At 39.9% G+C, this 65,864-nt stretch overlaps 1 protein-coding gene across 2 annotated transcripts; it reads left to right on the top strand.

Annotated features, from left to right (window-relative positions):
* Window positions 1–6,207: 6,207 nt before the first annotated feature.
* On the top strand, window positions 6,208–54,040 carry nectin3a (nectin cell adhesion molecule 3a). 2 transcript variants are annotated; one of them, XM_055045430.1, is made up of 6 exons: window positions 6,208–6,395; window positions 30,317–30,664; window positions 36,026–36,325; window positions 39,265–39,382; window positions 42,277–42,428; window positions 47,029–54,040. In XM_055045430.1, exons 1-6 carry the CDS (start codon window positions 6,308–6,310, stop codon window positions 47,682–47,684), a joined length of 1,662 nt encoding a protein of 553 aa, XP_054901405.1. In that variant the 5' UTR covers window positions 6,208–6,307; the 3' UTR covers window positions 47,685–54,040. The 2 variants fall into 2 exon arrangements, with proteins under 2 accessions (XP_054901405.1, XP_054901404.1); XM_055045429.1 differs by having other exon boundaries at window positions 30,314–30,664.
* The last annotated feature ends 11,824 nt before the right edge of the window (window positions 54,041–65,864 follow it).

Genomic DNA, 65,864 nt, shown 5'->3' with positions numbered 1-65,864 from the left:
CGGAAGGTTTTTGTAAATTGTTCTGCCAAAAAGTCGCCGGGTTCTGAGACAAGCTGCTGTGTCCTTTTGACTCCAACGATGCTCAGGTCGATGAGAGCTCCGCCGCAGTCAACCGCTGCAGTTTACGGCTGCATGTTGAGTCATTTGTGGGAGAACTCCTTCAGATTTTAGGTCTCAGGATTTCTCTAGGCTTCACATTATTTGTTAGTTGAATGAGGTTGACGGTTAAAATCTCCTTTAGTCGAATGTTTTTTCCTGTCTCATCAGCCTGACCCGTGTTCTTTCTGCACTTTGTTTTGGTTCTTTCAAAAAAAAGAAAAGTAAATGTGAAAATACTTTTCTAAACTCTCTCTTTATTGGTGCTAACTACTAAAAGCAATGAAATGACAATTATGAATAAACCAACATCTGCATCATCTAATAGTTCCAAATAATGTCACAGAACTGGGATCTGCTCTAGAAAGATTCTTGAAGTCTTAAACTTGTTTCTATTCATTTGTGTAAATAGGTTTACTTGCTCCTCAGCATTCACATAATGAAATATTTTTTGACTGATCCTGCAGAAATGCCTACATGTCACTGTGTTCCCCTCAAGACATTTTTTTAAAAACACGGCTCACCTGCGTGTCACTCCTGCCTTTCTGTTTCACTCAGCAATGTGGCCTTCACCGTAAATTACCCGTGTCCTGACCGTCTGCGTAGCTTTTAGGTCCTTTCTCCCTGTCGTCACTTCATCTGCAGCGGCCCGTCTTTCCACACGACACAAGACGCGCAGCAGGAAACGCGCAGGCCTTCGTCTGGGCAGCGGGAGCAACTGAGCGTGTTTTTGTTGGCCTTTGTTTTAACTGATGTTGCTTGACAACTGGATGAGAAGGTTTCCTCTGCAGAAACTGGCATTTTCTGCAAATGATGGCAGAAAACCACTTAAATACAACATGCATGATGTTTCCTCAATGTGGAGGTCAAAGAGTGGGAACAATGTGTTTGAAATGGGAGTTTTATTTGATATGATTTTAAATTATGCCAGTTCCAGGAGAACAGAAATAATAGATGGTAGTGGCGGTATCATGCTGTGGGGATGATTCTCTTCACAATACGCTGTGAATGGTTAACCGCTAATTTCAAAACAAACATACTGACCCATTCTGTAGATTAGAATATTTTGGCATACGTTTGGCATAACCCACACTACTTCTGTTTTTTTTTCTTTTTTTATGTTTTTATTTTTTAGAAAGTTGTATAAAGACGATTGTGTTTGGAAACCAGGATCAGGTGGTTCTCGTAATAAAAGCCACAAAAACCAGCGGTTCAGATCAAAGCTGTTAGAAAGGCCCGATCCAAATCCAAATGAGGATCTTAAAGAAAATCTCCTCAGACATTTTGAAAAACATGAATTAGGAATAATCCATTACTTTTGATCTACAAAATCTTTACAATACATTCATCAATATGAAAAAAGTTAAAGGACCACGAATGCTTTAGTGAGACACCACTGTTCCTGATGCTCCTTCTCTTTAACTTAGCATTTGCTCCAGCAGATGGCGCTCTGACTTCATTCTTACATTTTCATCTGTGCATTCTTCAACAGAGTAAACTGCAGCTTCAAATTCTGTAACTTTTATGTCTTTATTTAATCTTTTTTCCTACCAGCCCTGATGCATCTGAGTCCTTGGTGTTTGTTGGTGCATTGTGAGCTCTGAACCAGTGAAAATCAAACGCTTGAACTGAGAGGAGTGTTTGTTGTGTCGTCTGGTGCAAATGCAAACACTTTGGTGTGACATGTTTGACTCTAATAGTACAGCTTCATGCTGCAAACTTCCTGTCCCAAAACACTTGCATCACCTTCAGCCCATCCTGAAAAAGACAAAAAAAAAAGAGCCGATGACGTTTTAAAAATGTTATTTTAAAACATCTGCCCCACTTATCATAAGCAACAGTTTGTTGGGGTTTTTTGTCGTCAACACTGTGGATGTGCTCTGTAACAGGTACGCCATTTAAATTTACTTCACACACACCCTCTAAAGGTCAGTGTGTGCTGCGGTGGGTCATCTCAGTGCAAGCTCATTATGGGGAAAAGGCTTCTGAGCTGTCAAACAGGAGTGTGTAGCGTCAGCAGTTAGGTGACCTCTCTGTGCCATGGACGGCCGTGCTTTGGCAGAGGATGGGACCGTGAGTGTGGCTACATGAGGGTTGTGTGTGTGTGTATGTGTGGGGTGGAGGAGGTGGAGGGTTGAGGTGTGCGATGACTGGCTCACCAGTGTGAGTCGTGAGGAATGCTGTTGTTTAACAAAGGTTGTTTTCACAGGCCGTGAAAACCGAACGCCCCAGACGGGCCCGCGTTGTGTGGATGTGCAAACCGCTGGTCACAGGGGACTCGGTGCCTCGCCATGAAGCAGCGAGCTCTTCTTTTTTTCTTTTTTTTTTGTTCTTATTTGCAGCACAAAACCCTCCGGTGAGGCAACCACAATTACAAAGGTTATGAATTATAAATACTCCGAGTCCGTTTCCTGCCACAGAGGAGGTTGAAGCATTTAGAAATCATTATGCAGTTATGCAAGCGGCGCAGAATAGGAGTTTTAGGTCATTAAGTATTTGGTGACAGCAAAAAAAAAAAAGGGGGAGGGGGAGGTAGACGTACAGGCTCGGCTCATGGCAATGGCGCCACCAGAAAATAATTTTGGTAGCGGTGACCACGCCAGGCCAGTTAAACATTTCAGGCAGTATAATGTAAGATCAGCTTATTTCAGCTTTATGTCATGTTATGACGTTATTCACTCTTCAAAAACACAACTGCAGTGTTGGCTTGATTCTTTTATGTTTGTTTGAGAAATCCTTTGATCTCCTTGGCAACCATTCACCTGGGCAAAACATCTGGGTGAACCTAGCACCGCCTTGGAGACAAAGCTCCTTCTCAGGGGTGTAGCTTCCGAGCTTTCAAGCTTCCACCTCAAAGAGGACCTCTCCCCTGCAAACCCGCACTCTGCTCCTTCAGACTAGCCAGCAGAAATTAGCAGTTCCTGGTGAAAGTGCGCATCTGCTGAGCTCATTACACGAGCTACTTCTCAGTGCAAAGCTGTAAAAGCTTTGATGAAGGGTTAATAGAGGAACCATGTTGTGACGACTTCCTGAAGGCGGAGTTTCAGAAAGAGCAGGAGTTTTTAAAGCGACAGACGGAGGCATCAAATTACAAAGTCAAATTTAAGTCAAATTTAGAGCACTTTTTTGACAACTGAAAGTAACATGTTTATTCAATGTGCAATAAAATGGCAATATATGCCTATAAAACACATAATACTGCCCCTGTAATGGTATTAATTAATTAATTTATTGTGTGTTTTTTCTGTTTTCCAGAAAGCGCTTTAGAAATGCAATTCAATTCAATACAATCCAGGAAACTTAACTTATCCCCAGAGGTGTCATTAAAGGAGGCAGGTATTTATGTCTTGATTAAAGAGGAAGACTGTATGCCTCTCTATGATCTGAACGTGGTTCTCTGGCAGGGTTGTCTTTTTTGAGAAGGGGGCCGCGTCCCCCCTGTGTCCTCCCGTTGGGAGCGCCACTGGCTCATGCAGACACCAACTGTCCCTGCTGCACAGTCCAACATGAAGAGGCTCAGGGGGCAAAGATTGACTATCAGAAGGGAAACACTGTGACCTGGAGAGACTAAATGTGTCACCGGAGGGAATAAAAGCAACACGTCACAGGTCAGGCTGTTATTACACTGAAAAAAGGCTCCAGTATCTCCTGACGGGGAGTCACGGTGTAAGACGAAGTTACACACGAAAAACCCCGAGCATTTCAGCTTATCTTCACTGAATAAACATGATGTTCCGCCTCCAGCTGCTGATGTCAGCACGTTTGAACTCTTCAGCGCGCGATAATAACACTGCTGCACACAGCGCGCGGGATTCCTGACAGAGGAGAAGCTGTAATTATCTGAGGGGGGGAGGAACAATGAGAGGAAGCTGCTCTGCTGCTTCACTGCCGCGTTGCTTCAGGACGGCGGCGCGAACCGGACGAAGCCCGTCAGGACAAAGACGACGGCGACGGGCTTCGTCCTTCTCCAGATTCTCTCCTGGGCTCCGCAGGAACGTCTCCCTCCTCACGCTTCCTTGTTTTCCCGCAGTTTCGTAATAAAACAGCAGGTCGGTGTTACCTGCCGGCCGCGACACGCACGGCACACCTGCCGAGAACTGCGTGAGCTGTCGCGGGATTGCGCGTCGCTCTAAACTTATATTGATGAGAAAACAACAAAAACGTGCTGAAACTTTTAGAGAGATGCCCATTATGTAGAATATTTTATATCATCCTTACCTCTCTAGTCTATTAATGTAGTGGGGGATGCATTTTAATTTCTGAGCCTGCCAGTATTTGCATCCTGTCTATTGTCCTGTTGATATGAAACTTATAGTGGTAACTCAGAGAACAAGTGTCATTATGTAGAAAAGGTGAAATCCTTCTTAACTCTTTATTTCTTCAAGTCAGCAGGGGGTGCAATTTTTTTTTGGCATAGCAAGCTTGCCAATATATGCAGGCCCTATATATTTTCCACAAATATTATCCTATTCATATAAAACAAGTGTGATTGTGTAGAAAAAGTTATTTCACTGTTAACCCATTATTTCTCCATATTAGCAGGGGGATGTATTTTTCAGCAAAGCCTATTATTAGCCTGCCGATATCTGCATGCCCTCTCTGTTTTCCTCAAATATTATCCTATTGATATGCAACTCATGCCAGCAGTTAAAGGAATAAATGTGATTATGTAGAAAAAGTTATTTCACTCGTAACAGTTTGTTTCTTTAAGTTTGGAGAAAAGTGTTTTGACATTTTGAAGTGTGGCATGTATTTGTATTTGCCCTCCTTTGGTCCGACCTCCTAAAGAGGCCTTGCTGTAACGAACCATCATTTGACTCAGATGTGTTGGGACACTGATGGAGAGAACTAAAATATGCACGCCGGCATATTTTAGATGCTTCTGCACACCAAATTGGTGAGCCTGAATACAAGTGCACCACACTTTCTAGATTTGTGTTTGTAAAACTCTTAAGAACAAGCATCATTTACGCCCATATTTCAAATTTATGCACTTTTTGGGTGTTGATTTGCAGTAAAACACATCAAAGTTTATGAGTTTAAGTTGTCAAAGGGGTGTGTCTGCTTTTGGAAGGCACTGCATGTCTTGATATGTAATCCGCAAACATGCCTGACACTGTGGACAGAGACACTGCAGACGAATCAGTAGCATAGGGTTGATACAACTCCCCTGGGAGGTGCCAAAACCAGAAGAAGATTCTGTGTCGACTTGAGCAACTCGATTCAGCACTTCCTTCATTCCCCCTTTCCCCCTTTTTTTTCAGTTGTTGCTGCAAGAGCAATAATCATCAGTAAAAAGTAAATGGTAGTTTGAACAATGAGAGGTTTTACAACACTTTTTACTTAATTTTAACTTGTGGCTTGCATCTGAGAGTGCATCTGAAAAACTGGATTTCCTGCCTTTGGTACTAGAAATCTTACCGCCTCCTATTTATGTCACTGAATATTGCTTTATAGATGGAGACCATACATATAGTCAGTAAATTAAAACTTTGGGTGGAGTTTTGAGTAAATAGGCAGGGTTAAGGCACCCCAGAATGGCTGCCACTGGAGATGCAAGAATTTTTCAAAAATGCATGAATGAGTCAAAGCAACACTCCAGGATGTGTTTTTGATGTGGGAATGACTTCATAGCATGATATGAAGAAAAAGAAAGTGGCATACCACCCTTAAACTCGTTGAGTGCAATTACTTGTTGATGTACTCTAAAATAAATAAAGCTTGTTAGTATTTTTAAGTCAGTGTCATTATTTGTAAAGAATACAGAAGTTAGTTAAAACAGAGTTTTGTCCAACTTCCACTTCAACTTTTTTTTTAAATTAAAAATATGCCAATAAATCAAGATCAAGAATTTAATGTAAATAATGCTAAATTTCAATTATTTTACATTTTGAATGTTGTAAAGGATGTTAAAATATAATAATAATAATAATAATAATAATAATAATAATAATAATAATAATAATAATAATAATAATAATAATAATAACTCGTCGTATTTGTAGTTTTTAGTAGTTCCTATAATGTTTTGTATCTGTTTGTTGTCCTGTTAAAAGTGGTACAGCCCATGCGGCTCCGTTGCTATGGAGAACAGTTCTAGAGGAGCGCGAGCCGAACCATCCTGAAAGAGAGAGAAGGCACGAGCGAGGAGAAAGGAGGAGAAAGGAGGACATACTGAAAGTGCCGAAACGCACAGACACACGGAGAAACCATGGAGACAAGACCCACGAACCGGAGGACAGTACCTAATAACGGAATGCGACTTTTAACGTCCTTTTTCGTCCTGTGCGGAGCCGTCGGTGAGTTAACGGTTTCCTCTGCTTGTTTTCGCTCGAGCTACTTTTCTTGGTAGCGGAGAGAAGTTGCGGTGGCGCAGCTCTCGGTCCATTCTTTACTTTGAATCGGCACAGCTGAACTGACCAGCAGTGCACTGACTAACATTTCATACCGTGTTATGCTCGCTCAGGTTCCTGGTAGTTATATGTGTAAGTTAACTGTAAAATGGGACCAGTCCTCGCCTCCTGACGGCCACTGTTTGAGAGCGACAGAAAGTCACCGCAGGCATCCATTGACCGTTAGCTAAACCTTGATTCTTGATCCATTTGAATGCCGCTCCGGTACCATTTCTGTGAAACGGCGTTAAACTCGGAGCGGCTGCATACCAAATGCGAGCCACCTCAAAACAGGATCTAAACGAGTTCGAGTGACAACTTTTGTGCGCTAACTCTGATTTACCAGGGCTGATTATGCACACAGTTTGCAGCAACGTGTACTTGTAGCTAACATCATGCGGGGAATGTGAGGGAAATACCGGCTGGGATTTCTTCCATTCAGATGGCTTCGGAGCCCATTGAGCAGCAGCACAGTTTTTTTCCCCATTTCTTTTTGCGGTTGGACAAAAATAGAAACGACACGAAATAATCTGGGCGTCACTTATGGTAGGCAAAGAGGCTTTTGCTCCTGATGTGAAAAGTTTGCCAAGATGTTGGTAGCAGATGGGGTGGGGAGTGGATAAAGAGACGTTATGTGATACAGAAAAGGAGGGGATGCAGCGCCGGCTCCTCTGTGTAGCGGGGTGGTGGTGGTGGTGGTGGGGGGAGACTTATTTTAAGGCAGAGCCACTGCTGCAGCCGCAAAGTCTCTGGAAGTATTGACCTGAAGTTGGGCTGCCTGCCAGCCAGAGCACCTTCCCGTCCCGTCCCGAGCAGCTGGAGAATTTTGCTGCGTCCCACCCTTGAGCTGGGATTACAGGACACGGCGGAACAGGGGACAAACACAGGCGGCTGCTGAGTAAATACCACCTTACAGTGCACCACCGGATTCATCAATGAATCCAAGGGCAGTGAAAAAAAAAAGATAGAATAGAAATAAATGCCAGCAAACCCGTGAAATAGGGAGTAGAGTTTTTCTGTGTGCCATGCTTGACTGTTTACTCACTAACTGAATTATTGCAGAGTATGTAGCACGAAACACAACAGATATTTCATGTCACTTTTACAAACAAACATAATTTGTTTGACAGAAACCCCCAAAAGTTGGTATTATTTACAGTCCCAGAATTTTTAGCGTAAATTTCTACATCAGCATAAATAATCTGTTTTGGCACAAATAAAACAAGACAAATTGTAAGTTTATACATGATCTTAATAAGTTGTACTACTGCACCTATTTTTTATATAATTGCTGATCTTCGACGTATACTTGTGTGTTTACATTTGGTTTGGACATATATTGTGATTCTGTTCTATTTAAAAGGACTTTATTACTCATGGACATGATAGATACGTTTTAAATGTTCCAATTTTAAAATTACTAAAAATAAATTGTCACTCCTATGATTAAAAATCATTTGTTGAGATGCCAGAGAAAGTCCTTGAGCGTCGTGCGTTTTCTCCGGCTGTCTGAGCCATACAACAGGGCTCATCCCTCAGCTGATGCTGTGCACGGCTAATCAGCTGGCTTAAAGTACCGTCCTATTAAGCCTCTTCTCGCTTTCCAGAATCAGCTTCTCTATAGAGAAACTATAGCTGCTTCTTTTTCAGAAAAGAAACACTGTTAAACATATACTCACCACACTAAAGACAACAAAATTAAAAAGCATTTAGAGAACGCAAACGGTGGAAAAGAAACTATCAGTTCATTAATAACTCCCCTTAGTGAATCGCCGCTTTCGTTTTCTCATGTTATCTTGCCAGAAAATCTGCAAAATTTAGCTTGTAATTAGAGCTGGGTTAAAATCGTGAAGCCCCCCTGAGGAAATCTGACATTAGTCAAAACTGTTCATATAATGACTACTTTTTTCTAACCAACTCCATTTCTGCAGCGCTTTCTCTCTCTCTCTCTCTCTGCCCCTCTCTCTCTCACACACACACATACACTCCAGGCACATGTTTTTTTTTGCAGGATCCTCTTCATACCGTTCTTTTTCTGTCTGTACCCACAAAACTCGGCGTCGTAAATCAACGTGGAGAGCTGATAAACAACACCCTGTTGCAATCTCAGCCGATTAGCATCCGAATACGCTGCTTCCTCGGTGCCTCGTGGATGCACGCTCCCTCGGTGCCTGCATCCCGAGGATCAACAGTCAAGTTTGTTATAAACCGAGCTGAAAAAAACCAGCTTTTCTTTTCTTCTCTAACATTTTTCGCTTGCTGGAAATGGAAATTTGAAAGAGAATTTTGGTGACAGAGGCGCTGTTTGACTTTCTGGTTTGGAGGAGACGGAGCTGTGAGGAGGGGATTCGTCTGAGGCGTGGCTACAGACTGTGAGGTCTGTAATTGAAGAGCAACGTTGTGTGGTTTCTTCTTCAGGGGCCGCGTGATTCACAATATAAATAAATAATGGAGTAATGGAGCCACCGAAATTACAGAGTTCAAAATAGATTTGGAAAAAAAAGAGGAATTACTGACAGAGCAGATATGATCTTTGGAGATGTTAATAGCACCATCACCACATGGCGCAGGGCACCTGAGGTCAGGACCTTTTGCTTGACACGATAGTCCTATAACTTAATACAGCCAAGCAAACCTTCTGGCTTGCTTTGCTATTGTAGTGTCAATGCAGACATGCCATTTGTACCTTAAATCTACTTTGAGTGATAGTCTGTTTTAAGCATTAGTATAGGGGAAGGTCTGCTTCTACGCGCTGGTTGTTTTGTTGTTAAAATTATTCACAGAAAGGAATTTTAAAGTACGCTGTTAAATATTTGAATTTAGTTTAACTTGAAAGTGGAAGTTCACTTGTTGCCTTGAAAAGGCAAGTAAAGTCAACTGCTCAAACATTTAGTTTGAACAGAACTTAAGCATTTTGAGAAGACATAATCAACCACTGCAAATTGATAGTTGCTTTAAAATGAATGGGGCAGAATTATGTAAAATAAACTCTTTTTAGTTTTACATCATAATTATAATGTTATTCTCTCATCAAAAACATAGCTGCAGTGTTGCCTTGATTCTTTCAAACATGTTTGAGGAATTTTCTAAGCTCCAGTGGCAGCCTTTTAGCTATGCAAAACGCCTGGGTTTTGTTTTGTGGGCCTTGAAAACAAATAATTCTGGCTCTTTAAAAACTCCTAAGATGCAGGTCAAAGTTGCATGCTTCCATCTCATTCACGGTGCAACACAACAAACAAAAACTTACCGGTAAGCACCCAGGGAAATAGTCTACACTCCCACCTTATTCTTATTTGAATTTTTTAAGTTCTAGCTTAAAACCCCACACATTTAAGGTCAAAATCTAAAAATTGCTAGATTTCTTTTGGTCAAAAAAATCTTGCAATTTTAAATGAATGTTTTAGAGTGTAATTTTGAGCGCACAGCTGTCTCGTTCAGTTTGATCCTTCTAATTTGATCCTAAAACTCAGTTTGCGCGGCGGCTGATTGAATGATCTTAATCACTTTAAACGCAGGCAGGGTTTTATCTGCCAGGAGCAGATGAGTGCGGGGCTTTGTTGTGGGGACATTTAGTTTTTTTGTGTGGGGTTCAGGGAGCAGGCTGTGGTCACCAGCTTCTGTTGACTCCACCCTTTGCTTCCTTTTTCCACGACAGATGTGACTGACTGTCAGACGCTGGGAACTCCCTGGTGGTTCATTAATGAAATTGGAGCTAAAAACTCCAGAGTTTAGCTCACTCTATCAGTTCTTGATCAAGATTGTGTCCTTTAACATATTTGCAGCTGTGGTTTCCTTAGATATTTTGACTCTTTAATGTATACATTACTGTAGGATGGGTTCTGATGATGTTACACATTCAGATTTATTCTTGTATGAACATTTAAGTACAGTTAGGGGTCAGTTTTGGGATGCTAAATGTGGTGGGTATCCATCAGTCATGGAGTCAATGTAAATTGCATAAACATTTCAACATGAGCACATGCCGCATTGATAGACGTACTATTATAACTAACATCAACTACAAAGTCCTAATTTTGTTTAATATATCTACAAGAAAGTAAAAAAAATTTTTTTTAAAAACATTCATCATGTCTCACTAATCAGCTGAAACAGATTTTACAAGCCTGGCTTAATATTAAGGTCAGGACTTTAACATCTTAGTTTTGATTATCATAATGTTTTGTTGTTGTTTTTTTTTTACATTCAAAAGTCCTAACTTGGAACCATTGCATTGTGTTTCTGGTAAGCCCGTAAATCTCATGCACAAGAGACATCAGCAGACAGCAGTTAGGGACAACAAAGCCACTTTCCTTGGCCCACTGGGGGTTCATTTTTGCTTCGAAAAACAATTTGATGAGGCTGGAAAAGACTGTTGTTGTGTTGAAATCGTGCTAAAAGGACCTAGCCTATCAACAAAGCTATTCAAGCCTAAAATATCATCTCAATTTTAAAGATGTTGCAGGACTACCAACGTCCCTATAGCTGGATTTTCTTTATGGGTATCAGACGCAAGGGGACTGAAAACAAACTCATAGCACACCTTTCAGATTTTCACTTATAAAAATTGTTGAGCAACATGTGGGTTCCTTTGACTTTGCAATTAAGTCATTCTTTGCTTTGTCTATTGAATAAAATCCCATTAACAAAATGGTTGCAAAATTGGAAATGTAACCCCCCCGCCTCCCCCAAAAAAACAAAAACAAAACATAAGGGGTTTGAATAACCCTTAAGACGTCTAAAGTATATTCAAAGAACCAAAGCAAATGTCAGGGGGAGTGGCTCCTTATTTTTATTTGATTTTTGTCTACTTTTATCTACAAAAGAGGTCACACCCTGCCACAAAGCTCGTGCAGACACACCCAGTCGAACACATGAAGTCTAAAACTGTATCAGCAGTCACCCAAACAGTCATTCACACTTCTCCTTTCCTAACTAACTGGTGCTGTGTGTTTGTCTATGCCAGCAGATGAAGTTTAGATATTGTGATTATGGGAACTTCCTTTTCCTTACTTTTGTTTTTATTTTGTTTTTTTTTTTTGCGCTTAACTGGGTTGTCGAGGAAAAGTCAGGTTGCCTAGGAGAAACAACATTAACATGCTTCTTGACAAATCAATACTGAATTATGTTTACTTGCAAAACAATCTGGTCCTCCTAGAGTCCTACTGTACCTCCAGTCTTTTGATTTGGTTGGATGCATTTTGTTGCTCCCAATGTTTCATTTTATTTTGCACATTTTCACTGCATGGTGTTCTGCTTGAACACGGTATTTTTTTGTTGGTGTGCTTTGCTGTAACAGTGTTTATGGTATTCATAAATACTGCCTGACGCCGGGCTAGCTTTTGCAGAATTTTAGATATTTTAGTCCAATAACTATTTTTCTTCATCAAATTTTTGGAAACTAATGCAAAGATTTGCTCCTGTGACAGCCCTGGCTCTTCTGGTGACACAGATAATTTTAGAGTCAGACATTTTCACCCAAACCTTTAATTTTTTATGCAAGCCTTTCATTTATTCTATTCCTCTATTAAAAATACAACCACTACAAATGGGCATTTAAATGTGATTAAGATAAAACACCATATCTAAACGTAGTAATGTTTATTTTTGAATATGTTAAGAGAAATATCAGTTTTGTCCATGTACCAGAAATTAGTCTTTGTTTAGAAATTAGTCCTTCTGCAATGTTTATACATTACAGAAGTACTGCAACGTGCAAAACAATCACTCTGTCATAGTGAAGTTACTCCATCAACTCAACATTTATCTGCAAATAGTCAGATTATAATAACTAATAATAGTAATAATAATAATAATAAGTATAAAAATAAGATAACCTCTGTAAGTAGTCCTTTGAGGAAATGGGTCAAACCTCAATATGGCCCTGCTTTTTATATGGAAATTTCCCATAAAAGTGGCATCATGGGAGACTGAAGAAAAGACGGAAACGTTGCAAGCTAAAGCTAAAAAAACCCATTAACAGTCTCTTAATAGTAAAAGACTAACATAGTGAAGGGAAAACTTGACACAAGACAGAAATAGAAATACTTTCTGGATATTAATTAGAACATTTAATCCAATGCTTCATTTTGTATGCACTTCATTCTTCAGCTGGCAATTATGCAGCCTGCTGAAAATGAGAAGAACAATTTGCAAGTTCTACTTGAACTGGAAAAAAGGTTACAGTTTGGCAGTTTTTATAAATAGAGAGAAAACAGGAACAGCTATAACAAAGGTTGACACAGTGGAAGAAAAAGCAGAGCAGACGAGAAATAATTGAGATACTGTGGTTCACAAAGATGGGCAAGTCAATATGCTGATAGAACAATTCCTGCAACAGAAAAAAAACATGACTTGGGACCTTTTGAATCTATTAGAGATACACTGATCAAAATGTTTTTTGTTGTTCAGCTTTGACCTGCCAACACCAGTTTTAGCTATTTCTGATTTCTTTTAGTTGCTAATAATAGAAAAATATTGTAGCTTCACTCAAAATGTTTCAAGCTTTGCTTTTGCAGGTACTTTAGGGTGGCTAACATTAAAAGAACAGTCTGTAAAGAATTTAGTAGATGCTTAGTCATGAGGTTTCCAACATTTTCAAATCCAGCACATTCCATAGATTTACAACTCAAAACGATACAACACAAACTTTGGTATCGTTCCATTTACCTGCAGAAACCTTTGCTCTCTTTCTCTAACAACCTAAAATGCAGATATGTCTTGCCATATTGTAAAAAATACTGCTTCCTCTTAGGTCATTTCTTACATCTCTGTAATACTTAACAATGGGTAATATGACTGAAAAACGTATCATGATATAAGTGTTTCATATCTATGGTAATTATTGATTAGTTTTTTGTTTTAAATATCCAAAATGTTAAATTTGGATATCCAAAGTATTGCCAAACTGGTGACAGAACCTTTCGTCTTTTTGAACTCACAAGCTAAGCAAAGAGTGAGTGAGTTAGTTGATCCCACCTGCCTTTGCTTAGCTGGAACTTAGAGTTTGATTTGTTAAAACCTTTCATTTGCCTTCATTCCCCAAAATGCTGTGTGGTCAAGTCTGTTGCAATAACCAATTATCAACTGAACACATCATAAATTAAAACAAGTTCAATAATTTTCATTTGCATGATTTATTGTTTTTCTCTTTCTTTCCACCAAAGTTGAATGATAAAGTCTCAACTCGACTTTTTTTAAAGGACAGTTTTGTTTACAGACTTTCTAATTCATTTTATTTGTTTTTTTCTGGTTGCTTTGTTTATTTATTTGGAATATTTAAAGTGTTCCATTGTTAAATGTTCATTAGAATTAAAATTTTATTACGCTTTGAGATTGGGTTTCTTGCATTATCTTGATATTACTTGAAAATGATCTGCAAACAACAATATTATCACTTATCACAATTGTTTCTGAGACAATTTATCGACAAGCAAAATTTGTTGAGGCGACAGACCCACATGCCGTTCTGGATTGAAATCCAGGCGTATTTTACGTTGATATTGATAACGGGTCTACCGCAATACATACTGTTATTGTTTTATCGCCCAGCACTATAAGTGACAAAAATGACACTGAATAAAGCTTATGTGTCCTCTTCACTTTAGTAACAGCATCCACACAGATGACTGTTTCAGCCCTTAGCAACTTTGATCCATGCCGTAAGTAAAGTAAAACTGGACCATGGCCTTCACCTAAATATAACATATTCTAAACAAAGACTAAAAATCAATGACAATGCAGTGTCATAAGCTTGCTGAGGCTGACAGTAATGCTCAATATATATGTATATATATTTTGTGGGCTCTAGTGTCCCTTATATGAAGGTAGCCTGGCAGGAAGTGGGTTAAGACATGCAGCAAATATTGTTGGGTCTGGAAATTGAACCTGCGACGTTGAGGACTCAAGGCCTGCAAGTGTGGGTCGTGCTATCCCCTAAGCCACCACAGCATGCCCTGCTCTTGTATTTATAAGGGAAGCTTTGACTCTATATGGCCCAGGTCTTTTGGCGCTATGATCTTGTGTGAGATGGTTGCTATGTACTGGAAACTTAAACCTTTTTTTAAAAAGAAAAAGCTTTCCTAACTCTAGGTTTCAATGTCTTTGAGTTTGCCCTTAGAGATATACATCTTCTGTTTGAATAAATGAGGTCAGGGCAACAGAAAGATTAGGAAAATAAATACTAATAATTTAAACATAGAATCACGCCAGCAATTGCTTTTAACCTCAACTTTGGTTCCGATTCCATGCATTAATATGTAATTAACTAGGCATTTTAAATGGGAAGGAACATGATAGAATGCTATGAAAACACATTGAAATGCTAATATTAGTAACAATATTTTCTCACTGTGATTTATGCTATGTCCTGTCAAAAAAAAATCTTGGACAGACAGGAACTTACTGTTTTAGTCACTGAGTCATAGGAAACTTGGCTATACAAATGGCTTCCAGATATTTCCTTGGTTAATTACCTGCTGTGAATGAACAGAGGGAGACATTTTTTAACTCCTTTTTTCCTGCTGTTTTCAAGAATCAGGGTTTTTCTCTAAAAGAAAAGATCACGCTTTGTGACTTACATGAGGGTCACTGGGACACGCCGTGGTTTATAGTCCGTATTAAAGAGTTATACTTGCAGGATGTGCATAGTCAGCAGTCAACCCCCCCAGGAGAGGAGCACAAAGGTTATGGGAAACAGGTGTGGCTGAGTTTCACCTCTCAATCTTATTTGTTTCAGTCCTTTGAGCTGTGGGATGGGCACACAGTGAGTTGTGTGCGCTGATCCACCCCCTACCACCCAAGTGGGAGATTATTAACACCCACCAGTCAAAAACCGGGCTGTTCTATCTGCTGGGCTATCTCTCTTGGAAGTACATAAAGAATGTTGACATGCATTCTACTGTAGTGGGTAAAACAATAGCTACTCCTGCCCACTTTTCTCACCTGTTCTGTGTAGCTTGGATTAAACAATCATCTTCAGTAATCAAACCTCTTGAGTTGCACAGAAAACAACACAGTTTCATTTAGTTGAAATGAGAACAGCCTTCGCAGCAAAAACTCAAAATCTTACTAAGTATTTTTGGTCTATTTTGTAACACTTGACATTTTTACTGAAGGAAGACAAAAAGTTGGCTAGTTTCAGTATTAGTACGTTGGATAAAAATAAAACCAAAAGACGCACAGAGATGTAAGAAGTTTATAAAGAGACAGTATTTTAAAATTGAGCAATATTTTTTTGAGAAACTGCAGTACCGTATTTTCCGGACTATAAGCCGCAGTATTTTTTATAGTTTGGCCGGGGTGCGACTTATACTCTGGAGCGACTTATGTGTAAATTTATTAACACATTATTATATCATATCACATGTTATTTTCACACTAAAAGCAAGTGGGCGCTCTAGACCTGTGTTAATAATATGTGTGGTAGAAGCGCCGCAACTACTACCTTCGGAGTTAGCGGAGTTGTTTATAAGCAACACCAGGGATGAAGATTCATTCGATTTAGTGATTTGGAGAGACACGGATGGTTTGGTAAACTTGTTAGCATGTTATTTATGCTATAGTTATCTGAATAACTTTTACTATGTTATGTTAACATACCAGGCACATTCTCAGTTCGTTGTTCATGTGTCATGTAACGTTAGCATACCGAACGAACATTCAGCCTGTTGTTGCCTCTATTCTATTTTTATTGCCTTTCAAGCCACCAAGAACTGCTGACTGTTCTTGGTGTTGGATTTTATCAAATAAATTTCCCTCAAAAATGCAACTGATACTCCGGTGCGACTTATATATGTCTTTTCCTTCTTTGTTATGCCTTTTATCGTTAGTGCGACTTATACTCTGGAGCAACCTATAGTCTAGAAAATATAGTATATTTCTATTTCACGTTAATGTAATCGGAGTCAGAAGGTCAGAACTTTCCAAAATTGTAAAAACTCAAAATCTTGCTAAGTATCTTTGGTTTATTTTCTAATGCAAATATCTTGGTACAATTTAAATAAGACAAAACAATTTTATAGGCAACTTTTGAGCAAGATGTAGGAGGTTGTTTTAAGTCAATAATTCCTTAATATTCATGAAAAAGTACTAGTTCTGGCAGATTATTTAACTTAAAACAAGACATTTCCCCATGTTATAAGTGAAGTAATCTTCCAGTAGAAGTAGTACTTTTTTTTTTTTATCAATTATTGAGTTAAAACAACCTGGATTGTTGCTCAAAGGTTACTTATAAATTAGTGTTATCTTTTTTAAGCATACTGTGACACCAAAAATACCTGGTAAGATGTTGTGTTTTTACAATGCTGGAAAGTTCTGACCTTCTGACTCCGATTACATTAAAGTAAAATAGAGTAATAATTTTCTGGAGAAACAGCAGTATATTCCTATTTTAAAATACTGTCTCTTAAATCTCTGTGTGTCTTTTGGTTTTATTTTTATCTGACGTGCCAATTCTAAAACTAGTCAACTTTGTGTGTTCCTTCAGTAAGAATTTAAAGTCTTAGGATTGTTGTGGTAATGCAGCTGTTATTCTTCAGATGCTTCGTTTCTGACCGCCACTTTTACAAAAAAAACTTCTTAGTTTATTGTCATGTTGGATCAAATCTATTATGTGCATAACAAATAAGTGTTATTGTTTGACACACAACTGAATCTAGTAGCAAAAAACACTGCTGATATTATGGCAGAACTGAAACTATAAATCAGAAAACTATAAATAAGACTGCAAGTGCAGTAATGAGAAGTTTTTAAAACTTATGAATGTGACTTGGAATTATTCATATCTCACATATTGTCCAAAAAGACCTTCGCTAATGTGAGTTGTTTGACAGATCTAAGTGCAGATGCATATGTTGCATTAAAAATTGCAGCTCAACCTTGCACACCTGGATGCTAGAACAATTTTTTTTTTAACCAAATAACTGTACTTTGAGTTCATTTTGCAAGTTTCCCAGGAAACTTGTTTTCAGACAGACTGAACCTGAATACATTTTCCCCTCCTGATCAAAGTGTTTTACAGAGAGAACAAATAAACTGCAGTTTTCATTTCTGTTAAATATTTATAAAGGAAAGTGGAAGACATTTCTCTGCTGTCCTCTTTTTCAACTTGCCTGGCAGCTATGACAGAGTCCTGCTCACTTCTGGCAAAATTTGGAGTTCTATTTTTTGCCTCTTCTTGGATTGCAGCAAAACAACGTTCAAGTTCCTTTCGTGGCTCTAAGAGTGTTGGGATATCAGTACATGTCAACAACAAGGTAGTTTACTGAAGGGTAATCATCCACTATGTCCCAGACCTGGTAGACGATCAACAGTTATGTTGTATTTATGCATTTTGATGTATTCCTTTTTAAATTAAAATGATTCACAGGGTTTCCCCAAAAATCTAGCTGAGCCTTTTGGTAGGGCACCAGGGGGCATGTAAAGCCAGCCGTATAGTACACTGAGGGAAACCCTGAATTAAGTTGAGTTTCAAGGCAGAAATCAAACTACAAACTACTGGTCAAGTTTTATATTAGCATTAAACATCTGTGGTCAAATATAGGAGGGGACATGGCAAAAAAGCAAGACATCCACTCTGAAGTCCAGACATAATGAATGGAAAATTAGCAAAAATAATATTAGACTACAGTGAATTAACATTAAAGAATAGCTGAAGAAATGTTACTGTGAAATCACAATGGTTGTGTTTCAGTTTAAACACATCTGGATGACCTCGGTGTTGTACTCTGTTTAAAGTAGGTGGTAGACGTGAATCGAGGTTAGCTCTTTGATATCCGACTTAAAAAGATTGAGAATTCTGCATGCGTCTGGAAAGGTGGGTGGCTGAGAAAATTAACTTCCTTTGACTATGATAATGTTGGCAATGCCACACTGACCAACCTGCATCCTGTTTCTATTGACTGCTGAAAACAGCAAGGTTTCTCATCGTTTGCTTCATTTCCGTCCTCTGTTGAGAAGTGGTTACTGCTAATGTACTGATGACTCAACACTAAAAAACAAAAAAAAATTCCTGATGCTGTTTGCATAAAAAATTGATTGTTTCTTGGCTGATTGAGGTTTAATTTAATTTCTATCTCATATATTTTTTGTTGTTATGCCAAAATGACTGCTTTTCTGTGTCAAGCTCTGTGTCTTATTTATAAATGCATCTTATAAATCAGATTCCAGTTAAGTCTCCAATGAAGTTGTTTGCTCTGTGGTTATTATTGTAAAAAAGCTTTACTACTTCACAACATTATTACTATAAATCTTTCGCATCACAGTATCAAATAGTTTATTGACACATTAACCCCTTGGCAAGACTGTCCAAAAATTTGGGCAATCTTGAAAATCTTGCAAATCATTTTAAAAGAAAACACTTCAATTTTCCCTTTGGGTCGCTGCATAATGCGGGAAGCTGTGTTTTCACCATTTTACAGTGGCCTAATAAAATTACAGTAGTCTATTTAGTTCCGGAGGAGGACAGTGGGCTCTGTGTTTAGTCCACTATTCACTGTATCACTGAATGATGACTATGTTTGGCCTCACTTATCTTTTTAGTAAGAATATTTAGGAGGAAAAAGCATGGATAGGATGAAAATAATGTGATTTTGGTTGGTTTATGGCTTCATTTTCTTTTGAGAGTTAAGAAGCCTATGTTTTCTTCTTGCTACTTATATGCAGTAAAGACAGGAAGTTGCGTGATCGACTTGAGATAACATGATTAAAAGCTTAGATAAAATGAAAAGGCAACATTTACCTAATCTTTTAATCTACACAATACTAATTAAAAAGACTATACTCATAATATTGAGTATTTTGTGTTTGTCGTCATGGATGAAATGTGTAGCCATACATTAGAAGCTATCTTAAAGTTGTAATTTTAAGGTGAACCTTTAAAACAGTTCTGACTGAAACTCTAAACTCAAACAGGTAACTCATAGTAAATACCATCATTTCACCCATCCATACTTATATTTTGTCAATGCATCCATCCATCTTCCTACAGTCAATGGATTTTTGAGAATTTCAGCCACTATTAAATGTTGTATTTACTGTTTGAAATGTTAAAACTTGATTCAGAACTGAGTCTGGAAGTTATGGAATTCCAAATTAGATATTTATAAGTCTTTTCCTATATTTATAGGTCAATTGTAGTCCGTTCCTGATTAGCTTTAGGGATTCACCGATCCACTTTTTTCACTTCTCTTTTCAGGTTTAATATTATCCCAAACTGATCCAATACAGAAAAACAGAGCTTAACTTAAGATATTTCTGAAGTCAGTTAATTGACTGACATAAATGTACTGAATTACTAATTTGTTTGATAACTCTGCACTAGCACAGCACACTTAAGATACACCAACAGCTTCACAACCTTGGTCTAACATGTAAAAACAACACATTGGCTTATCTCAGGTAACTCTAGCATAATTCAAAATATGAATACTACACTTGGACTATTTTAGCCAACTAACTATCTTCTAAATTCTCCTTTGTGCTTATACTTATTCCATAATACATTTAGACATTTGATATGTTGTTCAGCGCTAATATAAACCTATCAAAGACATGTTTAGTATATGTTTGAAAAAAGATATTCTTTATGGCCAAACTTATGGTTTTGTCCCCAGACAAGAAGAAAATAATTATGGTCAAGCTTTGCAATGTTTCCAGTTCCTGTTTGTCCAATGTGGTTTTGTGATAACAGCCTAGACAAAGTTTGTTTCGTATGCTGTGTTTGTGTCTTATGGGGAAGTGTTTGTAAACGTTGCCTCATCCACTTCTGTGCTATATATGGCCGTAATGTTTGGTTACATGGCCCAGATGTTAGTGCTGTCCTGTGAGTCTATTAATAAGAGACTATAAAAGACTGTCAAAGAAAAACACCTGCATTCAGTTTTTAGAGGTGAAAAATGACAAAGAATAAGTACCGTTACTCTTCTTACATTTACACAACACTGTTTCAAGGTACATTGTTTAACTATGATAGACCATTCATAATAATTTCTACTCTAGATTTGCTACAATTTAGATAAAAAATAAATAAATCATGGTTCTAAGTGCTCTGATTTAAGTTAAAAAGGTCACACATTTGTGTAGCTTTGTGGCAAAAGGTCTTAAGATCAACAAAATTGAGCAAAAACGCCTAAACAGCTGTCATATCTATGTGATTTCATATAAAGTGCAATTATATTTTAGAAAAAAGGTCAAGACTTTTCACAGCACATAGACATTCTGGAATATTTGTTGCCATCTCTGACGTTTCCAAATTGTTCCTTTGTTTCACACATGCATGGAAAAATAGCATCGTCACCCACCTCCAGAGCCGCAGTGCTGTGTGGACATACTAAAAACCCCAGGCCCCCACACACAACAAACAATAACAAATCCCACTCTCTAAGACAGGATGCTAAAGGCCTGTTTGTGTTCCTTTGGTACACAGTGGCAGACATTGTCCTTCCTATGTTCTACAGCAGAGTTATAGTTTGACTTAGAGGTTTCTGTCTACAGCAACATTATTTATCTTTTTTTTTTTGCTTTTAAGCTCTGATCTTTTAATCAAATGTGACTTAGATGAGAAGGGCACCTAAGTCCAAATCGCGACAGGGGGGGCAAAGAGAGAAAGGTTTTTGAAGAGGACAGTGACATGTGAAAGAGGTCCGCCTGCCCCTTATTTAAAGCCCTGTCAGCCTGTGTTTGTCTCCACCATCAATTAGCTCTCTAAAGAACCTCACACCCTCGCAAAATACAATGCAAGGAAGGAAGGGGGTAGATGAGAGCTGGTGTGGAGACTAATGTTTTCTTCACCCTGCACAAATATTTCTTACAATAAAGGCATGCTATAAAACATCCAATTCACCACTTGGCCTATCCTGTTTCTGACCGATTGTTGGAGTTAACGGCCTTACAAAAGTGGAGGTCTGTGAGGCTTGTGTTAGTCGTTGTGTCATGTTGGCCAACCTCAGGCTGATGCATTCAAAGAAGCCAGTCATAGTGATGGAAAAAGAAAGTATTTTCGCCGACTAAAGTTTTAACATTTAAATGATCTACCCTTTACCAAATTTTGAAGTTATTCAGATCTACTGATAAAGCAAAACTGGATATATGTGTGTGAAAATTATGTTCTTATAAATACTATGACATGTACAATTTGTAAAAGCTTTTTCTTTGCTTTCTTTTTTGCAACGATTATATGCTGAACTATTGACTGTAGTCTACCTTACAGAGAACTTGGTGCCTTTGCCAACTTTGGAGCAATAATGTAGGTACAATCCATGCTTAGTAAGTAAAGTCTGGTGGCCCACCAGGCTTAATACACTGAGGGGAACCCTGGACTTTTTTGGTTGCCATAGAAGTTATTCCTTTTTCGCTTTCTGTTACATTGTCACAAGTCACATTGAACAAGCTGTGTTCTCATTTGTCCTCAAGGAACACCACACACACTGCAATCTATCTATCCATTTTCCTACACCCTTGTCCCTTGTGGGGTCAGTAGGGGTGCTGGTGCCTATCTCCAGCTAACGTTCTGGGTGAGAAGCAGGATTTTTTTCTCTCTTTGGTGCTTCTCTGCTTTAGGCTAACAGTGGATGTAGTCCTCTACTGGTTCAAGAAGTTCAAGCTGAGTAAACATAGATCTTTACGGGAGACTGGGTGGAAGAAGAAACACAATGTCATAATTTAGACTTAATTGAGGCCCTGTATGCATGGAGATGAGCACAGTAAACTTTTGTAAACAAAAAATATATATGCATCTACTTATTTTGGACGCACGTATATGTGCGTCCAAAATACCAATTTTCCCGGTTTGTCGATTTCCCCGGTCTGCTGGGAAAATCGATGATGCTGTAACACTGTCAGAGAATGACACAAAAACAAGCAGCGCCATGTTTGGTATTCATCAGAGTGAGACACATGCAGGACAGAGAGACATGGAGCTACAACATCAAAAGAAAATAAGTACAGAAAATATTTCTGTTTCTTACAGTTTTTAATCCCTACGCCTTGTTGAAATGTTTTCCTTTCCTCATCCATGTCTCCTTTGTGTTCATCCTTCTTTCTTTCCTTTGTCATGTCCTTTCTCCCTTTGGCCTTTACTTCCTCCCCTTATCTTTCTGTCTTTAACTTTACCCTTCACCGTGTCCTTTTTTTTGTTCTTTTTGTGTCTTTCCTTCCTTGTGTTCTTCCAAGTTTGTTTCTTTTTTTCTTTCCTTTCTTTCATTATAAAAATTCAACATGAAAACGGCGTTCTGAAATTAATACGCTCTGGGACCCACTCTCAAAAACTGGGTTCGCTTCTAGTTTCCCAAAAAGTCAAATCTGTGTGGGTAAACAACAAAAAACTTAAGCTGAAACTCCAGAAATCGTTTCTGTACGGACAGGGCCTGAATTCTTCTCCCAAGCATCAGTGTCTGAAACAGAAATTTGAAATCTGCCATTAAAGCAAATAGGTTGCTTTAATGGCAACCTATTTGAGGCACAGATTTTAGTTTGTAAAAATTGCTGAGAAACAGCTTCACTCCCTGGAAAGACACCATAATAGTCTTCATGTGCACCCAAGTCTGGGGCTTCTTCCCCAGACTTGGGTGAATTAAAAAAACATTTGTTTCAAAGCAACTTTTGGAAAAGCTGCTTCATCATTCAAAGCCTTCAGACTACAACTTACGGTAACGTCCCATAAATTCTTTCCAGATAAACTGATTTAAATCATCGCGTAAACAACTTGTGTCACTTAACATCACAATAAGTTACAGAAACAGAAGATTGTGAACTCAGTTCTCCTCAAATCGGCGAGGCCCTCTAACATATTGCATTTATTTCTGCACATATGTAGAAATGATTGGCCAGGCACATTTTTTGGCCCTTGCGTAGCTCTGCGTGTTGCGGCGTTATCTTCCTGTCAATTTGTTTCCGTACTTTGTCCATACCTGACCTAGTTTTCGTTTTTTTTTTTTTTTGTCCTTATCCATTCTTTACTCAACTCAGTTTCCTTTTGTTTTTGGTCCTAAAACCACATTCTCTTTTGCACCGATCTCATGTCTGCATTTTTCTCCTGTGAGGTCTTTTGGTTAGTCCCTTGTGAGTGCTGTTTGACATGATAATCTATGCATGGAGTTTGTCTATATGAACATGACATATTGTGTGTTTTGTTAACTGCTTGTGAGTGAATCCCTGTGAATCCCCACTCTCGTTCCCCGGCATCCCTCGCAGTCCTCACATGCACCGCGAGTCTTTGCGTCGGCCAGAAGGCGGCCCCTCTCCAGGGGAGGTCATGGCCCGGGCCGGGTCAGGTCTTGGTAGGTGGAGATTTTTTTTGGCTCATCAAGCGGACCAAAGGGGGGAATGTTTGAGTCGGTTGCCAGGCAAAAAGGAAGGTTTTGATTTTACCTCTTGTGTCTGTCGAGCAGCTTGTCGCAATTAGTGATGTCAGAAGGGAAAGAAACAAATATGAAGCATTTTCTTCAAAGAGCAAGCATTTCCTGCCCATGAGTTCATTCTTTCCTCGGGTTTCTTGCCGAAGAGAGGGTAAAAGTCCAGCCAATTTCTTATTAGTCATGATAGATTTTTCAGGTTGGGGCTCTTCTTTTTCATCATAACCCAACATCAAATGTGTCAACTGTCAAAATCCTTTTTTTTTTTTTTCTTGTTTATTCTTTACAAAGATCTGAACTTTTGTGTTTACTTGACAAGATGGATCACTAGTAATAAATCCTGTGACACTTGTGGACTGTACCTCAGTGGTATGCCTATTCCTCTGATGAAACTAAATGACAGCTTTGTTTAGCATGCTGCTTAGATTTCATTTGCCTGCAGTATTTTAGATAATATGTCACAGTGCTCTAGTTAATGAGGCCCGACTGTGTTCTTGCAGCAAAGCAATGCCAAGTTTCCCCCCCTCCAACTCTCCTCCTGGCTGAAGGTATCCCATGCAGCAGCCATCTGTCTACCGCCTCAACTAATGGTAAAGGGTGGAGTCCCTTTTCCTTGGTCTCGTTACTTCTCAATGCTTTACTGTAAAACAAACAGCACACGCACAGAGTCTAGTTTCTCCTCACACTTCGACAGGCCTCGAAAGCCGACACACCGAAACCAATGCCGCTCGTCGCACGGTGAGCAGTTGGAGTGGCGTGTCAGGTAGCTTCACTATGTAGGGCACGCTATGGAGAAGCCTGGTCTCAGGACACGTGTCCATAGGCATCAGTGCGATGTCGCGCATGCCAAACATGACGCTTTACTACTCGAGCCAATATTTTCACCCATCTGTCCTGTTATAGACACATTGTAAATCTTTATGGCTGTACAGCTGTTGGCATTGTTTCAAAGCTTTGCCTTTTTTTTCCAACTAAAATAACAAAGTTGAACAAATAGTGTGACAGCAAACAGTTGTTGTGTCAGCTCAGATGACCATGAGGTAGAAAATGCTCTGACCTCGACGGCCCCTGACTCCCCCCACTGCAATGCACCCTGGTGACTATGTCAGAAGCAATGAAAACAGAGGGCAACACATGTACTGGAAAACAGATTATAGCACCAACAGGTCTTTTTTTTTAGACCGGGTCATGAATCAAATGCAGGGAATAGACGTTTATTCGTGTCTAAACTATTGTGGTGAAATGTTATAATCCAAAGTGACTTTTCCAAATGTCTGTTCAAGTGGATGACAAATAAGGCAAGACTGGTTTATTTTTCTGAGGGAAATGTGTTAACAGCCTTAGTGGAGTTCGTAGCAGAACTATTCGTCTTGCACATTTTGCCACATTATAACCTTAATGTATGAGTTTCAGAACTTTTTGCTATTACAAAACTTTAATGTGTACTTTTTAGAATCAACTTTTGTTGCAATTTCAGCTACAATTTTCATATTCAGAAGACTTTTGCTCATTCTTTTTTGCAAAGCAGTTCAAGCTAAGCAATTTTCAAGTCTTTCCACTGATTTTCATCCACAATTAGATTTAGGCCTAGACTTTGACTGAGCCATTCTAATACACCTAAACAAATGTTTATATATGGGACAGAGCTGATTCTCTGTCCCACTCTGAAGTCTTGTGAAGTTTTCTTTCAGTATTACCCTCTATTTAGCTCCATCCATCTTCCCATCAGCTCTGAGCAAAAGCATTTGCCCAACACGAGTGCATGAATGACCAAGGAGATAGTGCATTGTGGCTGATGTCCAGTGAAAAGTTTCTGTCGGGTCTTCCACACATTTGCCTTGGCCCCTAATAGGCGTACAGCATTTTACGAGTAATGTTTAGTCGTGAAATGCACGACTAAACATTGATTTGTCAGTAGATTCTCACACCTAATCTGTGGCTCTTTGTATCCAATGCTTCGGTGGTCTTGTGGTCTTGGCCGTTTCTTTGATTTGCGCTGTCCTTGGAGATCCTTTTCCCTTAAGGTGGATGGTCATGTCTTGGCAGAATAGCGCTTGAGACATACTCTTTCATGAGATTTCAATTTGGACTGGCGCAGACTTATCAAAAAATATAATTCAGTACATTTATGTCTGTTTTTTATAAAAAAAAAAAAAGTTTACTGTCGATTCAGCACTTTTTTCTGTGTCGAATCAGATCTGTATCGGCCAGATACAGCCAGACTGAACCTCAGATATCTTTTCACTTCTACCGAAGAAGTGAAAAGACTGTATCAGTGCATCTATGTTGTTAGCATGTGGATAATACTCAGGACAGGAAAATAAAACTCCCCTTCAAAATCTTCCACATGCTGAAGCTTGAGCAGCTATTCAAACAGAGGGTCCTACTTTTGCACAGATGGTCACACACTTATTTCTTATTTTGGGAGAGAGAGAAATACTCCATTTATATGTGTGTGTGAGTGTGAGCGTAATCACTAAAATTACAGGGGACGTAATGGAGCTCAGGGAGCGTCAGCCTCCTTGGCTATATTGCTCACAAACCATGATAGCATTGCTGTGGTTTACCACTCATATTCATGCCAAAGACTTGAAATACCCGCTAGTGGACCACTTTTATAAGTTTTACCCCATACACATCTTTGACGGCGTACAAAGTGGAAATTTATGGCTCCCAAATTTAGTTTATTCTGACTGCAGCCGTGTCGGGGAAGCTGAGATTTAACATTGGAATATTTCAAATAAAATCAGCTCAGAGAAATATTTTACTGTTTTGGGAGTTTTTTTTCTAATAAAAGAAAACATTTATTATGAAGGTTTAAGGCTAGTCTACTCTGCTGCTCAGTAGGGTACAGTGCTGTAAATTATTGCGTCTTAAAAAATAAGCATATGTGATTCTATCAATGAGTCATTCTCAGGAAAAGTGGAAAGAAAACAGTCTGAGATGGCTTTTTTTGTCCCAGCAGCTGCCTCGACCTGTAATTTAGGATTTATTTCAGGTTAGTTTTCCAAGATATGACCCATACCACCACCGAGCTGGAAGTGTTTGTTTGTTCTGCTACAACCACGTAGCACATCTGTCAACATGTGGATTATCAAATCAGAAACAGTTTTGATTTAATTCATAAAGCAGAAGAGAGTTCAAGTAGTTCTTACTCCAAAACAGATTTTCAAAAGTTGTGATCTCTTTCATTGACCAATGAGACACAACTGACTTCCAAGTGGTCTTTATAAGAACCATTAAAGACGTTTTCAGACCCTGTATGGTTTTATTTTTGTGACTTTATTTAAGTTTATTCCTTTGTGTTTTTTTTTTTTTTACTACAAACTTCAGTCTGATTTCACCCTTACACATTCGGCTGCTATTCAAGCTGACACTGGCCAAAAGGCAGCCTGCACTCCGGTTTACAGTCCATCACACGGTTGACGTAAAACTGATAGACAACACCTTAGAATCACAGTAATTGACCTGACTGTGTGTGATTTTGTGTGTGTGTGTGTCTTCTGACCGTGGGAGGAAAACCTACACGTCCACAAGGAGAAAATGCTGCTTACAGAAAAGAACCAGCAATCAGGCCAAAAACGCATTTTCAGTGCAATCCTTGGACATAAGCCAGTTGCAATGATTCAATTAATCGCATGATGAATTAAAATGAGCTCGTCAATGTCCATCCTGATGATTAGTATTTTCAGGGCAATTTTGTACAGTGATTTCAATATCCATTTTATTTATGGCTTCTCTTATTTCAGTTTTATTTATTATTTTTGCTTTTGTTTTTTTTGGGGATGTTTAAAGTATCTTCCATTTCCATTGTTTAATATTCTTTAAAAAAATTTAAGTTTATTTCTCTTGGAGATGGCAAGCTTGTATTATGCTATCGTCAATATATCAGTTCTCAAAACAACAATATTATCATTTGTCACATTAATAACTGGGACAGTTTATTGTCCAGCAGAATTTGTTGTTATGACAGGCCGGGTTGGGCATGAAAGTCATGAATATGTTTTCAATTTTACTCTGAATGTATTCCTCATATGCAGATAAATGTTAAAAACTGGAACTCAGGTCAGTCTGTGAGACCCACAGAGTGAGAAACCCTCACTTCACTCAAAGTAACACATCACAGTCCAAAAATATAAACCAAAAACTAATTACTGTCACTTAAAACAGAAAACAATTATTCTTACTGCTGCTAAAATAATACAGCATGTTGATTGCAACAGCAATTGTTCTTAAACTTTTTATAAAACCACATTTTCAGGTTGCTGTTTTATATCATAGAAAATAAACAAACAAAAAAAGCATTCTGATACATTTGATGGATACACTTTGGTCATTCGGGGATGCACGGTGGTTCAGTTAATACCATTGTTCCTACAGTAAAGAAAAAAGTTGGAGATTTAACATTGGTGACTGGCCAAAAAACCGCAATCGGTACACTGCTACTTGGTACACTTTGGGGTAGTAACAGTCCGTTACCTCTTAGGAACCACATTCTTTGACACATTTTCCAATTGTTTCTGCCTATAGCACTGACATGCTCTTTAATGTTCAAAGCCTGTTTTATATGTCTCAAAACAAGACAACAAAAGCTACGGGGTGGGCCCAGAGTCAAATTAGTGGGCTCATAAAAAAGCAAGAATAAAGTTAATCTATTGCTTCCCTTGTTTCATCTAGGTCCAGAAAATCGTACCTGCTAGTTAATAAGATTCTCTGACAATTAGCAAGAGGAGCAGTCTGAGTGCCCCGTGGTGAAAGTGTGCAGCTTCAGAGGCAGAGCAAAACCCACAGTCATGCACAAGAAATCTGCTTTGTCTTACACTAGGAAACAAAGACATGCATTAAACACAGAAGTTACTTCTACCAAGGGAAGGAAAATCAAACTAAAAATCCTTGGCATGCACTATTTATATGAGGGTAAACTAGTGTGTCTTTCTTTGTAGTTTTAGCATAAATGATCTCTCCAGAAATGCTGAAAGTTAACTTGTTTTTGTAGAATGCAGCTGCTGTGAATTTCAACCTGATGTGAAGGTCATACAGTATTAGGACCCCAGGATTTCAGTGATGAGGTAAACACAATAAAACACTGAATTTTACAGATATACAGTCGTATTTTGGCCACTGCAGCTCCCGCACCAGCCGTTACCTGGTTACACAGACTTGGCTTGTGCGTCTGTTCAGCTCTCCCTTCAACACAGACAGAATGAATCAGTCACCCATGGCGGAAAAACTTTCTCAAACTCTGACATCTTCCCCAAAAAGTAAATTCATACCTTCTAGCTTAATGCAAGCTTCAGGGCCACCAAGGTTTATAAACGAGAGAATATATTTTTGAACGTTTTGTCAGCATGATTGGAGGAACAAAGATACAATGATTACTCAAAGACACACAGGGGAAGCTAGCTAGCTGCAACACCTCAGTCCAGTTGATGGCCATGATATACAAAGATTGTAAGCTGTCAAAAACTATAGAAGAAGTACCTAGGTACAGGCAGTTATATTTGGTAACTCTTGAACATTCAAATAAATCCGAGTTGATGGTACTTATTGCTCTGTCTCAAATCAGATATTCCTTTGAGGAAAAAGACAAACTTTGATCAGTTTTGGTAAAGCAGTGCAAACGGGGAATAAGTGGGAGCTACATAAGTATTTTGGTGTTGAGTTCAACTCTAAGGCATATTTTCGTCCCTATTAAAAAACGAGATTCACGCCAGCCATGTTTAGTCCGCTTTAATCGAACTCTTTTTCGTCTCCCTAGAAAGTTGGGTCGGTTTAGGAAGGTGTGAATCAAACCAATCAGTTCACCAAAGATTCAACCAAACCGAGGTCTTGGTTCAGTTTAAGTGAACTCTGGTGCAGTTTGAATGCATATGTGAATGTAAGAAGACCAAAGACCCACCGAAAGCAGGAAGCGAGGTACAGCGCAGGGCATTCTGGGTCAACAGAGCCAAAATAAAAGCCCGAGTCTAGCAATACAGGCAGAAACGGTGCATAGTCCTTTGCCATGTAAAAAGGCGAAATAATACAAATGCTAAAAAAAATGACGGGGAAACAGTTTGACGTCTTTTAAACCTAATGTTCTGTTGAACCACAGCAGTCTGGCTATTGATTTGTTCTGTTTTTTTTTTTCATTCACAACATAACTACATACTTTTTGGGATAATAAATAAGAGTAAAATGGGAAAAAATGGAATCAGAAAAATTTAAATGGAAAAAGTTGAATTTGTGAACAAAATAAAACTAAAGTAGGAAAATAATAAAACAGAATTCTCAGCATTGCATTTCATTATGCGATGCTGAGTTCATCAGTAAATAGGGAATCATGCTTCTTGGCAAAGTAACTTTTGTTGGATGTTGTTCCTCTCCTTGACATTTGTTTTCCCACTTCATTAATAGACAGTCACAGATAATTTTCCTGTTTACTTTCTGCTGTGGCAATAACACTGGAACCTTCTTTATTGTGTCTTTTTAATTCAGCAGTTGTGAGGAGCAATCAGGTGGTCGTCTCTGACAAAGTGAACGCGGTGCTGGGGAAGAACATTACGCTTGGCTGCAGGATCCTGGTGGAGCCCAACCTGAGTCTGACACAGATCTCCTGGGAACGCCGTCTTCCCTCAGGTCCTATCACCTTGGCAGTGTTCAACCCCGAGTACGGAACCTCGTACGCCCCGGAATACGGCAAGCGCATCTCGTTTGTGTCCCCGTCCATACGGGACGCAACTATCATCATCGAAGGAGTTGGTTTTGCTGATATCGGGTCATACACCTGCAAAGTGGCGACTTTTCCTCTGGGCAACACGCAAGCATCGACCTTTGTTAATGTTTCAGGTAACGTACAGTATTATTGTTGGCTAATACATCTGGATTATTTTGTTTTTAAGATTAATAATTTACAGAGCAGTTCACAGCACAGCAGTTTATTGTGGTAGAACAAAGCTTGAGCTAACTGTTTTCTCTGGAGAAATGAACTGCTCCTTAAACAATGCCTAACATTCAAACTTCTTCTTAGAAAGATGCCAGTTGTTCTTAAGAATCTGCAGCTGAGAGAAGCACCTTTTGTTTGACCTCAAATGTCTCAAATTTCAATCATTCAAAAACTTATGTCACTACTGCCTGAACACACTATTTTGAATGTTTTGGTGTGTCTGACCTGTTGCCCTTCGAACAGAATGCAGGAACTTCAGACTGAATCTGAATCAGACGCAGCAACAAGTTAATTGCAGGGTGTGATTCAAAATGAGTCTCATAACGTTCAGTTACATTTTACCAACTTGGATGAAAATTGAGATTTGGGACGGGGTAAAAAAAAAAGATGTTTGCTCTTTTCTGACTTTTATTTTTCTTCTTTAAACATTTTTGACATCAAACTCAAATTACCATATGTGGTTCATAACGAGATAATCTTGCTAAACAGACAGAAAATAATCCACTTGTGATCTGAATTGTTGATTTTCAACTGAAACAATGATGAGAAGTTATTTTAAAAAGAGACTGTGGACCTCCTAAAGATAGTTTTCATCTTGAAATCATTTTGTCACTTTTAAAATGAGCAAAACCATGTTTTGCAGTGGCTAAAAAAAGTAGTTTCAGGCTGTTTATTTTTGTGCTTGAAAAAAAATTGGCTTTAATATGTATTACAAGGTAAGAAACCCCTGATCAGTGCACTTTGCACTTTTAACTTTACTAAATACTTACTCCCCTTTGTTGGAAATAAACATTTTTTAACCATATAAACATACACTCATTTGAAATATGAACGTATTTGAACTGAATGACCACATTTCCCAAGAATCTTATTGTTGAACTCCTGCTAATTAAAGGTTAAACTGCAGTGTCCTCATATTTCTGTGTGGAATACAAATTTTTTTTAATCTTCTTTTCTTTCTCTACACTCAGCATATGCTTTAAGCTCTAAATGTGACTCGGTGTTGAGAGTAGGAGATTGCGTATTGGCTGCAGCTTCTTGTCCTCCTCCAGAGACAGGAGGAGACTCTGATGTTTAATGAGTGGCACATTAAGTATTGCTGCAACAGCCGCAGTGTCTGGAACCTCGTGGAGCTCAATTACACCTTCCTGTCTTCTCTGAGTAGATTCTCAGGCTGTTTTATTTTTTTGTGCTCATAGGGAAAGCATGTACGCACATACCCGAACACACACCTTCTTTACAATTCAGATGTAATTAGGGTGTGATTACAGAGGAAGTATGTGTCCTTTTCAGTCTAATATGCAGCGTGTGGGAATTAGGTTACCCCACTGGGTAATTTTCTCAGACGTGGAACATCACAGTTTGAAGAGTTAAACGCAGTAAGTTTATATTCCCAAGCACCCTTTTTATGTTCTTCGTGTTTGTTTTGACGTGTATATGTTTAAAATTCCTCTTTTCATTATAATGAAGCTCATAATTCCTCTGCGGCTGTGTGATATAGCAGCAGCAGCAGCGCATTGCAAGATTATTTGTACCTCACTTTTCTGGCAAATGAAAATCTGAATTATATGATGTGCATATGTACAGTATTCACTCTTTGATAGCTTGCATAAGACCCAGTCCAGTCAGTTCAGAAGTCACTTAAAGTAAAACTGTTTAGGGCTGTGTGATGTAAACCCGTACCATTCAGTTCACCTCAGGAGGCCTGCACTGAGACGGGGTCAGGCAAAAAATATTGCAGAACTTAACCAATTTAGACAAAAATGTCAAAATTCACACTGAAACATAAAGCTAGAGCCCCAAATAACCTATGTAGACAGTTTATCAACAAAAGATAGGTTGATTCTGGGTTAATTACACTTTAAAGAGTAAGCATAGAGCAGTTCCTCTGTGTTTTTAGCCATTGTGTAAATCAAGCTGGAAGATGGATGGAGCTAAACACTGGGAAGAAAACCTGGTAGATGCTGGAAAAGACTCACAACTGGGATATAGTTTCACATTCCAGTGTGACAACAACTCAAAACATATGCCCGGAGCTACAGTGGAATGTTTTAGATCAAGGCATATTCATATGTTAGAATGGCCTAGAAAGTCCAGACCTAAATCCAATGCTGGATCTCTGACAAGAGACAAAGGTTGCTATAAAAATATCAATTCATCAATGTTGTGCAATCCATTTCTTTCCAATTCAGTGTGGATTCAGGTAAATTGATTGCATCCCACCAGTCAGAGGGTTCACAACACGGTGAGCAACGAGATCCACATCCTGTTTTATAGTAAATCATTGCCCTTCCTACATTTTCCACGCTTTCTGTTTGTTGGACAAAGATGGGAAGTGGACGGTACGGTAGTAATGTTGATTAGCTAGCTGAGCAGCTCGCGCCTTTCCTTAGACACCAGGAACCCATCAGATACCTGTCAGTGTGGCCACCAAGCTCTCAAATGTGAAGTTGTCTTCTTTTTGAGTTTACTGGCGGTTGGCAGACAGCTACCTGGTGTGCAGTCCCATTGACTTTAAAATGGAATAAAGAACGAAGGAAACCTCCTAAATACGACCATGATCATAGAAAAGGATTGTTGTTAAAGCCCTTTACCTCTAACGTACTTTTCAATACTTGATTTATGCCATGTGTGCTGTATTTACTTCCTTTTCTACCCATTGCTTTTATATTTTTTCCTACTGAGATTCCGTGTTTGATTCCTGTTTATATTTTAAGGATCATGAAAAGCACACGGCTGCATTTTCATTCCTTTCAAATTAACTACAGTAACAACATGGAACAGCCAAGACCCTGAGTAATGGACAAAAGTCACGGCACGCTTTGTAATGTTTAACAGGTGCACTGGATATTGGCTTCATTTCAGAAGTCACACTCTCCATGCAAAACATCTCCAATATGGGCAATGTCATGAGAGAGAAACACAAATATTTATCCATACAATAGCTCTTCTGGCTTGGGTTTTCTTTTCTCCTATGGTCGACAACAGGAAAGGACAAAAATATTTAGGCAGCGGTTCAGCCGGTAAAACCCCTCTCGTGTAAGCAGAAGGAAGGAAAATATTACCCTAAGTGAATAAGCTACAATGACCCCTTTGTTTTTAACTACTGGCAGGTCAATGAAAATCTACTGAGCAGTTCAGTTACTTGAAAACAAAACAAGGATGCAATTAGGTTTAGAAAGTGAATTTTACAGATAAGGAAACTACCGCTGCGTTTTCGCAAGGAGTATAAGCACCGAGAACCTATTTTCGTCCCAAAGCGCTCTCCTTCGCCCTCTTCATGATTGGACTCTTTGCTCAGTCTTTAAATGGCAGTTTTAAGTCGGCTCAAAATGAACTAAGTGTCGTATAATTTACTTGCAATAAAGTACTTTCAGGTCTGCCTTAACAGAATTCTGGATTTCCCCCGGGGCAAAATGTCGCATGCAAAACGCTGTTGTTTTGTTATAGCATCGCAAGTTGTTTTTTGTTTGTTTGTTTTTTCTTACATGCAATAAAAACTGTTCTGTTGTTTTGCTTCTTTTTCACGCATCCATTTTTTTAAAAAGCGCAGTTTCCCAACAAGATCAGATGTTGTGTGTGAATCGAAAAGTCATTGTAGGCATATTGCTGAGGGGAAATTATTGGCCTTTTCCCACCCAACACTTTTCCACTCATCCAGAGGGTTCCCGTCACCACCCCCCAAAATGAACATGTCTGTCTGACTTGGTTATTCTGATGTTTCAGCTGGCCGGCCTGCCAACATAGAGCAGCTACTGTTTTAAAGGTCAGAGGGCTGCAAGGAGGGGCAGAGAGAAGTGAGTGAAGAATGTGAGGGCGGAGCCAGGAGGTCAGCGTCTCCGCCCCTTCTAAAGGCGTGCATGAGGTGTATGGTTATTTTTGGAAAAGAAGAAAAGCGTGGTAATGGTAGTTGTTTTTTTCCCCTTTGTTCCGATTTTGCTGCTGCACCTCCTTCTTGGCTGATGATAAGGAGCAAGATGGGAGATTTTTAATCTAACAGCTTGTAGGATTTAGCAGGCAGCAAAAGAGGAGGTGGTGTACTGCAACACGATGCAGACGAAATAAACCAGAGCACACTGTAACCTGCTTTTAACTGGGCCTGTTGTTTACTTCTGTTCCCCTCCAGTAAACGTTTTCTGCTCGTCTCCTTTTTGTCCTTAACTCTCTTGACTGTCAGTGCTGACAGTGTGTGGTATGTTGTTTTATTTTTCTTTTCATTTTTTCTGTCCAGAGCATTGTTGAGACGAGTTCGCTCTTTGCATAATTCTGGTCACGTTCCTCCTACATAGACCTGCTTGTCGAGTCATTCTCAGAGAAGTGGTGTAACATCGTCCCAGCGCAGAAACAATCAGATGGGGGGCGATTGTTGTGTTAAACGTAGTCAAAAATAAACAGCACAGAGCAGAGTCTCTGTGCGGTCTGGAAAAATATGAAGTCGTAATTTAATAATTATTTATACTGTCCCATTCAATAATTTAGAATATTATTGGAAAGCCTATTGATTTCAGGGGCTTTATCACTGAGTGAAACACATTATGTAGGTTCTTCCTGTAACCAAATGTATCATTTTTAATATGAATATTTCACTAACAAAGTGCTTTCCTTAAAAAAAAAAAAATATGCCGCAATCAAGTGAACATTTTGTGTTTATAGTTACGGCGACTAAATCAACACAAGCCTGATGAATTAATTATGGTACAAACAAATTTAGAAAACAGGAGTCCAAAATGGTTTCTTTTCTATCATGAAACACTTTCAATGTTTTATTTTAAAAAGAATCAGAATTTTTATTAACTAATTGTTTAAGTTACCAGGTTTAAGAGGGTTAATTACACACAGATGAAGTAGGAATGGACAATAAATCAATAGCAATATAATTCACAAAAGACACAAGATCAATACCAATAGATAATACTCCTGATAGAATATTTAATATGTAGAGTATTAATGTAGGTAGTGGAAAGGCTTTGGCTGCTCTACCTTGAACTGACTCGATCTTTGGTTACCTAGCAACAACTTGTTGAGTAATTTGCGCAGCAGCTGTTTCAGGTTTCTCCTCCAAGACTCATAACTGCTAAAAAAAAAAACAACAACAGGAAAGGTCATGCCACCAGTTTTTAAATATCTTGAGTATTTCTGATATTTAAAACACTAAGGCGACTGGACATTACTAATTCATGCATGAACACAAAAAAATCACTAATAATTGTTTCATCATCTATTCAGTTTTTGTTGTTGTTGGTTTTTTCTCCTCCTGTAAACAGTGGAGCCCAAGGTGTACGTGTCTGCAGGCCCCGCAGCTCTTCTCGACGGCGGGGACGAGGCGCTGGTGGCCACCTGCATCGCGGAGCGCGGGCGGCCTGCCGCTGAGGTGTTCTGGGAGGCTGAGCTGTACGGGCGATCCGAGAAGCAAACTCAGGAGGAAGTCAATGGCACCACCACGGTGCGCGTCAACTACATGTGGAAGCCCCAGAGCTACGCCCAGGGAAAGATGCTCACCTGCGTGGTTCGCCACCCGACTCTGCAGACAGAGTTCCGCATACGCTACAAGCTAAATGTGCAGTGTAAGTCCTGAATCAAGACAACTCACATAGCAGTGAGAAAAATCATGATAACTTTTTTTTGATACAGTTGAAATCAGAAATATAGATACACTGAATAAAAATACATTTTTTTCTCACGGTCATTTGTTGTATTATCTTAGTGAGAGTCACCAAAAATAATTTCTATTTGTTACACAGAAACAAAACTTGAAAAGATTTTTTTTGTATATCTTTTTGTAACTTTTTTAAATTCAAAAGTAGAGTTAAATACAATTAACACACACAATAGATGCTCCATTTGATATATGAAACTTTACTAGAAATAGCCTTCGGTTTATTTAAAATGTAAAGGACACAGAGACAAAAAAGAAAGGAAAAAGGAAAGTTAGACAGGTGAGGAAAAGGTTGAAAGGAGATGGGAGAACAGGAGAGGAAGAAGCATAGAGAGAACACAAGTCAACACCCAAGAAGTCTGTCTCCAACCCTGCAGAAAGAGAAAACCAGAACCATAAACAACATATATGTAACAATAGTTATAACTTTACCGAACATCACACACTACAAGTTAGTACAAGGTGTATTTTGGCAACTGCGTTCCAACATTTGGTGTATCTGAAAAACATCCAAATCTAAATGTTTAGAAACATTTGTCAGTCGAGCGCCCGGACTCTCTGTGTTTTACAAAATCGGAAATACTTCCAGTACAGTTGAATTTCTCTATTTGTTTTGACTTGAGCGAAAAAAAATATCAGGAACTTTTTTCATTCAGCTGACTGCTAGATGATAAGCAACATGTAGGGGTGGGGCAGCACTGTGTTTCCCTAAGCTGCTTTCACCCCAAGAAAGCTTCAGTTGCTCAGGGACGTTCTCTGCCGTCTCAACGGAAGAATTTCAAACTATAAGATCATAATTGAAAATGTACGAGTTAACTTTTGAAATTGTTTAAAATCTTAATATCAAAACGGTTTCATGCCTCCCTGCAACAATAGTTACAACAGTCCCCTTTATTTTTATAAGAAAGTAACAGTGTTGATTAAAAGTAAACTGAAAGTTTGGATTTGAAGTAATTTCTATTAAATTAAAGTCAAAATTGCGAAGGTACCCCATGCTTCCTTAACAAGCAGACTGTTAGTCTGTTTGTTCTGTATGAGTGGAGACTAATGAAGGTGTTTTATGAAATATTGATCAAGCCTTTTGAGCAACACAAGTAGCAAGAGGCTGCCGGGCGCAGCGGATGGAGACACACGGAAACCAAGGTTAATGCAGGAAGAAAGAGGCTCTCTAGTTCAATAAATCATGTCAAGTGCAGAGGCAAGGGGTTTTAAGTGCAAAAGAAGCACATTTTTGAAATGTGTGGAATAGGTTCAGTAGACGCTGCAAGTAGTGACATCTTCGCCTGGAATGCAAACACTTCCTTCGTTGGCCCTCTAGAGAAATCAACAGGAAAAATTAGATATCTGTGTCACTGTTTGCCATGTTTTATTACATTGCCGTGCGTTGCGCTTCAGTTATTTCTTCCCGGTGACGGTGCAGGTATGGGTTATTATGTGGCAGGCAGGATCTGCTGACTGACTCTGCTGTTTTCTAACTTTTCCATCAGCAAACGCTCATTTGTTTGCTCTCCTAGCTTGATTTGACCAACAGATGCTGTGGCCTGTTACCATCCTGTGATTACAATACATGCTTTGTTCCTTCTGGAAAAGTTTCTCACCTGGCTGCTTGAATTACAGAGACTAACTGTGAAGCTTTAGTCTTCTACCGCTGGAAAAATAATTTAAGTACAAGACATGATTCAATTCTGTTAAAATTAAATGTACTTCATTTATACCAAACGGAAATTTAAATGTTAACTCACATCTTCCAAGTAGTTCTTGCAGACAGGAAGAATCTCCAGTAGCAGTCTTGATCATAGTCTGATGATACCTCTGACTTTTACGACATGTTAGGAGCTCAATTTCCGAACGGCAGAGATGATATACTGCAACATGTGCTTAATGACACCATTAGTTCACACCTCCTTTGCTTATGACACTTTGAATTACATCTGTAGGTGTTCTCACATAGGCCCTTTTTGGTCTGCTTTAATCAAACTCCAGTTCAATTGCCAAGAAAGTCTGGTTCATTTCAGAAGGTGTGAATGTGTCATCAAAGTCTGATGTGGACAAAATACAAACCTTGGTCTCTGTTCGGTTAAAGAAAACTGTGGTGCGTTTTGAATGTTTATGTGAACACCAAGCGCACCAGAGACTGCTCCAAAGGCAGCAAGTGTCGTATAGCGCAGGACATTCCGTTAAATGCAACTGAAACAAATGGGTGACTCTAGCGATAGTAGGAGAAATGATTTGAGGTCTCTTGCCAAAACAAAAAGAGAAATCCTACGACTGCTAAAATCTGACGCCAATCTATTTGTTCACATTTCACAAAGAAGCAAGTTCTGCTCAGCGTCTTTAGAGGTTTTTGGGTCGTTTCCCTCAGTGGTTCTTGGTGGAGCGCCATCACAGACGAAGGGATGACAGATTTCTCAAAGGTTTTGGTTCATTCGCAGTTTGAAAGCTAACTGCAGCAGATGAAAAAGTTGTGATTTTCATCCCCAATCGAACCACGTCGACCGGGCTGTCAGGAGTGAAAACACTCGCTGTCTGTCCGTCTGATTAGAAAGCTGGGCAGAGAGACATTGGAATCCATATGATCGTCACCCATTGTGATTGAGGGAAGAAATGGTTTGATTTTCCTCCTTCTCTTTCTGTTCTTTGGTCTGCATCCTTGAAGCCTCCTGTTGAATTAGGGGTCATAGTTCAGATGTTAATTAAGCTTTTGAAATTCTAGCAAGCTGCCTTCAGTTGTAAAAGCAATGCCTTGTTGCCACGCTCAAGAAGAAATATCAATTAAGGAGACATTGTTTTTATATGTATGTGTAATGAAGCACATCTGACTTTTAAAACATTTTTGTTTGTTTACAGTTGCACCAAATATATCCATACAAGGAATTGATAAAATTTGGTATGTGGGTCAAACAAACGTGAGAATCACCTGCACAGCCAAAGCCAACCCTCCTGCCCATGACTACAAGTGGATCAGGTCAGTGTCTCCAACACATTCCTGCTTTTACAAACAAAAACTACCACTTCTGTCTCTATAAACTCTAATGTTGCAAAGTTTTCTGCATGAGAACATTCAGCCCATTTGCACATACTTCTCCATTTTAGATTTAGCACCGTAAGCAGTTATTCTAATAAAGATTTGTAAAAGACTTTTGACAGATGATTCACTGGCAATCCACCAAAAGAAAAGCAGAAACCTTAAAATATGTTACTCTTTTATTCCAGGTGCGCAATCTTCTGACAGTGAAAAGCTCAATCTTTTCTGTGGTGTGGGGCTGATCTGTTGCCCAATTTTCAACTAACCAATTAATAACTTGAAAGCAACCAGTGCCTAATAGGAGGTTTTTTTATTTACAGAATTTAAGTTCTGGGTAGAACACATTTACACACAAATAAGTTTTTTTTTTAACTTAAATGCAAAATATGTAGATTTCTTGTGCAGTTTTTGGTCAATTACTGCTCTCAGTACATTGTTCCTTCAACAAAATGACTTTTTTTTAGTTCATGTAGTCTAGTTAAGAATTTCTCATTTACTAAATTAGTCTATGATTATTTCAATAATCGATTTATCATAATTAATCAAATTAATCATTTTAGCCTTACCTGTGAGCCTGTTTCCCTTGTAGATGCCTTTTGTACCGGGACATTTTATGTTAAAACTGGGTGGATTTATGTCTTTTAATTGGGAAATGATTCACTAAAGAGAAGACCAGACACAGGAGAAAGAGGAATGGGCAAAGATTCTTCTATTTGGATGCTGAAATCTCATGAAATATTGTAGAAAGTAAACCAAGTGCCTCCTTGTTGATAGAACCTGGGTTTGTACTGGGTATTCACAGCAACTGCACATTAACTGTGGCAAACATGATTTATTGTAAATGTTTTTTTATAGAATTGATAAAATGCAAAGTCGAAATCCTTTATTATTATTTCATGATACATTTCTAAAAGGTTATTCAAAAGATTTTACAGAGGAGTGCATAGACAATGAAAGATTGCTGAAAAGATTCTTGACATATTACTATATTGTGAAAATAAAGCGCTGCACACAGCCAGAGTTAGCTTGAGTTATCCAGGATCTCACTAATGCTTCCTGTTGGAGCTACATTCTCAAAAAGGCCCCAGATACTCATCATATGAAACTGTCTCACCAGGTATGGAGTCTGGAAAAATGTCCGAATATATAAATTCACCATGCCCTAAAAACTCTTGAGATGTTAAATATTTCCCTGTTGTATAACATGACAGTAAACACTTTAAGAATCATATTCAGGTTAAATCTTCCACTGGAGTGCAGTAAAAACTTCATTGAATATATTAGTAGTTTGAGCTTGTTGGCGGCTGGCAAATAAAAAGATGCCAAAATCTGCAAGTATTTCTGATATATGCAGACCAAAAAATATGTTCCACAACGTCAAAACAAACATGACGTGGAAGACAGGCTGCAGTCATTCCAGATTGGCTTATTAAACCTGCCTGGCTGTAAAAGAAGAAGTTTGTATCTATAAATTACTGATAGTCTAACCTTGGAGCCTGGACACTGGAGCTGTTGCATGTAGTCCTGAACCCTTTGGGAAGACTCCCTGCTATAAATAAAAGACTCTAAACGGTAGTTCCCACTTAAAGCAAGCGGCCTGTTGGCAGCTTTCCGTCATCATTAAAAGCTTCATGCTTACTGTTTGCTCTGGTAGGTCTGATCTTTTCTGCTTGGTGTTCTGTCACAGATTTTAGCTAAAGCTGCTTTATATCCACAATATTACATCTAAGAAAATCTCTTTTTTTTTCTTTGTTAATTTGTGCACAGATTGACAATAATGTAAATCGGAATGATTGTATCATTGTTGTTTTGTTTAAATTAATTGCGGTTGTTGATTAGGTTTTTGTAAAACATTTGTTGATACTGTAGAATAGGTGAACACTGAATTTGCGTGAGGTGATTAGTATATTCATTGTCCAGACAAATCTTTTTCACCAATGCTTTCCTGATGTCTTCTGAGTTGTAAAGCTCTCATTGTGAAAGTTTGACACATACATTGTGTTAAGAAATGTGATGAGGTATTTAGAGTTGTTTTTGATTATTACTTACTCCGTTTGGTAAGAATTGTTTTTTTCTTTTTCTGCAAATTAGAGAAAGAAAAACACAAAACTGTGCGTCAGCCAGAGAAGCACTACTTTAACATATTTTTGCTGAGGTGAAAGTAAAGTACTTTAAAAAAAAAGCTAGTCTGAATAACTAATCATTACATCTGATTTAATATTTCAAAATTAAATCAGACAGGCACAAGTTTTGTGCACCAAATTCTGGTATTTTATAAACTAAAATAAAAAAAAAAAATCCTCATCAGTTTTTCTTTCTTTTTAAAAAAAATAAAACTCAAGAAGTTAAGACTTACTGTAATGTATAATTATTATGGTACATTCAGTGACAATAAATTATGTTGACTTTTATCTTTTTGATCTACACATGGCACAACCAGCAATTTTACTCAAGTAAAAGAATATTAAGAAAAAGTGAACTGTAAATATGGATTTGAAGTAATTTCTATGAAATTAAAGTCAGAATTGTGAAGGTGCCCCATGCTTCCTTAACAACAGACTGTTAGTCTGTTGTTCTGTGTGAGTGGAGACTAATGAAAGTGTTTTATGAAGTGTTGTAAAACTAGTGCTGACCATTTTTATTTATCCCAAAAGTGTTTATCCCAAAAAGACAATTTCCTTACATCTGAAGGAAGAATTTATGGAATTTATCTGACATAATAATAGTTACCAAAATGCAACTCAATGTAAGATCGATCCAGTTGGATTTTTCTCTTCAGTTTTTGTCTGTTAAATGGCACAGACTAAAATATGTGGCCTCTGGTTTCTGTGCAGGTTGGATGGAGCCATGCCGGAGGGTGTTAAGATTTCAAATAACAGCCTGTCTTTCACACGGCCACTAGAGCGAAATGATTCTGCAACCTATCGCTGCGAGGTGACTAATGACATTGATCGCAGCACTCACAATGTCAACTTCTGGGTTCAAGGTACTTTTAACTTTTTTCTCACAGTTTGGTTACATATTACCAGATCTTCTCAACTTTTATTTTTGTTTGTTTTGCTCCAAGTTTTTCTCATGTAGGATAAAATCCAGTAATTAATGTCCCTAGAACAATTATGCTTTAGTGTAAATGTAAATGCCCTTGCCAGGATCCACTTGCACACATCCCCGGCAACAGAGGAGGAGCACGAGCCGCGGATAAAGAGTATCAGAACTGAACGTTTCCAGTGTTGTGGTTTTGGCAACATTAGATGAACATTAGATGACTCAGATAAGAAAGAAGCTGTTTATCCCTGCTGGTTCAGCAAAGTATTCACCCGTGCAGCCTTTTTACTGTGCTTTGTTAAGGTCAGGTTACACAGCAGGACATAATGAATTGGGTTGAGAGATTTGCAGCACACAGAAGTCTGTGTTTATACTCCATAAAACATCTTTGTTCAGCAGTAGATTGTGCCCCTACAGCACTGGAGCACCAGCAGTGCCCGATTATTTAGCTCAGCTCAACACCTATAGATTAAACTGTGAAGTAATGGGAGAGTGGAGTTCACTGACTCTCCAAACAGGATTTACTTTCATTTGAATTTGATCCTGTTGATGCAATTAGAAGGCTTTGTTCACGCATCTTGTTTTTTTTATATATTTGGCAATGTTGCAACCGCAAACCTCTCTTAAATTTGTAAGAGTTTTTTGTTTAGAATTTCTGTGTTCCTTAGTTTCTATTGGTGGATTAGATTAGCTCTGTTTTATCTTAATTCAGTCCCATAGTTGCTTTAGTTTTATTATCTTCCTAATGCCTAGTTATTGGTTAATGTTAGATTTGTTTTCCTAGTTACTCAGTTTAAGTGCTCTCTCTTGCCCCTGTGCCATTTTCCCTCTCTCTCCTCAGTCTCCCTTCCACTCTCTCCCCTCACACTGCAACCCGTTTCTGATCATCAACCTGTTCCTTGTTCAGATATTCAAGCTCACCAGTAAATATACAACTCATTCTCAGTCACTCCTTTGCTGGTTCCTCTAATTAAATCCCATTACTTCCCCTTAGATTCCAGACTGATTTTCTGGATTCCTATTTTTGTTTTTCTCTCTCCCCATGTTATTTTTGTAAGTTTTATTCGTCATTTATGTATTAAAACATTTTTCATCTACTTGCTGCCTCTGCCTTTCTGCATTTGAGTCCAGTGCTCCTGCAGCTCCACTCCTCCCACACAACTCACCCACTCAGCTCCTTCAGACTAGCCAGCAGCAATTCTCACCTGGAGGAACTGAGCATCTGCTGAGCTCATTATAGGAGCTGCTTCTCAGTGAAAAGCTGGTCAAAATATTGTTAATAGTGGAGGGTTAATGGAGGAGCCATGTTGTTATGACTTCATGAAAGCAGAGTTTCAGAAAGAGCAGGAGTTTTTAAAGAGACAGGCTCAAATTCAAGGTGTTAATTTGCGAAGATAAATTTATTTTGTCATATTAGATATTTGTCAAATATGACATTTTTATAACAAATGAAGGCAACATAGTAACTTCATAGGGTTATATACGATGTGCCTGGAAAATACATAATCTTTGAATAAAGATCATATGTGGAAATTTTGTGCGTCTTTTGACTGCATTACCTAAAGCCAAAAAGTTTAATTATTTCAATAAAGTGCCAGATTTAGATAGATAAATTTGTCTGTATGTGTCCATATAACTAACAGGCTAATCTGAACTGTTTTCTAATCTGAACTGAATTTCTACTAGACAAAATGAAATATCTTGGTTTATTTGAGGCTTTAAAAAAAAACAACCTCCATGTTCTCCATTGCTCAATACCACTGCTAACGATATCAGAGCATCGACCACAGCTTCTGCACCCTCAAGCCCCACCCATGTTTTCTGTCTGTATTCACACCCACTGTAGCGAGGAACATACTCTAATGGAGACACTCCTAACTTGACCAGAACCGAACCAACATTTACCGGTTAGAGTGAGACTCGATGACGGAGAAGCAGCAAAACGGTTTGTGAAGTGGAACATAAACTATACATCAGCCGGCATGTGGCAAAATGTTCAGGGGGGTGCAAATAGTTTTTCTGATTTACGTCACGATGAAACAAAACCTCTAGAAAACATCTGCTTCCTGTGTTTTTCTTAGGTTGGGTTCATCATTATAAAGTTAGGGCGTGGATCCTAAGAACTCTCCATTGCTTGTGTTGCTTTACTTTTCCTCACTCCTTTATAGTCTGCTTCTCTTCAACAGTAAACCCCAGTTTTGAACTTTGCTTTCCTCTTAACTATCACAGTCCTTCTGGCTTCTCCGCCATTGAGAGACCTTCAGGAGTCCCGTAAGGCGCCGCCAGGCTCTGTCTGCGAATGGTCTGCTTTGGGAAGTTCCTGCTCCGAATGAAAGCACATCTGACATCCTGTCCAGAACGGACTTGCACTGAGCAATTATCTTGTTTTTCTTGTCAAATCTGGAGTGTTGGGCATGCATTCTCTTGCCTCCATCCCCTGTGGAGATGACCCGTTTGAGCTCAATAATACTCCCTGCCCCCTTCAAGCATTTCACATTCCCATTACAGCTTTGCAGCTTTGTGGTTTCTACCCACTTCGCACACGGTCAGCTACATGGATTCCTAGTCCCTACATAGATTCCTAGTCCCTACATGAAATTATGCTAATTGAAAAAGCAAAATGAACTGAAAGCGTTTCAGTTCACCAACCTTATTCTGGGTCTACCTTTGCTTTCCCTTTTATCCCCGTGTGCAATTTCAGATAATTAGAATCTTTCTCCACCAATTGTGGCTATAATCATGGCTCTATAAGGGCCCAGACTATATTTTAAATACACTGAGGTTTATGACCTGCCTGTCAACCCATCAAGTGGAGTTAGACCTGCAGGCTCCAGGTCAGCATTGAGACACTAGTGTGACCTTGAGCTCCAGGCAGCACTGATTGTGTTCAGAAGAGCTAAAGGACAAAACCAGATTCAGGAACCTTGCATCGATCTCCCCAGGTTTTGTCTTCTCACATATCTTTCCTACGGCAGGTTTTAGAAAAGGAAGCAGGTAGACCATCTGTCTGTCTCTCATCCTGACACAGTCTGACATTGAACACTTACGGCATCTCCCAAAACTATTCATTCTGCTCCTTCACATTTTTATTGCATTATTATGACAACATTCAGTGTGTTGTGTTGATTCTGTATTCAGTCAAATTATTAACATTCTTTTGCACCTATTTTCTATTGATATTGATCATGTGCCTATCACAATAGATATTGACATTGTTTTATTGCCCAGCCCTTGCCTGAATATACAGATTAATTAATATTTTCCACTCGACCTCTTTCAGCCAGCAAAGCTAGCTACTTGGTTGCATCAACTCACTCACTCAATCTTTGGTTACCTAACAGCAATGTCCTGAATAACATAAGCAGTAGCATTTTGATGTTGTCCCCAAAATACCCTGGTATACTTCATTCCTCTTACTGACTGCAGACGTCCACCCGAAATGTCCACACAAAGTAAATGTTTACGCCCCAGAACCCGGTGACGCACTGATTCACACAGGAAGCCCCTCAGCAGGAATCAGCACTCATACTGAGCTATTTCGTAGGCGACACCAAGTTGACACTGCAGTGCTAGAAAAGAAACATCCATAGGTGCCCGACCAGCTCATCAAACTTGCTAGTATCGATTTGGATTGTGGGAAATGAAGAAATTTGTCACAAGAAATGTATGCAGTGGGTACACTCCACAATGAAACCTCACCCATCTGTGATTCACAGACTACACACAGTGTGCCTGAATATGTTGGAGAGGTTTTAGGTTTTGCCACCGTGCCTCATTGATGCTTAAAAAAAAAAAAGATTGGGCTGGAGCTAAAGGAGAGAATGAGTTCAACCGCTTAAGAGGAAATTGTGAATAAAAGAGAAAAGGTCACATCACCAGTTTGGCAGTATTTTGGATATTTAGAACAAAACCCAAAGCTGTAATCATTGATATTGAGAATGCTTACATTGACACTTTTCTCAGCTATATCGCCCTGTTCTAATTCAGGCTGAGGTTCAGTGTTAGTTTTTCTGCACAAGTAACATTTTGCAAGTGGGTCAAAATGTTTGCTCAAGTCTGACCAGAATATCTTCTTTCACATTGAATGTGTCCCCTACATGGCTTCTAAAAAACTATAAACAGGACTTCTAATAGCTTTTATTTCACCTTCCCATCATAGCCAGATTTAGAGGGTGAAATGAGTATCGGTTGTCCAGTCATCATTTCTACACCTGTCAGTCTGTCAGTGTGGATGGACATAATACTGTTCAGTTGATCATTTTATGCCACTTCACAACTTCACTTTACCATGAGTTGACTCACCACGACCCTGTAGCGTGTCAATGTAATATGACAAAATCTGATAAACATAAAGGTTGTGTGTGTACCTTTTCTGTACAGCTCTGCCGTAAGTTTCAGATCTTCAGTGTTATAAATTCATATAGCAACCACATTTGCTTTGTCAGTTGCTACAGGAGACAAAGTGCAGCCTTCCTCTGCTCCAGTTTTTATGACTCTCCTCTCACTTCATTCGCTGTCTTTTCTCTCTGTTTCACCTGCAGATCCCCCTCCCACCACCGCGGCCCCCAGCACCACTGCCTCCCCCATCCGTTATGCGTCCGGAACAGGAACAGACGTGGACCGCCGACAAGCCCTGTTCACCTCCCCCACCCTGGCCTCGGTTCACGACAGCAGTCTGGGCACCATAATCGGCGGGGCAGTGGGTGGCGTTCTCTTTCTGGTCCTCCTGCTGATCCTCGGGGGCGCTTGTTTTATGCGCCAGCGCAGGACCTTCAGAGGGGACTACTACACCAAGCAGTACCTGGGACCCTCCGACATGCAGAAGGAGTCTCAGATAGACGTCCTGCAGCCGCACGAGCTGCAGGAGGTTTACGGGGACAAGACCAGCAAGGGCAGCCAGGAGCTGAAACCCAAACTGGGCGGGGACATTATTTACCCCGACTATACTCCAGAGCGGAAGGACAGGGACGACTGGAACGACAGGGGTGACGGCCCTAGGGTCACAAAGGAGGGGAACTATTACCCAGACCACTACAGCAACCAAAACATGCACCCCTGCGGACCTCCAGTGCACAGCCCCATTGTTAACAATGGCTCCTCCTACCTTCCGGAGGACTGCTACGAAAACGGTACAGACAGCGACTACGTGTCGCACATGGACGGATCTGTGATTTCACGCAGAGAGTGGTATGTTTGAGGACAACTATGGACAAAACGGCAAAAATCCAAATGGGATTATGTCAACAAGTGACAGACTTCAAAGGATGCATCGTTTTATTTAAGAAGCAGAAATGACATTTCTAAGCTTTTCCATTGAGCTTCTTGAATGGTTTTGCTCCGCCTTGATTGTGACCACTTAACCTTAAGGATGTTTTCTGGGGATTCTACTTTCAAGTTTGTAGCGATGAGCTGCAACGAAGCTGGAATGCCTCAAAAGATATGATCTGTTTTTGCTTTGGCCTACGGTGACATGTCTGACCAATGTGAACAAGGTTTTGTTGCCCTCTGGTTTGTGTTTGTACCTGGTTCGTACACGGTCAGCTGTTCCACGCCCTCGTTGTCCAAGTATTTATTCTGCAGACCGAACGGGCTTTGCTCTGCTGAAGCCTCACAACTTCTGCCGCGTTTAGAAAGACTATCTCATGAGAGGTCGTTGTGCTTTTTCACACAAAAGTGAAGAGTTTATAATGGCTGAAACCAGTATTTAAAGCAAATTATATTGCATGCTTTCTAAAAAACAAAAGGTATCATTAAGTGAAAGGGAAGTTTACAAGATGAAAAGGGAGACTTGCTGGGGCGTCGTACAAAGGGTGAAGCAAAGCAGTGGATCTCAGTATGTAGCAGTGTAGGCATGGACCGGTATCAGAATCCCAGGGTTTCCTAACTGGAGGGGGAAAAATGGCACAACGTCATGCTATTTATTCAGAAAAGTAAATTATGATTGCTTTCATTTAAAAACAAAAAGCAACAATTTTTATAATTTTGTGGTAAAAATGTACCTTAAAGCTGCAATATGTATCTTTTCTGTAAAAATTTATTTATTTTTTTACATATTGATTCAAAGTGTTGCTATGTCGAGACAGTATAACGTGAGACAGATAATCGTTGAAATATTCTGGCTCCTCCCAGTCGTCCTACTGCCATCTGCAGAAGAGCAAGGGGGAGAATGTCAGCAGCATACACATAAGCGAGATTCACGGCGCTAAGACCCTCCTCCTGGCTCCAATTGGCTGAGTGGGAGCAGTGTGTTTCTGCAGATGGCTGTAGGACCACAAGGAGAATGTGGAGGAACTTGATGTTTTCATAGATCATCTGTGTTTGGACACAGTAGCAGTTTTGACAAATGTAAAAAACATATTTTTTTATGAAAGTGACATACTGCAGCTTTAATACAGGAGGTGGCACTCAGTTTTCTTTAAGTGAGGGAAAAGCATTGGAGTTTTTTTTTCTTTTTTTCAGCCAGCTGACTGGTAGGGCTTAGCAACAAGTGCAGGAGGGGCAACGTTGTGCTCTCTTTCTTTCTCTGGCATCATTTTGAAAAGCCCTTAAACTGATTTTTTTTTATTTTTTTTTTTGTCATTTTAAAGTGTTTTTAGAACTGTTTCACCCTGATCGCGGTACCAGCCCATTCCTAACACACACCCTGACTGACATGAACAATGTTTGGGATCATAACTCAGTCATCAGCCGTTCACCATGTCACCTACACACTCAAGAGATCACACACTGTGGAAAACACCTTTACTCTGTCAGCTGCTCCCAAAATTTCAACACCCACAGATGTCATAGCAACAGCGTTTTTAGTTTTATTTTTGGTAGTGCTTTTTTATTTTTTATTTAATTCAAAAGAAGTGTGCAAAGGACATAATCTCAGGTTGCTCTCTGAAGCAGTTTATTAAAAGATAAGTTCTGCCATCAGAGTCTGACTTTAAGTGTGTCAGACGGTCAGAACATCTCAGTCTGTGTAGAAGTGCAGCGCGTCACTGGCAGCTCCTCCTCGTCCTCCAGCTGCTTCCTCTCGTTGTTGTCGCTTCTTCGAAAAACTAACGGATAAGCGGATGAAAAAGCGATGATTGCAAGCGTTGACTGTGGCTGACTTTACGCAGAATAATCAATTTTGTTTCAATCTTCACTCTGCCTTGAACACTTATCAGCTTTGGCTTGGTTTGGGCTTTTTGTTGTTGTTTTGTTTTGTTTTTCTACCTTAGAAATCACAAGCACATATCTGCCAGAAGCTCTTGTTATTTTGTACAGGAGACAAAAGAGTTTTGTCCTTTTGTCTAAAAGTTGAGCAGGAAGCCAAATCTGTTAATTATCATCTATTTTTTTCTTCAGTAGCCATACTTTAGAAGTGCTTTATTTGTTAAAAGTGTCAGTGAACTCATTTAGACTATTGTCCATAACAATATTAATATTGGATGTTGATATAGGTCCAAATTGCTATACCTGTGCATACCTTTAAAGACAGTTTACTAAAGAATTTGAAAATAAAAATAAAATAGTCATAGACTTCTCTTTAGCATCTTGAATTAGTGCCTTTAATGGCAGTCTGAGAACCTATTCAAAAGAATTTAAACCTGACATTTAGTCTGAGACTTCCAGAAAACATTTCCAAATTCAACATTTTCTATAACATTGAAAACTTCAAAGAACCAATCAGAACACCCGCGGTGTGTTCTCTTCAGCCGTCTTCCTATCACCTTAAAATGATTCCCTGGTTCTTATAACTCCGTTCTGCCGCTGCCTTCACTTTCAAACACCTCGCTGATGCTGAAAATAGCTTCCTAGCTCTTCCTTACTCACTAATAACTTCCACACTCAAGAGTGTTGTCAGCACATCCAAGCTCATCCATCAAAAAAAACCCATTTCCTTTAGACAGTGGGCTGATCACAGGTTCATCCAAGCAGAAAATGATCTCATTCTGGGAACCATCAAATCTTTCTGTGCAAACTGATGAAACGATGCCTAATCATATGTAGGGATCTGGTAAGAAGACATCAGATCTGAATCCAAAACACTAAAGCCAAATCCAAACTGTTACACAGCGGTGGCTGCTATAGAAACGCCATAAATCTCAAGTTGTGTAAAACTGAAGTTTGATAGTAACTGAAACCAAATCTACAGACATGGCCATTGACATAAGATCATGCAGTCATAAAAAAAAAGTGCAGCTCTGTTATTAAACTTCACAGTAAGTTTCAGAACCGCCCCTGTTTCCCTGTTGAGGCCTGATACCGGGCTATGCTGCTGTCTTTTTCATTTTCCCTCCTGAATGTGTTCTGATTTCTGTCTCTAAGACCAATTGGCCTCTTTTTTTTTTCTTTTTACAACTGCAGATCAAAGGAATCTGTTATAAATACCAGATGGGAGTGATACGGCTGTCATCATCTGACATTATGTGGGCTGCGTAAACCACCAGCAGTTTTGCTGCTGCTGCTCGTCACTCTGCCGTCGCGCTTCAGGATCTCCAACTCGCAACAAAAAGAGAGGCAGAAGCGCCAAACGGATCCCTGGGTTTTTAGTTTTGTTTGAAAATAGGATTATTGAGATGTGAGCAGCTGACGTCACTGCAGAGCATGCCGTAATGTTGGGGTTTGGCTCCTCTCGAGGATGTAGAGCGGCCATGGAAACAAGAAACTTAATCTGCGAGTAAAAAAACAGAGAAATCTGAACCATGGAGGTCAGGGATGTATGTGTAATGGCTCCCTGTGGAAGAGATACATGTTTCTTTCTTTCCCCACAAGCAGCATTTCTTGTGAAACTAAGTTGAAACAAAAGAGCTGACATCATCAGCGATCTCATCTTTTCCTGCTTGGTTCGTCCCAACACTTTTCCTCTCAAAGCTTTAGCTTTGTTTCCTCAGGATTGATACAGAGATCAGTGGCCTTAGCTAAATGTCACCACAACCAAACAGAAAGGAAAGTCTTTCTTTTGCCAAACAAGTGTTGGTATCAGTCGAGAGCAAAACACAGGTATCCAAAACAATCTGGTTCTTTCTGACAATAAAATTTTACCCTTTCTTAATTCAAAAATTGCCTGCCAGAGCTGCAGAATGCTGAAATCATTTTACTAGAACTTGTTTGACACCAAACAGGTGTCAAACTGTTTGGTGTTTTAGATGTTCATCCAGTCTAAAACTGGATGAACATCGACTAGTTAGAAATAATTTCACTGAGATCTATCAGCCTTGAAAAAGTTACAGTCATGTCTCAGGCTTTGGGACTCCAGCTAACGATGCTATCACATATGGAACAGTGGTAAACCTTCCAGAATAACTTTTAAAGCTATCCAGGCTTCAGTTAACTCACTGAATGTGAGTGTTCCTGATTTCATCAAACTGAGCAAAAAAAGGCTTTCACGAGAAAGCTGAAAAGAACACTACAGCCTCTCTCACTTTAGAAGAATATTGTCACCTTCCTAAAATAAAGGTCTGTGTCATTTTTTGACATGAGGTTTTTTTTGGGGGGGGAGACGAGGTGTGGTTTGACTTAGGCCGTTATTTTAGGAAGGTGACAAAATTATAAAACCAAAGACTTTTAGACGGATATTCTGCGAGTTGCCTAAATAAAATGGAGCTTCCTGGAGGATGTGTGTCCTGTTACTTCTGTTGTTAAACTAATAAAATAGTTCATAAAAACAACAACAAGCGGCCCTCAGATGTTTATGGTGTGACGTTCGGGTGCTGCCCGTGCTGCGTCAGGACCTGACTGTCTTGCTGAGTGAACCGAGCACAACTGCTGAAGGAAAAGGTTCGGCTGACAGTTAGCGACACTAATAATCAAATGAACCTTACGAAGGAGAAAAATCATTTTCAAAATTAAAACAAAAGCAAGTGCACCTCTAAATGGCACAGCTAAAGAGCAACAAATCAAGTGAAGTTTTTGGAATGCCCCGGTCAAATTCTGGTCTTTAATTCAATTGAGATGTTGTGATATTAACTTAACTCTCCTGCGCTTTTACAAGACGAGGTCCTTCAAACGCTGCAAGTTTTTTACCCTGTGCACGGTTTGGCGGGATAGCACTGACCCTGCGTGCGCTTGTACAGGGTTTTATTTATGTGTGGTTTGGGGAATTGACGATCTGACCGGACAACCCTCTCCAACTAACCCCGCTGTCCGACCACGGCACGCTCTTCCTGGGCATGACACTAAGACTGCAGGAGGGAGGGTTAATCAGCCCATTTGTGCTCTCACGCCGTATGGGGCGGCCAAGTTAAAAACAAATCTGCAAAGAAGATTGGACCAAAATTACTCTAGAGGTGACATGAAAGACTTCTGGTTGCTGCCAAAAGTTGTTGAAGCCAAGAGCAGCAAACCAGCTCTTAAGTTCAATTGGCAATTCCAATTTCTGATTTAATAAATAAAATTACTTGCACAGAAAATGGATGGGTGAGCGTATCTTAGTCGGATATAAAAATTTGTTTGAGACATAGCTTTGTTTGACCAAACAAAGCAAAAATGTCGTAGCGGATTCAGGTCCATTTTTGTCGGGGGGGTTTGAAAGATTTCCGGCACAGGTCTCCGCCCCTGGTTTTCTCATGGCACGGCTCCGGGTCGAAGGGTTTAGATGTCTCAGAATAAACTCCTTTAATCTGGGCTCTCACTCGCGCCGTCGCCACACATCTGCCACTGCGGCCCCACATGGAAGGAGCCGTCCTCACCTCAAAACCTTCAGCTTTTTAATCAGCTTTTATACCCTCCAGCCTCGGTTTGGGGTTTAAAGCAACACCGATTTAATGGATGATTTTTATTTGTAATTTTTTTTTATTTTATTTTATTTTTTTACCTTTTTTGTGTTTTTCGTTTTCTTGCTCACCAACTGGTTGCATGTGCAGCTATTTGCTGCCAGTTCCATCACTAGTGTTTATATTACATGTACATATTACGTCTAGCGTTAGCATGGGATTAGTTGTTCTCTGTCGTTCTGGGTTTGTTCTGGACTCCCCTACTGAATAGCTGGTGCCTTAAATGGGCTGAGCAATGCACAGAAACTTTAAAAGCTAACAGATACTGAAAGCATTAATGTAAAGATTATTATTATTCAAAAGAGGGCAGATGTGCCTTTTTTAATACGCATACCAAATTTCATATTTAAGATTTGCTGTTGCCAAGGCAGCAGAGTTGACAAAAGGTTTATTATCATGCCTTACAGAGTTTAAAAAGGACACGTGTAACAAGTTGGTTACTGGGAAAATTGTAATAAAGCAATGTTTCACTGGGAATTTTGGCGAGCCAGGTTCATAGAAAATATTATTTTCCTGTAAATATGCTGGCTTTTTTATTATTATTATTATTGAAAAAAAATCTTATTTTTTTGTATGAGGTCGGTAATTTTCACAGACTATTAGTCGAGCTTTCAGCAGGGCTGCTGTCTCACAATAAGGCAGAGACCCGGTTTTTCACTGCATTTTATATACGTTGGTGAGAGTTGGTGGTCAGTTGTTTTGTTCGGCGAATGATTGAGGTCTCACAGGAATCAGAGATGAGCGGGTGGTAGATGTTTTTTTGTCTTCTGTTCTTTCGTTTGCAATAAAAAATAACGTCATGGTTTCACTTCAACGTCTCCTGGAGTCCTGCTTTCAGAGAAGGTTGGTTTGAATCTCTTTCGTAATTTGCTCTTCTTTCTTTTCAGCGTCTTAAGAAGCGGCTCAGAGCTCCAGAGTGTGGAGTTTAGATTTAGGTGCCACAGCCCTTCAGGTGAGTGTTTGACTTTGAGGTTTATGAGGTGAATCTTCTTCCTTTGTTATGCAGTCGATCAAAGAAAAAACAATAAATTTTAATTGCTCGTCTGTAGATGTGCTTTCCAGTCCTTTTTTATGGACCTTTTTTAACCACTCATTCACCCGTTACTCTACGCATGTTAGGCACTTTTCTAAATGTGCTACAGTAATGAGTATTTACATGGTACAAACCATTTGAGGCCTGAGTCATCTGAGCTGGCGTGTTTGTGTTTTCCAGTTTTTCTCATCATTGCAGTTTGACCTTGGAGTGTTTGCTGGGATGTCGACTCCTGGGAAGATTGGCAGCTGTCCTACGGCTTTGGGTTTTTTTCCCCCAGCATAATTCTCTCTCCTTCACAGTGAAACAGTGACCTTCAGTCATCATGGATTTGGAAATGCCTTGTCGCCCGTCCTGGGTCGATGGGCTGCATCACTGAACTCCTTCTTGGCATCTTTTCTACTTCACATCCTGACAACACACACCTGTGTGTTCCAGGTCAAAAGCCCTGCTTTCCCAGAGATCGCAGTTAACGCAGCGTCAAGTCACGTTTATTAGTGCGGCACATTTCATCAACAAGGCCTTTCAAAGCACTTTGTAACCAATTCTGAAACAGGCAATAAACATGTTCTGTCAAACTCCATCATTAAGATTGATCACCGTCAAACACATTGATCAACGTTCCAGTTATTAATCAAGGGAGGTGGGTCTCCAGCCTTGATTTGAAGGCTTAATATCTGGTTGTGGTTCTGGGGACACAAAGCAGAACCAGAAGACCTGAGAGGTCTGGAGAGCAACATTGATTTTAAATGTATTTTTATGCTAAACTGTTCAGTGATTTATAAACTAACAGTACTTTAAAGTCTATTCTCTGAGCAACAGGAAGCCGATGGAAGGACTTTAAAACTGGGGCGATGTGCTCCGTCCTCTTGTTAACATCGGTTCAGTTTTAAGTTCCGGACCGATGTTAAAAAAATGATTAATATCTCTGTGAATGCAGACATCAATAAACAGACAGTTTTTTTTTTGTTTTTTTTTAGATTAAGATTCATTTTTAGTCGTTTTAGGAAGCTGGTACACTCTGCATCATTTTCAAGTAGTCTCTGATGGGTGACATACTGGAGTCAAACAAAGGAGTAAATTTATATTAATTATATATATATAATATATTATATTAATGCTCCTCCTTCTCGTGAGGTTCTGCAAGGCTCCGTTTTCGGTCCTCTTCTATTTTCATTTCATTTGCAGTTCGATTTATCCTCCCACTGATGAGCAGTAAACCGACAGACCTGCTTCCCTCTGAAGCTTCAGGGTTCTGATGCCCTTATGACTTTATTGTCATGCGCTTTGGTCTCCTTATTTGGGCGTTTTAAAGTATTTTCATGATTATTTAAACAATAAATGAAGTAAAACTAAAAAAACAACCTTTTCAGAATGGACCTTAAATCACAATAGCAGCCCACGGTCTCCCGTAGCGCTGAAGGCTTTTTTCAGGTCACTACAGGAAGAAACATGCTGAGTTTCAATACATTAAAGCTTTGCTGAAATATTGATCTGGTCTGGTGACTATTGATTTCAGCTGGGTGTGACAGACTAATGGTTAGCAAAGACAAAGTTAAATCTCTGTTTTATGGCCAAGTGAGCCAAAGAGCTAATGTGCATAAAGTCAAATGTTCCTCGCGGCGTTTCATATCACCTCGTACGGTTCACAGAGTTCAGTCTGATGTCTGATGATGCTTTTTGTTTATGCTGCTGGTCTGGCCAAGAGAGTTGAGTCCATTTGCTTGCTTTTACATAAACAGGCCTCAATCCTGCAGTTTATTCAATCACTCACACAATAATCTGATAATTACTTTAAACATTCATAATCTTTTCTCCCGCATTAGTCATTCTGTTTCTTGTCCAATAGTTATTATCTCCTGCTTTCCTTTCATAAAATAAACTGTTATTTCCATGTTGCCGTGATTCGTGTGTTTCAGTTATTTTTAGTCTTGAAATACACCAGGAAAGCAGGACTAGAGATCCAAAACTTGTTCATGGTGTTTTTATGTTTTCACAATATATAAAGCACTTTGAATGGCCTTGAAATGTTCTATACAAATTAACTTGAATGACTGAACAGCATTGCTTTTCTTCAGCTGTGTGATTTGTGGATCTTGTTGGAAACACCTGATCCTGGCTGCAGGTCAAGCTTCATTCATCAGAGGAAATGTTGGAGTTCATCTCAATCAGCCAGAAAGCGACTGCTATTGATTTGAGGTGTGATTTTGTCAACTGTCCAAAAGAGTAAATCAACTTGTTTTGATGCTACCTCCCAACAAACAGAAGACCAGGACTGTCCCTGGACTGCTAACCGCAGGCGGATCAGAACAAAATGTGACAGGATGGTGATTAAAAACAGAAAGTCGACGCCTTTCTCTTTGTTTAAGGTAGAGTCACCGAATCCGGAGAGCATCGGTCTCTGTCACCTCCAGCCTCTTCCACGGTTCACACCCTGCGTTGGGGCTAAGTGACCCGTCGAGTGCCGCTCTCCATCCCGTCCACATCAGCACCCTGTTCATCACCGGCTCACCAACTCACGCCGGCCACCCACATCCACCCCTCGCCCCCTCGTCACCTGTCACTCCTCGGAGATCTGTGGTTTTCGAAACAAAACTGTGAACTTCTCACACTGAAATTGCGCCCTGAGAACACTCACAAAGGAATTCACAACGGCATCCCTAATCCAGGCCCTCCTGCTCTAAGTGCACGGCCCTAATCCCCAGAGTTAACCTGGCTTTGGAGGCGCAGCGCCCACAGTGTCGGAAAGGGTCGCTCAGGAAAGGTGACAATCGTCCCCTCCGGTCCAGATTAGGAGGCAGGAGAAGAAACCAGATACATAATCGCTTGTGGCATGCTAGGGGGAGAAATCTGCCCTCTTTTCTGGCTTCAGTGTGCGGCTCTGCCCCGGTACACTCACTCTGTTATCACCGCAACTGGGATAACCCCGGCCTAATCCATCACGGTTAGCATCTGCGTGTTTGTGCAGGCAGGGTGGGTAAATAATGCTGTGCTGGTGGGCTTGGGTTACGGCTTCTTGTTCCTTTTTTTTTTCTCACGTTTTGGGCAGATGGCTGCAAAGGAGTGGGAGTGAGGGGGATGGGGAGGATATTTGTTCTTTTTTTTTTTCCAGAGGTAATGAATCAGTCAGCAAATGTGTTTGGTTTTGTTGCCTCGTAAAACAGCAGCAGGTCCTTTCAGCGGCCTTTAAAGACCCCACCCTAAGACGGGAACGTCGGCGTCAGATCTCCATGGCTTCTTTCTTCCTCGTCTTTCACTCAGCAGCCTCCATCACATATGTTGCTTCACACCACATATTGAGAGAGAGGAAGAGGGAAAAATGTCCACCTCTCCAAAGTCTGAAGCCACCAAACAGGACCCGGAGCATCAGAGGGGAGTTCACATCAAAGGCGGTTGCTGACTGAGCTGCGGCGACAAGTTGTTTGAGCTCATGGGTTCGGAAGTAATGAAATGTCGCAGAGGGCGGGAGAGCGCTGAGCAGCTAAAACAAACCTGTTGTCACATGGCCCCCGCGGCCTCCGCTGGTCTTTGTCTCCATGCGACGCGTCGGAGGCCGAGGGACGGCAGCGGCCTGTGGGAAGGGAGTCCCAGTCATGGGTTTGAGCTCTGTTCATGTGGATGAGCGTCTCATTTTTGTAGAGGCTTCAGTGGATCATTTTGAGCGCGTAACCCAATGAAATAAAAGAACAGCAAAAGGCCGCAGACTGATTTTAGTGATTGAATTCAGAAACGTCTCGGTTCAGTGGAAGTGAACTCTGGTGCGGTTTGACTGAGCATGTGAATACCAATGATATGGAAGACGGTTCTAAAAGCAGGGAAGTGAACTATAGAGCAGGGATTCTGGGTAAGTACAATCAAAACTAGCTAGAAATGGACCAGGGTGTTTCACCAAAAGAGAAACCCTGCAATCATTTGTGAAGAAGGAAGTTGTGCTCTGTCTCTTCAGAGTGTTTCATGTCATTTTCTGACATGAAACCTGCGTCAGGGCAAATAGGGTTTTTTGAAGGGTTTGGTTTGTTTGATGCAGTGCTGTGTGAATGCGAACCGCACCAGCTGAAAATGTAGCAAATCTTGCTAATTTGGCCTCTAATGGAATCGAGCCTTCCGGACTATGAGGTGTGAAAACACCCTGCATGCACACCAACCAGCTTTGTTTAGTCAAACTCTAAACCATGGCTGCCAAGAAAGGACGGTTTGTTTTGGGAGGTGGGACTGCGTCATCAAACTAACTCCGGTCCACCTGAATCTCGGTTCGGCTGAAATGAACTCTGATGCGGTTCAACTGCATATGTGAACACCAAGTGGACCTGAGACCGCTCCAGAAGCAGGAGGCAAAGTGTAATGCAGGGCATTCTGGGTAAATACAATCAAAACAAACGATGCAAGTCTAGCACAAGCTAGAAATAGACTGTAGTGTGTCAACCAAAACAAAGAAGAGAAATCCTATAAGCACTCAAATTTGATGCCACTTTGAGAAGAAGGACGTTGCCCTCAGTGTTTTCTTCTGAGGTTTTTATCTCGTGGTTTTAAGTCATGCGGGAACAGATTCTTGAAAGGGTTTGGATCGTCTGACGCTGTGCCGTGTGGAAGAGCATAGAGGTGAGAAAACAACCTGAAATTCATTATTCAGCCTCATCACACGCAGTGATTTATTTCAAGAATGTTTCTGCTCATATTGATGATCATGGCTGACAGCACGGGTGTGCAAAGCCTGTCGTATGTTTCTGTTTGCTTCCCGGTTCGTCAGCAGAACTTTGACGTGCTGAGGAGATGCGTCCAAGACTGGCAGGACACGCAGGACCCGACCTGGACAGGCTTACAGCTAAGAAAACCCAGAATCGATTTTATCTGAAAATTTGAGAAAGAAAACGTTTAGTGGCCGACATTGTCATGGGAAAGACTGCTGAGTCAACAGGAGTCCAGAACACAGCAGGGTGAGCCACAAACAGACGGCATAAGATTGCTGTCTCTTACTGTAATTATGGAAACTTGATTGGAAAGACAAGAAGAAGCTGCACAAGGAACAGAGACAATGTGGCTGGAGTTTATGTTTTAAGAGCCTCAATGCAAGAAAAAATACAGGATTAACATCAAACATTCAGCTCTTTGTTAAGACAGGTTCACTTCTAGATGTTCAGTGTTGTGTTTTGTTTATCTCTGGAAAACAAAGTAGTTTTCCAGAGATAAATGTGTTTTCTGGGTGAGGAGGTGGCGTCTCTCACCCAGATGTTTGCCCCACAAAACATACGACTTCTGCTTGGTGTTTTATTACAGCTGCACAGTTTTGTTTTTAATCAAAGCTCACCTCTGAACAATAGCTTTGAAATGAAACCCACACTTGGTGAGCCTTAAAGTCATCCATAAAACACTCCAGCTAACTTGAGCACCAGGTTTTGTTCAAGCACCCAGTTATTACCTCGGCAGCCTTTTGTCCGGCAACAAAAGACGGAGGGAAAAAAGACAAAAACTTCAGGTCTCTACTGAAGTTTTCCTTCAAGTGTGTGGTTGCACAAAGAGGTTTGCATTGTAATGTTAAACAGTGGAGTCAGTGTGTGTAACCAGCATGGCAGACACAATGGAAGCTGTTTGTTTACTTTCTGCTGAAGCTAAGAGGGCAAGAAAAAAAAAAAAAAAACTCAAGAACCTGGTGGAGAAGCCAGATTTAGCAGCATCACCTTCACGCCACACATCTGACGCGTCTGCAGCAGAAACGGACAAGAGAACGCGGCGCTGTGACAAAAGAAAAAACCAAAACACCCCTTTGTGTGCAGGCAGAGGGTCTCCTGTGAGACCCCACAGCAGAGACAATGAAGGTTTTCATGGATGAGCCACATTGTTGCTCCAGATTCAACCAGAGGCCATTCACTCAGCGGATCCTGTGGGCTGCTTCCCGGCCCACTCTGCAGCCACGGAAAAGGAAAAAAAAAAAAACTGTCGGGTGCATTTCTCTCTGCTGACTCAAAAAGTTTTCCACAGACAAAAGTCCTGAGAGCAGCATGTTGCTTTTCCCCCCTGTATAATATAACATTTTAAAAAAGGATGATGTTTTTCTTTCATTTTTTTTTTGTTAAGCCAAAGGAAAATATTCATGTCTGACCATCAGTAACACCCAATGCTGTAGCATTCATCTTTATTAAAGTGAGAAGTGGAACCAGGTAGGCCCCCCTGCACCTCCAACCCGGTGGATCAGCTGCTAATTGGGCTGGCGGCGCGCGACCGGCTCTGATCTGGATGGGTGGGCGATGACCTTACAGAGCGGCGACGACTCGGACCCCCACATCCTTCTGCATTGTTCTGCAGAGCTGGAGCAGATATAATCTAAAGTGAATTTTAATCCCCGCCAAAAAAAAAGAAGAAACAATGCAGGGTTCCCTGGGAAATCTGACTGCGAAGAACTCGTAGGAAAAGGAAACAAGAAGAAGCTCGTGAATGGAGCCGTAAATCGACCGGCGTGATTCTTTTCTGGAAACTGTTGAAAGATTTGTGTCGAAGGAAGTTCAGCCGCCGGTTCTGGGTTCGGTGAACATTATTCAAACTAAACAAAAACATCACGGAAGATGCTGGTAATAAAAAAAAAAATGGCACTGACATAAATTTCACCGACCGCACCTGCGTTTCTACTGACCATGTGACATTTCAGATATACATTTTCAAAACAAACAAACTTGTCTTTATCAATTAAACAAAAAAAGTTGTTTTTTCTTTTGTTTTGTTGTTTTTTTCCAGAGATAAAAATTGTTTTATCTCTGGAACCTGATGTTACTGCTGGCACGAAGAAGAAGATGACAGGAAGTAGTTAGAAGATCATGGCGCCATGTTTTTTTAATCACTAATTGCTTGAAAACATTATTCATTAATGATTTGAATTGTGTATATTGTTAAGTGGAAATGCCAATTGCAAAATTGTAATTTTTTTCCTACGTCCAGATCTGACTTGTCGACTCCCTTTAACTCCCTTCATCAGCAGGTCACTGTGGAGACCTGCTGCCATGGCAGCGGTGAGATTCAGACCTCCGCCCCCGCATTTTCAAGAACATCAACAAAGTTTTTGCAAACATTTGTAATGAAATGCAGCTACAGACAAATCCATTAGGCTTACAGTTTGTAGTTGCTGAGGGAAAATGTGAACAGAGAAAACTTGTTTTGGTTTTAGTTTGGACTTTCATGAAGCTCCTGGTTCTGAAATCTATAAATCCCTCATTGAGAAAAGTTTTTTTTTTTTTGCAAAGGGAGTCAAACGTTTGTAGTTTTTGTCAATCTTTAGATGACCATCCAATGGACTTCTCTTGTTTCTTGAATTCATCTCACCTCTCATCCAATCAGCTTCGATTAGAGCTTAGATTGTAGAGATTTACTTTGGATACACATTTAAGAGTGACTCATATAGAGGAGTCAGCAACGGTTCAAATATTGGTTTTAGACGGTATTATTCACTCTGCTGCTCAGGCACCACAGATGGAAACTAGCTTCATCTAAATCTGCTGCAAAGCTTCTTTTATTAATGTTTTTTGCACATTGTACCTATTTTAAATAAAATATAAAGCTACAACATTTTCCAGAGGACTGTGAATTATAAACCTCTTACATATTGCTTCGAATTCCCCCCTCTGGGAAAAGGAATGCTCTTAACAGACGCCCTGGTAACTGCACATGAATATTCACATAGTTTTTAGATTCAAACAGATAAATCTCCACGTTCTTTTTCTTCAACAGACACTACCAAAAGCCTTTCACTGGCATTAGGGAGGCTCAACTTTCTGCGGTAACTTCTTACATTCACAATTTGACTCCGTTGCCTCCTGGAGACAAAAACATTGTGCTCTGGTGACATTGATCGCCAAAGAAGCCGTCGCATGAATTCGTTTGGCACATTTGAGTCCAAGCGATGATTGAAACATGATCAATCTTTATTGTTCATGTTTGTGGCTATTTTATAAGACCCTTCCATAAACGTCAGGACTGTGCCATCCTACATAATAGTGCTTAAAGCTGCAGTATGGTACTTCCATTAAAAAAAATTTTTTTTTTACATATTTGTTAAAATTATTACTAAGTTGTGACAATATAATATGAGACAGATAATTTGTAAAAAAGATCAATAATCTCTGGTCCAACAGCATCTTAACATGCTAGTAGCATGTGCTACTAGCTGTTACTAGTAGCATCCTAGTTACTAGTAGTGTTATTAGTAAGACGGTATTAACATGATAGGTGTTATAAGTAACATGCTAACTCATGCTAACTAGTTGTTATACTACAGCTAGCTCACAACATGAATGCTGAATTTATTTAACATGGCTACCAATGATGGCAGATACTTTAAATTTAACAATTAGTTGTTTCTCTGCTATTAACGCACAGAGCAGTGCATACATGAACATGACTGACAGCACTAAGACCCTCCTTCTGGCTCTCATTGGTTGTTTCTGATTGGACAGGTGTCTCTCTACAGATAGCAATTCTAGCACTTGGTGGAGGATCTCAATCTTTTCACAGATTATCTGTCCTGTATTATACTGTCAGAACATAATGAATGTTTTAACAAATATATTTTTTTAAAAAATGTGCATGCTGCAGCTTTAAAGAAAACATTATCTTCTGTGCAGCATGACCTGTCCCGCAGTAACTCAGACAGCCCGGCTCCCTTTAACTTCTGATTGTGGTTAAAAAAAGAAAAAAAAAAGACTTTCTGCTTGCATGTCCCTTTCCGGTGTAAGTTCCCACCTGCCCGTCTTCATGCTGGTTATTTATTCTCTGCTTCCTCTGTTGTTTATTTTTAGTTTTGAGGCTCTGTTTCCTTCACCTGCCCGTCTCTTGTCAGTCTGCGGCTCCTGCAGGGCCCGATAAGCAGCTTCTGATCCCACCGCCCAGACGGTGGATCAGAGCGTGCTCCCGGTGAGCAGCTGGAAGGGGTCGCGTGGATGCAGTCTGACAGCCGCAGACGGCCCCGCTGGTGCGTTTCTGCATGGTACAGGGAAGGGTCCCAGGGGGCCGTCATGTGACTCCTGTCTGCTGGTCTTGGTGTCAGAGCTCCACAGCGAGCAGACCACCACCAGACAGGCCTGTCCTAGTTAGTTCCAAGTCCCTGGAGCAGAGGAGTGGCCATTAGTTTGCATTAAACCCGAGCCAGCTCAGCTTTTTGAGAACAGTCAGCATGTTTGGACATTATAATATTTAATCATCTGTTTAACTGGGATTCGTGTTTTTATGTTTCAAGTCATACTTCCTGAGTCTTCCACCCGACAGAGAGACGTCTCCTGACCGGGGACAGATGAACTTGTCACAGTCAGCTGTTGGGCCGGATGATGGATCATCAAACCGGGCTCTCAATCAGGACATGTGGCTCTTTGTTACAGTATCAACGAGGCTATTATGTGTCAGATTTATAGCCCTGGTTTGTGTATAAAAAGCAGACAGAAGAAGCCTGCACCATTAGGAGATCAGACTGGCTCGATTAAAAACAAACCGAACTTCTCCGTTTGTTTTTATCGAAGGTGGATAATGTACGACCAAATAACTAATCTTGGAAATTTTCTAGAGAAAAAGTAAAAAAAAACAACTGAGGTCCAACATTTCTGAAGTTTGATAGTCAGGCATTATTTTCTAGAAAATGTTCAAAGTTTCAGACATTTTTGTTTTTTTTCCAGCACATTTTCAGCAAAATGATTTGACACCATGGTTAATGCAGCGCATTGATCATTATATCGACTCAGAATGATGCACTGCAACATAATAAAGTGCAATTTCATACGAAGGCACACAATCTTCTTTATTGATCAGTTATGAAATTGTTTTTCGGTAATTATTGCTACCCTCACAATAATCCATAACTTGTTGGCCACTGCATGTCAGCATTAAAGTTAGTTTATCGCTAAGTGTGACATAATGACACCTATTTGACTTTCTAATCATCTGCCTCCATGTTTAAAATCGAGGCGCTTTTGACTTAATTAAACACAACCGCCATCAGCCACAGAGGCTCGGAGGACGACCCCATAAACAGACAAAAGGAGGAGAGGAACTCCATTGTTCCACCTCATAACCCGCTTGTGGTGCCAGAGTGGAGAATGAAGTGGAGCACAACTCGGTTCAAATCAAATAAATTACTGCGAACAGGAAGGCTGGGGGGGATGGAGGGGGTATGCCCATTTAGGAGCTTCTAAAGTTGAACAGCGTGAAGTCTTAATTACTGAGACCCAACACTGGCCTTCTCGGCCCGGCCCAGCTTGGCGCTCACGCTGCGATGGTCAGGAGTCGGAGGGCTTCAAAGGAAACAGAGAGGAATATTTTCATATCCGCCAGCGTGAGGCAAGAAAATTAATGTTGGTTAAACTTCACATCACTCCATGATTGCTTAAATGAAAATGATTATGTCTCTCCATGTTCTTGGTTTGGCATCAGGGTGCAGGATTCTCTCATCGTTTTCTCCATCCTGTCAGATTAAGCTTCCAGGTCCACGGCTTACTGGCACTAATGATCCAGGCCGAAGCTCCTGCTGAGCAGTCACGTGTTGCTGCTTGCTGTTCAGGTAAACAGTAATTATCAGTCTTCAGTAATAATTTCTGAGAAGTGATTATTATGAGATTAAAAGCAGAGACCTAAGGCTTCGCTGAGGAGCTGATGGGTTCACTAAAAGCTCTCGACTTTAATTAGTCGCAGATTTGGACTTAAAGTTCAGTTTTTATTTAAGAATTTTAGATGCGTCAACCTGAATGCCGATGATGCATCAGTTTATATTTATAGCAAAGTGGTTTCAGTTGTATTAAGTGTAGGATCTCCTCTTCCACTGTTTCCAGGTTTACGGAGCATCAAGGCTCCGTTTTAAGGCCCCTACTGTCCTCAGTCCTCTGCCATGTTCCCTTCTCAGCTTTCTTGATCCTGGAAAAGAAGCAGAAATTCTGATGTTCGTCTGAAGTATCGTTTCTCACAGTAAAAAAAAAAAAATCTTTGTTTTTTTTTGTTAGAGTATTTAAATTCAAAGTCTTTCACAGAAATATTCCGTGAAATGGGTTAAAACCCAGATCCAACGGATCCGGTGTTGTTTTCGTTAAAAACGACAATAACATTTTATTTTGTCGGCGCTCCTTTTGTTGAATAACAATAACGAGACGATTAGGACAAAACCGCGGCTCTTTGGTGAACAAAACGCGACAAGACGCCCGTGAGTTTTTGTTGACGAGTCAAAAAGTGTCAGACATGAAAAACGTTAGACAGTCGGGCGTGTCGTGCTTGGAATCTGTCGGTCAAAAGCCGAAACATATCCGACTTATGTCTGGTGTAACCCACAAACTGAAGCAGTGGTGAAGTCATCTGTTTGGTAAAGTTTTTTTTTTCCAAGTTGAACAAAGGGTAGCATATATATATATATATTATATATATATATATATAATACTTTTAAATATTTTATTGGTAATAATAGCAATATTAATATCGGCCCAAATCTTCACATCGATGCATCTCTAATCCTTAATATAGGCTCGAAATAAAAAGCGATGAGTATTGATCATGTTCATTTATTACTAAATTCGACACTGATTGATTACATAAAGCCGTTTTGCCTTTATACTCATCAGGTTTGGATTATCATTCAGTTATCTGC

This window comes from Poeciliopsis prolifica, unplaced genomic scaffold (genome assembly GCF_027474105.1).
Source record: "Poeciliopsis prolifica strain line A6 unplaced genomic scaffold, Auburn_PproV2 SCAFFOLD022, whole genome shotgun sequence".
Classification (NCBI taxonomy): Eukaryota; Metazoa; Chordata; class Actinopteri; order Cyprinodontiformes; family Poeciliidae; genus Poeciliopsis; species Poeciliopsis prolifica.
The sequence above is the reverse complement of the archived record's forward strand: the minus strand, read 5'-3'. Positions and strand labels throughout refer to the sequence as shown.

Excerpts from the sequence above, each read along its gene's own strand:
- nectin3a (XM_055045429.1), top strand. The coding sequence starts at position 6,308 with ATGGAGACAAGACCCACGAACCGGAGGACAGTACCTAATAACGGAATG. Across the intron at positions 36,326-39,264 it reads CTACAAGCTAAATGTGCAGT|TTGCACCAAATATATCCATA; the intron begins GTAAGTCCTGAA and ends GTTTGTTTACAG. Across the intron at positions 42,429-47,028 it reads TGTCAACTTCTGGGTTCAAG|ATCCCCCTCCCACCACCGCG; the intron begins GTACTTTTAACT and ends TTTCACCTGCAG.